The sequence below is a fragment of the Spea bombifrons genome, chromosome 2 (assembly GCF_027358695.1).
Source record: "Spea bombifrons isolate aSpeBom1 chromosome 2, aSpeBom1.2.pri, whole genome shotgun sequence".
Lineage (NCBI taxonomy): Eukaryota > Metazoa > Chordata > Amphibia > Anura > Pelobatidae > Spea > Spea bombifrons.
Genome location: NC_071088.1, coordinates 115,943,892 through 116,002,113, shown reverse-complemented (window position 1 = coordinate 116,002,113; position 58,222 = coordinate 115,943,892). Strand labels below are relative to the sequence as shown.

At 42.6% G+C, this 58,222-nt stretch overlaps 4 protein-coding genes across 6 annotated transcripts; 1 reads left to right on the top strand and 3 right to left on the bottom strand.

Moving 5' to 3' along the window:
• The first annotated feature begins 1,145 nt into the window (after positions 1-1,145).
• ATF1 (activating transcription factor 1) lies at positions 1,146-11,261 on the top strand. 3 transcript variants are annotated; one of them, XM_053455815.1, is made up of 9 exons: positions 1,146-1,423; positions 5,155-5,265; positions 6,106-6,209; positions 7,080-7,190; positions 7,667-7,767; positions 8,419-8,549; positions 9,641-9,805; positions 9,878-10,037; positions 10,363-11,261. In XM_053455815.1, exons 4-9 carry the CDS (start codon positions 7,080-7,082, stop codon positions 10,505-10,507), a joined length of 813 nt encoding a protein of 270 aa, XP_053311790.1. In that variant the 5' UTR covers positions 1,146-1,423; positions 5,155-5,265; positions 6,106-6,209; the 3' UTR covers positions 10,508-11,261. The 3 variants fall into 3 exon arrangements, with proteins under 3 accessions (XP_053311790.1, XP_053311788.1, XP_053311789.1); XM_053455813.1 differs by having other exon boundaries at positions 1,147-1,423; positions 7,080-7,205; XM_053455814.1 differs by lacking the exon at positions 1,146-1,423 and having other exon boundaries at positions 5,015-5,265; positions 7,080-7,205.
• A 1,243-nt stretch (positions 11,262-12,504) lies between these two features.
• LOC128473811 (transmembrane protease serine 12-like) lies at positions 12,505-21,590 on the bottom strand. Its single transcript, XM_053456041.1, has 6 exons — positions 21,554-21,590; positions 21,222-21,417; positions 18,492-18,757; positions 17,638-17,780; positions 13,924-14,160; positions 12,505-12,612 (listed from the first exon to the last, which is right to left on the bottom strand). Exons 1-6 carry the CDS (start codon positions 21,588-21,590, stop codon positions 12,505-12,507), a joined length of 987 nt encoding a protein of 328 aa, XP_053312016.1.
• A 12,496-nt stretch (positions 21,591-34,086) lies between these two features.
• Positions 34,087-42,873, bottom strand: LOC128473810 (uncharacterized). The gene is made up of 5 exons (XM_053456040.1): positions 42,449-42,873; positions 41,439-41,948; positions 34,886-35,086; positions 34,240-34,245; positions 34,087-34,107 (listed from the first exon to the last, which is right to left on the bottom strand). The coding sequence occupies exons 1-5, from the start codon at positions 42,767-42,769 to the stop codon at positions 34,087-34,089; spliced, it is 1,059 nt and encodes a 352-aa protein (XP_053312015.1). The 5' UTR covers positions 42,770-42,873.
• Positions 42,874-50,491: 7,618 nt separating this feature from the next.
• On the bottom strand, positions 50,492-53,943 carry LOC128473557 (putative methyltransferase-like protein 7A). Its single transcript, XM_053455812.1, has 2 exons — positions 53,403-53,943; positions 50,492-51,084 (listed from the first exon to the last, which is right to left on the bottom strand). Exons 1-2 carry the CDS (start codon positions 53,898-53,900, stop codon positions 50,845-50,847), a joined length of 738 nt encoding a protein of 245 aa, XP_053311787.1. The 5' UTR covers positions 53,901-53,943; the 3' UTR covers positions 50,492-50,844.
• Between the last annotated feature and the right edge of the window lie 4,279 nt (positions 53,944-58,222).

Here is a 58,222-nt window from a genome sequence, read left to right as displayed (position 1 = left end):
TTTAGGTGTGTTACTTTCATTAAAAGTGTGGTTGTTTTATTTTTAAAGGTGTGGGGGTCATTTTCGGTCTCGTCTGGGTGAACTCTGAATTTTTGGTTTTGGTCCCGAACTTGCATTTTAGTGCATCCCTAGAACGAATGGAACTATTTCATTTTTACTTATCCTCAATTTGTAGTCACAAAACTTTCTAAGCCCGGAAATCAGGGAGAGGAAAAGTAAAGGTTTTGCGTCATTTACTTTATTTTAATCTGCATATTTGATTGAAGGTCATATTTTCTTACAGTGAAAAATGAGTGCAGCCCTCACACGTATACAATTCTGATGAAGTGGCCCACTGCAGAAAAACTTGGACACCCCCTGATCTAGAGGGTGTTAAGGCGTCTCATACAAGAGGTAAAAGTGCCGTTGTTGGGGATGAACCAGCCGCACTAGCGTAAATGTTGTCTGAAGGAAGGACGCTTCTGAAGTCCCATTTCCTCCTTCACACAGGCGAGTGCCAAAGACTCCATCAAACCGTAATTAATCTGCGAAAAGTGTGTTTTATGAATGATGCTCGTTAATGGAGTCACCGGCCCAAGAACGGCTGCTGTTTAATAACATTACAACAGAAAGTGCGTCACCCAGTCACAGACATGCAGCTCCCCAGAAAAACAACCAAGAATCCAGTGAGTATGGCCATTGGCCATGTATTGATTACACTCCGCCCCGGCACCGACAGCAACGGACATCCCCCCCCGGCACCGACTGCAACGGACATCCCCTCCGCCCCGGCACCGACTGCAACGGACATCCCCTCCCCCCGGCACCGACTGCAACGGACATCCCCTCCCCCCGGCACCGACTGCAACGGACATCCCCTCCCCCCCGGCACCGACTGCAACGGACATCCCCTCCCCCCCGGCACCGACTGCAACGGACATCCCCTCCCCCCCGGCACCGACTGCAACGGAGAATTCTGCGCTTCAGCTGGTGACTCTCCAGGGCCAGTTAACCCCTAGTTTGCCGACCGTCGTGAAGGCCGGACCTGGCAAATATGTCTTTGCCGAGATATCCACGAAAACCCTCAGTACTCGCCCCGCCGCCCACTACTCCATCCGGGCATTCAAGCGGAAGAGGAACTGACTCCCGCCTCTCATGAGCCGCACGTCACCATGACAGTGACGTCACCGAGCACGCTGACGTCAGCCAGTGGCCTACCGGACGTCGCCCAGTATCTCCCCCACTCCAGTGCTGGTTAGGCTGATCGGTCTCGACAGGACTCGTCACGAGTGGGTTTGGCTGTCGCTGTCACTAGCGGCCCGAGTGTAAGACGTTCTTCCTGTGACGGGATCTGGGCAGGAGGCGGCTCCCCGGGGGGACCCGAGACGTTCACCCCGGTGATTGGCTGGAGCAGGTCACTGATCTGGGAGTTCAGAGGACGCAGGTAATTAAAGTAAAACAGTTTGAGGAGAGGCACAGCCCAGGGCAACAACACCCGGACGGGGTATCCCGGGCAATAGCAGGAGCTGTGTGTATACTGCTGGCCGAGTTTGGGAAGTGCTGCTTCTTGTGTAACTTTTTCCTCCCCAGTCTTATTAAAGTTACTGTAGTTGTATGTGTGCTCCGTTGGAATGATTGCGCTGGGGTGATCCTGCTGTGCTGGTGTGTGTATGGGCGAGGAGCCCGACTGGGACACTCACAAGCCTGCTAGGCTACCGTACCCACGCCTAGGCTACGGTACCCGGTGACAGCCGGCCCCTGGCATCGCTGAAAAGCCCTGATGGTCAATGGGTGGATTATCTGTTTGTATTCCGCTGTAGTAGGAGCAGCCGCTGGGGGAAGATATTTATGTCTCGCACCTATGAGCAGGTGTGATAATTAACCTCTTGCGTGCCAGAAGCGAGAGTAACACTTAAGGCGATGCGGTTATATTAGTACATGCGTTACGGGAGCGAGAGGAAACGTAAGCCGTTCCGCTGAAACTCAGCAATTCTTACAATCCATACGTTTAAAGGGTCTGACAGAACAAGAACCGATGGAGACAAACCGATACACCACGTACAGAGAGTCTGATGCCCCCGACGCCCATGTTATAGAATAATGCACATTCTATCACCTTTATATTATATTATAATACGCCATGGCGTTCGCAGCCATGCTGGAAAATCTTTTTTATCCCGTGATCAGAAATATCTTGTCACTGACTGGCTGCTTAATCTGCCGTCAGTGTCCGTGAAGCACTTCCAATGAAATCGGGGGATTCCTGTGACCGATTGATCGCTTAAGCAGCCAATCAGTGGCAGCAAAGTGCTCCCATTCAAATCATTGGGAAGATTTTACACATACGTCATGTGTAAAATACGTCGTACGTGAGTACGTCATGTGTATCTCCGGCAGGGGGATGGGGAAAGGGGCAAATGCGTTTGGGGGAATTCTGCAGAATTGATCCGTTTGCAAAACGTACCACACAAAACGTGACCCCGGAGCAACAGTATGTATTAAACTGGATATGATTTATTATTACTATTATTGTTTTATATAGCTCCATCAAGTTCCGTAGCGCTGTACAATGGGTAGACAGGACATAACAAGTAGTATGTAACATAACAATTTGACTAACTGAGACAACAGGTGAGGAGGGCCCTGCTCAAACGAGCTTACAGTCTAGAGGGATTTAGAGTGTATTACACAATAGGTTAAAGTGCCGTTGTTAGGGATAGACCAGCCACACTAGTTACAATAATCAAGGTGGGAGATAATCAGGGCATGGACAAGAATCTGCAGCACTGTACAGTGTATTAAAGAGGAGATGTGTAAGATCCTGGCTGGGACGGGATAACGCAATTTATTACCGTTAAAATTACTGAGAGCCAACGCTGTAAATGCTTTTGAAAGCAGCGTGAGGGGATTATTTCCTACGTGTAACGTATACCCAGTTGGAATGATGACATGTGCTTGGATGCATCATCCGTCGGTCATTAGCTCATTTGCATGCTGTTCCAGGGGCTGATGTCATGCGCTGGATGGGGGAGGGGGTGATCTAAACATGTATTTAAAGATACCTTCCATTTGCCAGGTGATGTCACCAGCACTCATGAATTATTTTGTGTTATTCCTATTTTATAACAAATATGTAAAGAAAGCACAATAATAATTTTACTGATTTTCAGTTTCCATCATATAACCTGGCAGCCTTGATGCAGCCTCCTGTTAAAGCATTTGGTTATAGTCTTTTAGAGAACCTCCATCTCCTTCGTGACATGACCTCTCAACGTTATACACTTTCACGCTGATGGGGCTTGGAGTTTTTTTTTCTAAATTGCCATGGTAACAGATTAATTTATGCTTGAGCGTGATGTTCAGCAGGAGTTAGGCACCCAGCAACTCCCCTGATGTTATGGGACTATATGTAGCATCATGGGAATCGTAGTTCTAAAACATATGGGTAGATACTGAGTCATTAACCCTTCTCTGAAATCCATTGTAGACCCACAAAACCAAGACACTGTTGCTGGCTCTTGGGTATGATGTCACAGATATGACATGATAAACATGATGTATTCCTAGATTACCACCTCAAGAATAAAAACAAACCATAGAACCGCATTGAACAGTATGTAGTCTTTGTGGTCATAGTAAACGAATGTATCTCCATGTTTCGTAGATACATTTCTGTCAAGGAATTCTAAGATATAAATGTATACCTTTGACTTTTCTCCCAGCCATTTTATCAATAGTCCAAGCTTAAAGGGGCAGTTTATTTTTCTTTTAGCAAATTACTTTTATATGCGTTAAATGTTTTCAAAATCTGTACGAGCGACTCTTTTGGTCGCCGGTAGGAGGCTCGTCTGACATCAACCAATGAAGAGCAGCTGCCCTTCATTGGTTGATCAAAAATAGAAGAAGGCTCCAGGCACGCAGGGGTTCCATCAGACAGATTTATTGTAGGAAACAGACAACAACGTTTCGACCTCACAATGAGGTCTTTATCAAGTTGATAAAGACCTCATTGTGAGGTCGAAACGTTGTTGTCTGTTTCCTACAATAAATCTGTCTGATGGAACCCCTGCGTGCCTGGAGCCTTCTTCTATTTTTGATTTACTGGGGAGCTGGCCCTTCCTGGCACAGCTAAGCACCTGAGTTCCTGTGGGGAGTGAGTGCAGATTCCTAATTCTGGTGACTTCATTGGTTGATGGCAGAGGAGGCCCCTGCTGGCGACCAATAGAGATGCTCGTATGGACCTTTTAAAATCCTGGCGCCAAAGCTGCTATGTACTGCGTTAACCCCATATTAACCCCTATTAAAAAAGAAAAACCGAACACGGGAACGGGCGAATATTCGTGGAATACGAAGATTTTTTTTCTGGTGCCCAAATCCAGTAGTTAGAGTTTAAAATTTTATTCTATAGAAGATTTTTACTTTATTTCCCATAAACCGTCAGCAAGACGAGGTAGGAAGTTGTAAGGTGTATTTTGCGCTAAGGTTGGTGTACATGGAGTTCCTCTGCAAAACGTATTATCGTCGTACATATCTGAGGGCGAGGCAGCAATGTGAAACACGTCGCTAGCATACACTGTAGCTCTCATACACTGCCTCAAAATGCAGATGCCCCTTTTGTGCTGCATTAAAGGTGGCAGAGCAGCGACAGAAGCAAACAATTGGTATGATATTCACAAACATATATAAAATAGATCGCCCTCTTGTATACATGGCATATAAGCTGATGTGTAGTGAACACTTCAATGTTTTCACCGTTCTTGGGTGAAATCAGTACTTGCTGCCATTGCTTGTGTGGAATGCGGCTTACGTCGTTTGCTTTGCTCACGCTGGTGGGATAGCTCGGTGGGTAAATACCCTGACTGCCGAGTCCGTTCGCGCCTCAGGATCACAGGTTCAAGGCTTGGCAGGGTCGTAAGTAAGTACCCATCGATTGGGAAATAATATTGGCTTTTATGCAGCTGCCGATTAGGTTAATTCAGAAAGCGTGCATTAAAAGCACTTTGAGTCTGACTGGGAGAAAGGCGCTATGTAAATACTGGGTGTTATTTCAGGACTTACTTCCCTGTACAACCGTGCAGTGTAAATCAGATACACGCTTGGCTTTTCGTTTGTAGTATGACATGCATCGCTATCTGGTGTTTCTTTCACGCTTGCAGTTAACAATATGTCTTGCAGTTTGTTATGGAAGAAGTGTCCCAAGAAGGGCAGCAGAGATTGCAAGAATACCTGGACTAGCAGCGTTATCTGCTTACCTGGTCATCTAGACTCACTCAGTTCCTTCAACAGGTATCTTCCCGCCAATACGTAGTTACACCACACCAATGTTAGCATATTTTAACTGTTACATTTAATGTTTATGATTTGGAGAAGGATAATTATTTTAAAACTGGCATCCATTTTTTGTTTGCATATGCTTCTTGGTATATATATATATATATATATATATATATATATATATATATATACACGCACACCAACCAGCCATAACCTGGCTGGGCGGCCAGGGCTCATTGATGCACATGGGGGGCGAAGGCTGGCCCGTGTGGTAAAATTCCACAGCATAAGAACTGGACCACGGAGTAATGGAAGATGGTGGCCTGGTCTGATTAATCATGTTTTACATCACGGGGATGGCCGGGTGCGTTGTTTACTTGGAGAACACATGGCACCAGGATGCATCCATGGAGGCCCTACGTCGCAACTTACAGGACTTAAAGGATCTGCTGCTAACATCTTGGTGCCAGACACCACAGCACACCTTCAGAGGTCTAGCGGAGTCCATGCCTCAACGGATCAGGGGTGTCTTGCCGGCAAAAGGGGGACCTACACAATATTATGTTATGGTCGATCAGTGTATGTGTGTATATAATATATACACATATATGACTTATATATATCTTGTGCTGCTTGCAGTTATTCTAATAGCCTATGTATATTTGTTTACATTTTCACTGATGTCTAGAACCGCTTTGCCCTGGCGGTTTTACTTAATGTTACACAATGTATTGATGGAACTGTTTTGCGAAATTGCTGGCACGAGATTCCTGAGCCAGAATAACATTTCTGCTTCATTCCTTTGTCTTTAACTAACGTACTGAAATAATATCATGCTGATGTTTTGCTCAGGTGAGCCAGCCTGTGAAGTATCAGATGTGTTAACGCCAACCTTGAAGAATTATTTTGCTCGTCTGTCGAAAGATCGCTGCGTGAAAAGGACAACTTTCCAAAAGGTGAAGAGCGTTATTCCATTATTTTCCATTCAGTGGTGATCAAGAAGTGCTGCTTGAGAGAAATTTCAGCCGTTCCCTTAATTTGGAAAGTAATGCATTTGTGCCATGAAAATATCAATCGTGATGCAGAGCAACTAATTTTAAGTTTCACGTCTAGCTATTTAGCCAGATGGTGGTGATTTTCAACCGGGTCGTACCCAGCTGACATGGCTTCTTTTAGTGACAGACTGGCAAGCGATGCAGTTCCAAGACATTACTATGTTTCCATGTGATCAGTCTAGAGAAATCGAGGTGTCTATCAGCATTCATCAGACGGCGCCCAGGAGCATTATGATTGACTTATACTCTTATATTTACCAGCCTGTTGTTGTACAGCAGAGTCTGTCTGTATGGATGTATGCACGTGAACGGAGGCATATTCTAGCTGTGCTGCGTTACAGGGGATGAATTACCATATTGCCAGAGCCGTCGGAGCTGTTATCTAGGCCAGAACACGCCTCTGTTCAAATGCATGTTTCCATATAGATAAATTATGCCTTCTCCCAATACTAAGTGGTAAGCTTCCTCCTGGGAATACAAATCTCCAAACCCTTTATTTGGGGTTATGGCATTACTAAAAGAGTTGTACTGTATTCAATGAAAAGAGTTTGCTGCTGAATCAAACTGTTTATTACATGCAGCAAGGCTGCTACGTCAATTCTTACCTTTAAATAGCTGGTGCTCATGGTCAGGGTTGGACATTTCCATTAGCCGATGACCGGTAAACCGCAATGCTGGCTGCCAGTCAGGCTACAACAATAAAGGATCGTATATTGGGAGCAGATAAGCTGATTTAGGGATGTAGGTAACTATTCCTATCTCCTGTTCCAGATGTCTGTAAGAGGAGCGACTCCCCTCACCGTGATGCTGCCAGGGGAACAGGTCCAAGTTCAGGGGGTCATCCAGACAGCCCAGTCTTCATCTGTAATACATTCTCCTCAGGTACCTGCATCTCAGGTAAATCTGTGTGTATATAATATATATGTGTATTATTATTATTATTCAACCTTGCATGACCTGGGTCCTTCACCATAAATGTGTTCAGACTTGTTTTTTTTATGTTTAGTGCACACACGTGATTTTATATATATATATATATATAATATAACATATATATATATATACGGCTATATAAATATAATTCTGTGTTAGGGTATCAAGGTTTCTGAACACTTAAAAAAAAATATATATATATATATATATATATATATATATATATATATTATGCTTCATCTGTCGTCAGCATGTCATATGGCAGCCCAATCTGCCGTGTACCAGCAGGGAAATATCCCCGGCAGTGGCAACATACCATAGGTATTCTGAAGAAGGTTCTTTAGAAGGTTCTAATACATCCTGTGGTGCAGAAGGGGTACTGTAGATGCACTTTGTTGTTCTAAATGAAACCACATTTTTTCCAGGCATCATCTCAGTCTGACAGTGAGGACTCCCAGGATTCATCCGACAGCATCAATTCCTCCCAAAAGGCACATGGGAATTTGGTGCGTCGGCCATCTTACAGGTGAGTTGAGACCAGCATTCCATGGCATAAACGGGGATGCCCACTTAACGAGGCGTGCGACCCGGTGGGCGATTATAACACTTTAATATTAAGAGACAGTGGAGTAACTTTAATGGGATGGAAAACTTGGTATATGCTGAATGGTGTAGTTAGGGGAGATAAGGGTGCCTACACCACCACTCTTTCTATCGCACACCTAGGAGTGTAGGTCCCCAAAGGAGATGGCAGCAGAGGAGTTGTTTGTGGAGAGACGGAGGAATGTGTTGCAGGCTGTAGGAATGAGTGTTAAATATACTATGATTTACAGGGGTAGAACAAGTGCAGATCCGATATCTGCGCTTTCATTAATAATGAAAATAAAGTAAAACAGGCATGATATCAATTAAATAAAATGCCACATAGCTCTAGCAGATGACCATACTGGGTTATCTAGTACAGGCAGGAGCAATGGGTCAGCTTGGCACAGAAAATAAAATACAGATTACTATAGAAGTCCAGTCTGTATAACTTTCTGCAGTGGTCTCTGCTCTGACTCTGCTATACATTATTACAGACCCCCCCCCCCCCGGGTCCTACCTGCACAATAACACAAGTACAGAACGGTTGGGTATAATGTATGTGCGTAATATTTCTTTATTTGTCCCCATATAGAAAAATCTTGAACGATCTGTCCTCAGAAGACGGTGCAGACAGGAGGCGAAACGACGATAGTGCGGGGGTTTCCTCTGTTACATCCATGTCTCCTTCCACAACTATATACCAGACAAGCAGTGGGCAGTATGGTTTGTACACTATGCTATGCACATAAAATCCATGTTTTCCCAACAATTCATGTTTATAAAATGTGCATATCTTCTTCTCCTAGGGTTAAAAAAAATATCTGTAACATTCAGACAATACGGCAGCTGCAGCTTCCACGTTGGTGTCATTTAACCCGTTAATGACCAATGATGTGCCTTGCACATCATAGCATTAAATGAGTTTCGCCCAAATGTTCACACCGAAATCTTGTGAACCGTCCAAGTACCCCATATACAATATGGCGCTGGATGCCTGCTTAGGAGGTGATCAACTAGAATTAGTGCATGGAAAGAGTTAAAACACCAGCATTAAAAATACCCTAGGATGTCTAACTTACCCCATCAAACCATATTTTTTAAAACTAAATTGCTTTGAAATGGCAAAATACTATTTGTACATATTGCCCTATAATTTGCAAAATAAAAATATAAAAAATTGTCTATTTCTAAACTCACGAATCTATTTAGCAGTTTGTTTCATTACCTTTTGTAGAGGGGTACCTTTTTTTTCAAATCAAAGAAACAGTGTTTTGTTTTTACATTTTTCACCATATTTTATAAAAAATATTTTTTATGGTAAATTAGATGAAATGACCAAATAATGGTATCAAAAGAAAGCCCTTGTAGTCCTGAAAAGAAAAAAACCCAATATATAACGTGTGTGTACACTAAATGATACAATCACAGCTAAACATGAGCACCACAAAAATGTTAAAACAGCCATTGTCACGAAGGGTACAAAAAAAACCTCGGTTTTTAAGGGGTTAATAAAAGCGGGGGCAATTGACTAACCATTGGTAAACACTATCTAGCTGGAGCTTCCCGTGTACCACAAGTGTCCACTGTTTTGGACCCGTGTCTCGTGCATAGGGCAGAGAATGATGATTTCGGAAATAAAACCCACCTTCCCTGTTCAGTATGATGTTACGTTTTATAATGTATGAGTGAATCTGTACTGGAATCAACATATTTCAAAGAAAATATGTAAACTTTTTCAAAAGTGCCACTATCTGTTGAATACGGTATCTTTAGTACAGGAAAAGTAACATAAACATATATATATTATTTTTCAGTGACTTTTGCAGCCAACGGTACTCTGCAGTTTGCTGGCTCGGATGGGATGCCACTGTCGGTGGCAAATGCTGGCAGTAATCAGGCGGGTACAACCATCCTGCAGTATGCCCAGACCTCCGACGGACAGCAGATCCTTGTACCCGGCAATCAAGTGGTTGTGCAGAGTAAGTATTAACATCAGTTGTGGCTGTGTATTTTATAATCTGGCTTTTAAAACTTTGCCTTTGTGTTTTCAGCTGCATCAGGAGACATGCAGACATACCAGATACGAACCACGTCCACCACCACCTCCCTTCCACAAACCGTAGTCATGACCTCCCCTCTCACACTGTCCTGCGGGACAACGAAGACCGATGATCCACACTTGAAACGTGAAATAAGGTTAATGAAAAACAGGTAAGCCCGTTACCATTAGAGATACGTTCTGCATATTTTGTATTTCTGGTCAGAGGCAAAAGGTTATTATGTCTTCATATACAAATTGCTGTGAATATTAACAACTGTGACCGTCCATCTTCCTTCCTATGTCTTTGAAATAAAAATGTACTCTTTTATACCAATGGTTTCTTTAAGAATGTCAAATTCTAACATGTCTCTTTAAACTCGCTGTCCCACCAAAGATAAACCTTTACCTTTAAACTCTAGTATGGTTCCCAATGCCCTTAATGCTCCTGTAATCCATGACTATTTACAGCAACGGTGTATAACGTCTCATTTTCAGGGAGGCTGCCCGGGAATGCCGTCGGAAGAAGAAAGAATATGTTAAGTGTTTGGAAAACAGGGTGGCGGTTCTGGAAAATCAAAACAAGACTTTAATTGAAGAACTAAAGAGTTTAAAGGACCTCTACTGCCACAAAACAGTTTAAAATTGTTTATTTTTTTTTCTTCCTTTTGAACTGTATTAATTTTAAATGAGATAAAAAAAAAAAACACTTTGGTTTCTTTTATACCAAATTTTTCTAAACGTATATAGAAAACGTGAAAGGTCAAAGATGAATCTATTTTTTTTTTCTATCTAGCCTTCACTGTGGTTAAGAGACAATAAACACTGCGTTTCGCCATCATACGTTGCCTATGTCGGGAGTAAAAACATATTTATGAGTTGTGTGTTGCAATTAGTGATTTCCTACAGTTAACGAGTAGTAGCACGAGGCATTCTGTTATTTGGCAAGTCCACCGAATGGTCAGATAATGACAAATTGCCGCGTGTAACTGTAGGTTTTTATGTTTTCATTACTTTTTTTTATTACAATTTTATGTACATATTTTGCTTCGTTCTGTTATCCCCGGTTTTGGAGTTAATGCTTATTTTGCTAGATGTAAAACGTTGCAAAAAGTTTCGTAATTTCATCAGGCGTCTATAATTTCCTGGTTATGTTTAAGTTGTTTGTTTTTCTCATCTATCTATTGGGGTTAAAGGGGGTCTTTTGCCAATTTTATTCCAGAGGGCATCCTTGGCACATGCATTATTTGCCACGAAGTGCTCTTCATACATCAGGTTTAAACCAAATGCCGGTTAGTTGGTAAAGTTGAACAAAAAACCTTGTAAAACTTCTTCATATTTTTGGCTACTGGGTGTGATTTAAAATGATATAATAAATAGTGTGATTATTTACATAATTCATGTGAATGGGTTTTTTTCTTCATAATTATAATAATAAGCACAGGGCTCTGTTGAAGGGCAGCTATACTATCCCCAGCACGATTATGCAGAATGTTACATATGACTTTTAGATCTGTTACTAAATCACTGGGAATAAACACCCATCACAAGTGGTAAAACGCTAAATAAAAATGTTACTCATATCAGAGCCGCAAAAGCTATGAGGTAATAAGAGACGGCTGCGTAGCGCGAGGACATTTGTGTTAAATACATGAGCTTTCTGTGGACGTTGCATTTATAAATCATGTCTTCTACTTGGCTAAAAGTGATCTCTCTACAATGTGTGTTATCGGCCCCTCCGGCATTCGTTGTGTGGCTAGGAAGTTAATCATGCGGATTTTTGTGGCGGCCCCTGGGTCACCTCTCATCCTTCGTTGGATAGCATTACCGAGGGGCTCGACACCAATAAGCTGCATGAAGGAATCTGTTTAACGAAGCAGGCGCAGCGTGGACTGTTTGGAGTGGATGGGTTCTAGGAAACGCGGGGAAATAAATGTACGCGATATGTGTTCCTGTTATGGGCGCTATATCTTGGGTGGGGTTCATAAGTTTTTCTGGGAGAAGTGCATAAAATCTAGGAAAAAAAATATAAGAGGAGCAGTAGATCTGCATCGGGGTAACTGACAGAAATAATATTCCTCTCAACCTTCCCTTTTCAGACATTCAGGATTTTGTTTTTGGACACTGCCCCACTTTTGTGGCACTGCGGATCATGGGCTGGTTGGAGAGATAATCCCAACTCCTCACCGAGCCCAGGAAGCTGTAAAATCAATAGTTGTAGTTTATGTAACTCATCAGTTTCATTAAGGTGATGTCATGATCATGTGTGGATCCATTATTTGCATGAATAACAATATATTCAATAAGGGAAATCAATAAATCCAAACACAGCTCTCTAGGTTGCTAGAAAACAAAACGCATTTAAAACCCAAGAATTACAGAAACAAAAGAGTTAAATTCTGCCAGCAAATATAGCTCCTGGCAACTATCTCTATACATATATGTTAATGCTTTTAATGCCTACCTTGTTAAGTCCACCTTTATGTCCAAGTCATGTTGGTGTCGTACCAAAAGAAAATAAAAAATGTGCTCCATTAACCTTCTTTGTGCATGACAAGCCAACACAACCCACTCACCCGTATGAGTTTGCCAAATGTAAATTATTGCAAAGCATGTGAATGTAGGAATAGTTATGAAGCTTTACAGCGTCTTTAATGGTTCTTCATTTTCTTTTCTGTAGCTGCCACGTGCGCACGGACTGTAGGAGATCTGCATCTTGTAGGAGATAAAGTAGAGGTAATTGGCGTTCTTACAGAGAGCAATAGGTTAAACCAGATTACTTCCTGGCACTATCCCTGTCTGAAAGGCCGTCATACGAGTTGGTATAGACCCTGATTCAATTAACCCTCGATTAATGGGATTTATTTATTAAAGTGTGTGTTTGCAGGAGAGTTGTGGTTTCCGCTTTTGAACGTTACTATACATTATTCAACAGTGATACGTTTTACATCCAAGAACTGCTAAGTTGGAGCCTGGTGAGCTGACTTTCAAGCAGGGCTGGCCTGGTCCTGGCACTTTAACATTATTATACTCTAGCAGCAATCAGTCACACGTATCCAGCCGGCGCCAGTAAGGGCAGGTATGCAGCCCTATGGCACACCGGGTAGTCGCAGGGCATGCTTTCCAGATGACTCTCTAAAGCATTACGGGGTCAGCACAGCCCTTCTTTCCCCAGTTGCTGTCTACAAAAAGCACAAATATTAATCATCTTGAACGATGTTCCTCAGCAGACTACAGGCACATAAAAGAAATCAGTGAGAGAGCAGGAGTTCCTCCCATGAAGCTGTATACCAGACAAGTAATTAGTTTGTATGTGTGCTATAAAGGTGTATGAAGAATTCAGGTTCAGTGTAAGATCTTCTCCGGTTTTTATAAAGAAATATCTGTAACATTTAGACAGTGTGGGCATACGCAGCTTCGTGGGGTCCCTCACCAAAAAGCGGCAAGTGATTTCGTGGTTGGGAAACCCGTGGGCAACGTGATGTAAAACACAAGCATCCATTACTTTGGACGTTTCATGTGCATAGAGACCGAGGGGCTCCCTGTCCAAAAACATTACACAATGTACACGTCTTCACTAGATCTGAATGGATATGGAAAGTCTTTCAAAACCACTGTCTGCTGGCTGTAACTAATCAAGAACCGTAATGGTAGTTACCCACACAGCCCATCGTTTAGCTCCACTACTTACCAAAACATGAAATATTAGGTGAGAATTAATTTTTTTGTTGTTGTCAGATAATACTTTTCCATATTTATTCCAAACAGCATACTCGGTTTAAACCAAATACTATGCTTATATGGTAACTGGTGTGATTATTTACAGAATTCATCCATACTTGTGTTTTTTTGTTTAGCCACAGTAAATTAGGAGGTAAACATGTTTATTAATGTATAACGCAAGCATAACTTTCCTATGCAGTTACACTATCCCCAGCATAGGAGTAACAATTATCAAAAGAATGAAAGAAGCTTCGACATGGCTTTTAGATATGTTACTAAGTCATTGTGATATGATATGTGATAAGACAATTATACGACCCTAAGTAAAAATATTACCAGTATCACAATGGCAAAAGTTATAAGGTTATACTGTCTGATGCTGGCTGTGTCGGCACCGCTGTGCACGACCTTTGTAGATGTTCGCCCCGTTATCCAGTCTTGATAGCTTTCCACTCTGGCGTAGACTCCAGGGAAACGAGCTTGAGCGCAGCCGTATCCAAAGCTGGTTACTCCTAACTGGTAAAATCTCTCTCTTTCTGGAACGTAACACACAAAGGGTCCCCCACTATCTCCCTAAAATCATTAAAGAGACGGTTACATAGCGTGAGGACGTTTCACATCACAGGCAGGTGCATGAACTTTGCATACATTGAAGCTTGACATGTAACCAGCTACAGCTCGACAATTCCAACTCCATCTATTAATTCCAGATCCAGAAAATGAAGAAAAACTGCTGGTTCTGCTGATAATACATTTACCGGGGTTCTGAATTCAATAAATTAAAGACAATATAACAAAAGAATCATCAATCCAGAAAGGACGTTGTTTAAATACAAAGGGAGTGTCAATTTAAAGATGTATACCTGACATTAGTTATACATAGATTAGCATGTAGTTCAAAACTTAGATATTCTTAGATTTAGTTATTTGTTTGCAAGCACAAGGATAGAACCCCTGACAAGAGACTTGAATGGTTGGCAGCAGCTAAACTCCATATACAGTCCATGGGATCTACTGTAACAGAAGTTTACCCTTTTAGGCCAGATGCATCCTAGCAAGTGAATTAAGCGTTTTCATGGCTTCTTTAGCCCAGGAAGGAAGCACATTATGGGTAAGATGTTGACGCCTTCCTCGGGTTTAGTACCTGCCAAATTATTCACTAATACACTATACAATACAGCGAACACTTTGTTTTTTCTGAATCAGGCAATAACCCAAAGCAATGAATGCCATCTGAATCCACACATAAAGGTCTGACCAATGAACAGTTACATAGTTAGATAGGCTGAAAAAAAAGACATGCGTCCATCAAGCTCAGCCTTTCCCATATCTGTTTATTTCTTGCGGTTGATCCAAAAGAAGGCAAAAACACTCAGTTGTGGCTCTTTACAATTTTGCACAAACTAGAGGAAAAAAATCCTTCTTGACCCCAGAATGGCAGTCAGATCTCTTCTTGGATCAAGCTGTTTCCTCATAATTTAAATATTATATCCCCGAATATTATGTTTTTCAAGTCTCCATCCAGTTGCAGTTTAAACGTCTGTACAGACTCTGATAAAACTACCTCTGCAGGCAGAGAATTCCACATCCTTATTGTCCTTACTGTAAAAAACCCTTTCCTCTGCCTTAGTCTAAATCTCCTTTCTTCCAGTCTAAATGCGTGACCACGTGTCCTATGCATAGTCCTGTTTATGAATAGATTTCCACACAATGGTTTGTATTGGTCCCGAATATATTTATATAATGTTATCATATCCCCTCTGAGGTGCTGTTTTTCTAAACTAAACAGATTTAAATTAATTAACCTTTCTTCATAACTAAAGTGTTCCATTCCTTTTAGTAATTTTGTAGCCCGTCTCTGTACTTTTTCCAGTGCTATAATATCCTTCTTTAGAAAAAGGTAGCCAAAATTGCACAGCATCTTACCATTTATTTATAAAGGGGCAAAACTAGATTTTTATCCTGCAAATTGATGCCCCTTTTTATGCATGCCAATACCTTACTGGCCTTAGCAACCGCAGACTGACATTGCACATTATTTCCTAGTTTTGTTGTCTATAACAATTCCCAAATCCTTCTCAGTTGTTGTTATCCCTAATTCACTACCGTTTAGGGTATAAATTGCTTGTGCATTCCTTACCCCGAAGTGCATAACTTTGGGTTTATCTACATTAAATTTCGCCTGCCATTTGTATGCCCAGTCCCCAAGTCTAAATCCCTCTGCAGCGAAGTAATATCCTGCTCACATTGTATTACTTTACAGGGTTTAGTGTCATCTGCAAACACGGAAAGATGACTTTCAACGTCTATTGCAAGGTCATTTATAAATATGTTGAATAAAATTGGTCCCAGAACAGAACCCTGAGGGACACCACTTACCACTTTTGTCCAGCTTGAAAATGTACCATTTATGACAACTCTCTGTACTCTATCACATTCTTATAATTATCAATAGTCCTCAGGTCACTTGCGATCTCCACAATGTTTCAGGCTGGTCTCTAGGAGCAGCAGTGCTACATTTTATATTAAAAGTGACCGTGTACAAGTGTGTTCCTACACCTCTCTAAAATAGTTCCTTTTATAACATCAAATGAAAAGAGGTAGTTGCATAAGCCTGTGGGACATCAGAGTTCTCATCCTCATCTGAAGAGTCTTTTGTGACATCTCTTTCAGTGCTGGCACAATAAAGCATCATCTACGATTAAAGATTCTATCTCGGAGCAATATGGTTATATGCATTTACCACCATTATATAGAATAACCGCTCCTACAACATCAGGAGGATACGCAATGCTCGATTCTGTACACGTGGTACATATTTTCTGTAAATTGACACACACACTTTCACAATACTTGTAATATTCCAAGGCCCAACCGGAGTCTGTTTGGTGCTTTTGAAAAGTCTATACAGTACATTGAGCAATATAAGCTTGGAGGCCTCCAGCCACCCATAAATATGACATGCTCTCTGCAAGTTAATTTAACATGGAACGTCAAGGGGCAACTGTTTTGAGCCATATAGTAAAATAATTCTACACGCCAAATATACGGCCATGTTCAAAGAAAATAAAATAATTGTACTGTTCACAGAATTTGATGTTTTTTATGCAAATATAAAACGTACGTAACAATCGTAATTCAGACACAGCTACCTGGCCTTTTTGAAACCCACTTTTTGTACCTAAATCTAAAGATATTATTTAGAAGCAGGGATATTTTTATAATACTAACCTCTCAAGGTAAGCTGGCCCGAGGTCCACACGAGCTTCGTAACATATTATCGTTGGTTATTGGCAGTAGATTCTGCCTTTGACTACGTACATTTGGACACTGCTCTTATTTCGCCATAACCCACGGGCAGCTGGAGCTATAAAGTATTAGTGTCTGTCTATTGTGAGATATTTCTAATTAGGCTTTTTCATTCCAACAATTACTATATTGAGTACCGAGGAAGTTTTGTGCCCAAAAATCTGAGACTTTTTCAGCATCTTACCCCATTTCCTTAGCAATGATACTTCTATGTTTTGTGCATCCACATAAATTATATATAGCTTTTCAAGTAGATAAAACATTTTTCAAATATTTTACTATGAAAATGGTCTCCAAAGCATGTAAAGTAAGTGTCCTGAATTTGAGAAAACTAAAAAAATTTTAAAAATGTTTTTTGGCGGTTACAGGGCATAAAATCATGCCCAGCTCAAAAATAACTCCCGAAAACGTATGTATTTTTTGGAAAGAAGACCACTGTGCAACCATTTGTTCACCGATCACTAGCAAAGGTAGCCATAACATTACATTTTCTTCCTTTTTTCCCCCAAACCAGTCATGTTTCTTAGAATTGTTTTTGCAATTGTAGATAACAGAAATACCCGACATGTTTTTTTTCTTCTTTTTAAATCTGTTTTGCAATATACAGGGCACACTACATGCTACATTTTGATGTGCAACAGCACACAGGGCAAGGTAGGCACACAGAAAATAGAGAGTTAACGGACATATTAATTTGGTTGGTGGCATTTTTATCAAAGTAGTGATTTGTTTTGTTGTTACCTGACAAGTATCTATGCCTCCACCTTCGAATCCAGCACATATCATATTATTAGTAATAATGCCATTATATGATCTTGTTCCATTACAAACGGATGAAGCAATTAGCTCTGTTTGTGCTTCTTGCAAAATGTCAGCTGCTGGACCTATAATTAACGCGTAAAAGTAGAAATGGAAGCTTAAACCATAAAACGTATAAAATAATAATAAACGGCCCAATAAGTTAAAAGTATTTGTTCATTAAATCTGAATGAAAACCATCAAAGATCTCTTACAGAGGGAGTTAATGCAATTAAAATTCAGAATACAATTGAATATTTGGGCATCAAAATTAGTAAAAATTTATCAGAAATAATTTCTTTAAACTTTGGTGCTCTACTAGAAGAAATGAAACTTTTAACTTCTAGATGGAAAAAAATAGAGTTATCCTGGTTAGGTCGGATAAACATACTTAAAGACTATCTATTACCAAAAATTTTATATTTGTTTAGAACGATACCGTATGCTGTTCCTAAGAAAACATTGAAAGATTTTGATAAATTATTTTCAATATTTGTATGGTCAACAAAGAAACCTAGGATCTCAAAAAATATCTTGAGGAGGGGCATCTCTCAGGAGGGGGATAGGTTATCCAGACTTATATAGAGTTTATGAAGTCTCTCATATTTCCCATGCGATGGCATGGAGACAAACAAATAAACATAACTTAGGTTGGTACAGTATTGAGAAAAGTATGAATAATAATATGGATCCATTCAACTTAATATGGATTGATAAGAAAATGATGAAGAAACTAGGTATATCAAGTCTCTTAATGAAAGATATCCTAAAGGTAGTATCTAAAGAATAAAAATTACCTCCTTCCATAATTGTGCCCCATCCAGTTATAAAGCACAGTGATAAGGGGTCAACTGATAAGGTTCGCGTTGCTAAACAGATTGGTCGGATATAATCATTGTAGTTTATGTAACTCATCAGTTTCAGTAAGGCAATGTCATGCTCATGCGTGGATCCATTATAGTTTGCATGAATAACAATATATTCAATAAGGGAGATTACAGATGTACTGCTGGGGTTGAGCAGATCGATAAATCCAAACACAGCTCTCCAATTATTAGGATTGCTAGAAAACAAAATACATTTCAAAACAAGCGTTGCAAGCATACAATATGTATTCTTAAAACAATATTGTTTTGTTTGTGCAAAGATTTTCTTTCCTACTAACATGTAAGCACACACTAGATCAAATAATACATATCTAAGCTATACAGTAGAGTTAAAGTTACATTATTTCTAGTGTGCCAGTAGAATTCAGGGTATTATCGCAATATGCGAGTCAAAATTAAGGAAATTTCACACACAAGTGTATTTTTCTAGTACAGGACATACATTTTTTTAAATGTTCTTGTGATTGGAAAAAAAAAACACGGTGTCACTTTGCAGAGGATAACGTTCATCTTTTACATCCAATCGGCTAGGAAATGTATATGGAAAAAGGTTATTTGAAATTTTTATTTCATCCATTATCTCTATTCTAGCACCAAGCAGGCATAGATATAAAAACAGAAAATAAAACTGCTGGGAGGGCTGCGCATACTCACCAGCAATCCTCTCCGCTAGATCATGCATCATTCTGTGATACATCATGCATGTTCTGGGATCAAACAGAATGTAATCTGGATGAGAGAGCTTACCAGCAGAGCATCGGGGCAGCCATATTAAGATGTCCCAGGAACCGGCCCCGTTTTAGGTAACTATATATACACCTGTCAGCACAATATATATATACACTATATGGACAAACGGACACCTGAGCATTATACCAACAGGGACTTTTATAGCATTGTATTCTAAATACATAGACATCCAAATACTTTTTGTCCATATAGTCTGTAAGGTATTTAGGGTGTATTACCTATTGTGTAGTACACCTTAAATCCGTCTAGATGGTAAACTCTTTGAGTAGGGCCCTCCTCGCCCATTATTTATGCAAGTCAAATAGTTATGTTATATACCGTATTTGCTCGATTATAAGACAAGGTTTTTTTCCAGAGCAAATGCTCTGAAAAATACCCCTCGTCTTATAATCAGGGTCGTCTTATAATCAGACCTCAAATAGGTCTGATTATGAGACTAAGATCCAGATCCCCCGCAGCGATGCAGAGGACCTGGATCCTCCTGTGTTAACCCCCCCAACTTACCGGTGCTTCTGAGTCCCCGGTGCTTAGTCCGGGCTGCGTGTAGAGCTCTACGCGATATAATCGCGTAGAGCTCTACACGATACAATCGCGTAGAGCTCTACACGCTGCCCGGACTAAGCACCGGGGACTCAGAAGCACCGGTAAGCTGGAGGGGGGGGCATAACACAGGAGGATGCAGGGGACCTGCATCCTCTTATGTTATGCCCCCTCCAACTTACCGGTGCTTCTGAGTCCCCGGTGCTTAGTCCGGGCAGCGTGTAGAGCTCTACGCGATTCGCGTGGAGCTCTACATGCTGCCCGGACTAAGCACCTGGGGCTCAGATGCAGGGGACCTGGACCCTCCTGTGTTATGCGCCCCCCCCACACACTCAGAAGCACCGGTAAGTTTGGAGGAGGGAGGGGGAGTGTTAAATGGGGGGTGTAAGGCATTTCTGGAGGCAGAGTGCTCTGTGAAATGCCTTTTAACCCCTTTAATGCCACTCTGCCTCCTGAAATGCCTTAAACCTCCCTTTATGCCACTCTTCCCCATAATATGCCTTTTAACCCTCTAAGTGCCAGAGTGGCATATAGGGTTAAAAGGCATATCATGGGGCACAGTGGCATATAGGGTTAAAAGGCATATCATGGGGCACTGTGGCATTTAGAGGGTTAAAAGGCATATCATGGGGCACAGTGGCATATAGGGGGTATAAGGCACCTCTGGGGCAGATGTGCATAACTGGGGGGCAGGTTGAAAAATAGAAGGAAATAAAACCAAAATATTTTTCTCAAGCATACCTTTTATTAAAAAAAAGTGTTTAAATGAATTAACATTTACTGGTAAAACTTTTTTCCTATAGGGTCGTCTTATATTCAGGCTTTTTCTTTTTTTCCTAAATTAATATTAAGATTTGGGGGGTCGTCTTATAATCAGGGTCGTCTTATAATCGAGCAAATACGGTAATTCATGTTATGCCCTGTCTACTCATTGTACAGCGCTACGGAATATAGTGGCACTATATAAAACAATAATAATGCTGGCTTATTAGCCGCAGTGGACTTTGTTATAAACACTTTTTTGAAAGTCGGGTCCGCCCTAACCGTTTTCCTTGTTAAGCCCTCTTCTCTCTATATCATGAAAAGCATTATCCATCCATCTATTAATACTTGGAGTAGGCATTTGTACTCTCAGGAGACCAGGCCAACTTTTATAGTTTTGCTCTAGATAGGCTTTAAACATCCCTAAAATATACGTAATGTTTTATAGTAAACATTACCTTGCAAAGTCCCAGGTAATAGAGTTATTTATATGCAGTCTATGAGAACGTGTAACGCCAGGGATACGTAAAGCGAGTGTCCAACATTTTTTCAATGGAACGAGGCGCACAATACAATTAGGTACCGTACCTTTTTTGTACAAAGCAGTGTGCGGCTGACAGCACCCAGACGTTGTGAATTAGAGAGCCGCCACATAAATGCTTATATACAATTAATCGTCTGGAGTACTGCATGCTGACTTGCCACGGCCATGCTCCTAGAAGCGCATCCTGACCACCTACGATTCGCGATCCGGCTGTGTCTACCAAAGGGCGCTCTCCACAAACTAGGAAAAAAAGACAGAACAAAAGACTTTGTATTCGGTCACCAAAGGGGAGATCAGGCTCATGATTTGCAGAGATCAGTGAAGCAAACTATATTTACTCTTTCCCTTTCTAAGTGATCCACTGTGTTCCTCTCACCCAGAGGCTTCCACCTCATATTTGCTCCTTGACCCATCGTTGCTGTCAGCTCACTAGGCTGCGAGACATGCTAGGGTCAGAGTTCATGCAAAGGTGATGGGATTAGCTTCAAAGCATAGCGCTTCTCTTCAATTTGGTATAGGGGAGGAAAAATCATTGGTCCTTTTAAAGAGTACTTTCCAACAGTCCTTGCATCTTACTAATCACATTCTGTCCAACCCCGTTACTCTTGTGGCGCCCATAAAACGTGTGTAGCATTCATTCAAGTGCAACGCTGGAGTAGCACCAACATATACAGAGGCGACATCTCCTGAAAGCTCCTATATTTTACAGCTGGTATCTGACACCAGCGAATGTATCTTACATCCACCAAATCTATGTTACTTTTATTATACTTTACAGTTGCCATAATGCTCAGCCGCACTACATTCACTTAACGCTCGTAGAAGTGTATCGTGGGAATTGTAGTTTAGCCAGAAATGGGGAACTACGTGATTTCTTTTTTAAAAAAAATATATGTATCTCTATAGAACAGCATTAACCAAATGGCTTTATTCGAAAGTAAGGATTTCAAAGCGAGGGGAATATGTATAGCCATAGAACATAGAAAAAAAGTAGCATTTACTTTCAGGACCACCAAGGTCTCAAATGAAAGTATATGAAGAGCCCACCTAGGTCCCACTAGCAAGTATATAATTTAAGGATGCTTAAAAGGTGATAAGCACTGAAATGAAGGGTGTAAACCCGTTACCACCCTACATAGTAAGCTTGAGTACAGCCCTCATTGTATATAAATTGTTATGTGAAGTACCACTTGTTATTTACATATTGTACAGCGCTAAGGTATATGATAGCGCTATATAAAAAATTATAATACAGGGAGTGTAAGTGTGAGGAATCCAAACACCCGCCATCAACCGAATATCCGCAACTTTATTAGCATTACAAAACGCCCATTCCCTCTCCAACCTATATATATTTCAAACCTTACTGGTAAGTTAGTGTAACCGCGTAATAAACACGACGTGCTCAGCGAACGCATGAACCCCATGCAATTCTTTAGCACGAGTGTCGTGGCATTTAATAAACCACCTCGCCAGCCCGTTATTCATGACAGGCATTACGCGCTGTTTGCGAGGTGATGATGGGTTTTTTTCCTTTGCGTACCTTCAACGGTATGTACAATACCAGTCGCCACACAACACAGGAGCAGCGCTGTGCACACCGCCGACTCCATCCGTCAACCTCAGGTCCCATAGGCACCCGGACCAAGCGCACCACAGCAAACAGCCATGTGGCGTCACGGGGGAGGGGGCTGTTCCACTCATCAAGATGTTCGCTAATACACTGAGAAGAACCTGAGGTATATTTTCCCGCCTTATTTATGGTCATTTGGGAAGACGAACACTAGGCAATATGTCTGTGTTTAGTGGTTATTTAATACCTTAAAGTGTATGCAATAACACAATGACTCACTATATACCCATTGAATAAGGACCAATTTGCTTTTTTTCTTCCATTCTTGAGGGAAGTCAAGAATTCATTACACTGTATGCAATATATAAGGCATGTATGCATGAATATCTATGTATAGATACATACATGCCTTAAATATGTGTAAGGCCTACCTCTGCAAGCTGACTACATCCCGTTATGGCCTGAAAACACAATAATCTAATGAATTGTATGAATGGCTCAGAGCCTCGTCCTTTGGTTCTTAATGATACTCTGCCCTTCACATTAAAACGTTATATTAATTAACCTGAATCAATATATTTTAATGTGATCATTTTACACTGGAATTGTTGGTGTTCCTCCAGAAAAGAATATAGTTTTTGGGAGGATTTTGAACAAAATATGTTTGCAACACTTTCTGGGAAGAAAAAATAAAAATATTAAAAAAGATCCATAATGTAGAGTTTTTACATGAAAGCAAGCAGCTTCCTTTCATCTTTTAGGATAACTGAATGGTACAATATTATTATTTACTGTTTTATATAGTGCCATCAAATTCTGTAGTGCTGATACATACCTGGGAACTCTCCGGGTTTGACCGCCCGACGTCAGTGTGCAGTCCTGGCCGCGTCCCAGGTATGTACATGAGTAATTAAACAGACCAGAAAACAGTACACCGCATATTTAATTATTCTAATACCTGAAGGACCACCTTGTGTTGAAACAGTCACGTAAACAACTGGCGGACCAGCATTGAGGTGAAAAATGTCACGTGGTCGTGTTAACTGCGGCATGAACAGATAGCTCTCCTCTTAGGAGGAATAGCTCAGAGGGGTCTCTCATACTCTAGTATGTCTGTTGAAGCTCCGTAAGGGACTGAATATTGAGTCACTCAGCCTCCCGACGCTTGTGTTAAACACATTGCAGGGCACTTACACCCCGCCATCCAGTGACACGGCATCTTACCCCGCAGCCAGACTGGGTATTAAAATCGGCTCTGGTACTTTAAGGCCAGTGGCCAATAAGTGATGTACACATGGCCACTGCCTCTGCAATAGAGGTATGTGGGAGATGCCATCGGCCCACCAGGAATTTACCTAGTATGTTTGATCGCCATTTTGTGCCTGTCCTAGCCCGTCTAGAAAGGTGTCGTATGAAAGACACAGATGAGGTGGCAGCTGTGTTCTATACTGAACCTAACTGCATAGGGACAGCCTAAATTCCTGCTGCAACAGGAGATTGGGAACTCGTGCAGTCGGCCCGTGCCTGTGCATATAAAACAGCTCCCCGATAGAATGAGTTTAAATTTTATTTCAAGACACGGAGGCTCATATTGTGCATTTAACCCTTTCTTTACTCCAGACAGCAGCAAAGAAAAATGACATTGAAGCAAAGAAAAACCAATAAACATGAAGAGATATAAACCCCTCCCACATATTAATCATAATAATAACAGTATAAAAGGACTAGTACAGCCCCAAATCTTCCTCTTTCTTTGCTGCTCCTGACAGCAGATAAGTATATTTTTCTCTACGGATATTTTATTCATATTTTATTCATAGTTTATTTGCTGTTTACGTGATTTTATGGTGATTTCGTATACAGTGCTTTTCGTTACCTGAATTTGTGTGGTGTGTGTGTTTCCTCCCCTTCGGGGGGGGATATTTTTCAGCTATTGTTGGTGCCTCTTTTTCGTTATTTTGCTTTTTCCCCTTTTGCCGTTTTACCGCTTTGTCCGGTTTGCGGCTCTCGCCCTCTCTGCCTCACCTCCCGACTCCTGTCTCTTTTACCTCCCCTGACCCGGCTCCCGCTCCCGCGTTTACTATTGACGCTCGCGGGAGTTCCTATTAGATCCTCTGTTTTCTTTTACTCGCGGCTTTTTACCGCAACTTACCTTCGTTCCCTGGTTAGTTCCCTTTTGTCTTTTCCGGCGCCGGTTTTCTTCGCGGTCGCGGTCCTCTTCTCCTGCCGCGCTTGTCATCTTTCGTCCTCAACGGACATTACTGTTCGCGGGCTTTTCCGTCTTGGCTCCTCCCCCTCGCGTTGCGGGACGCCATTCTGTCCCTGTAGTGCGAGCGGAGTGGAGCCTTGAGAGCAACAGGTGCCGTGCAGTTGATTTTAGTGCCTTATTACTGTTCGGTTTGTTTTATTTCCATCCCCTTTTCAGCTTTTATTTTCTCTGTGTATGCTTTAGGGGTATTTCCCTATTCATACATTTATGTCCATGTCTGACCCTCAGTCTCCCCCTATGGAGCTTTCTGACCAGGAACCCTCACTTAGAGGGGATAAAAGGGCCCATTGTTCAGATGTTGATCCCCTTAGGGAATTAAATAATTCCGTTACTCAGGCTATTGCCTCTGCCATGAGCTCTATGACATCTGCATTATCAGTGTCACTGGCCCAGGCCCTCAATAAATCTATTCCTACTACTATGCCTGTTCATGACAACCCTTCTGGCTCTGCCCCTAAGGCATCCGGGGGTAAAAAAGCCACTTGTAAAACGCGCCATACGCGCTTACCAGCCTCCAGAACCAATAAGACTGATGGTGATTTTCCCATCCATGATAGCGTGAAATCGAAACGCAAACGAGCCCTTACTCGCCGGGCAGAACGGGCGAGGAAATGGAAATCTGCCAGAACGCAATCTTCCAGTGCGTCTGAGTCTGAAGTGGGGTCCCCAGAGGAGGCTTGGGATTCGTCTATTTCGAACTCCCCTTTGTCAGAGCAGTCTGCCGACGATTCGGCTCACCCACCTGAGACCTCGGCGCACGCGGAGGGCTCTCAGGCTGTTCCCCCATCTAAGACCTCAGAACCTTTGGTCCTCGACCAATTTGGGGAGCCGTTTTTCGATCCTGAGGGGCTTCACCACCCCCGTTCGGCTGAATGGCTGCCTTCTGACCCAGTGGCGCGATATCTGCAGGCTAGGGTGCGTAAACCCCTTAGTAAGAGCTCCCGCAGCAAGCTGCGCGCAGAATGTCCCCGGCCCATTGTCCCGGGTAAGGTGTGCGAAACGCCGACTGTGGATCCTAAAGTGATTCAGTTTCTCTCTAAATCGGGTTGGAACCCCCGCAAAGGGCTGGAATCCGCCTTACGGGCTACCCAAGATAAGCATCTAGACATCTTTGGTCCTCTGACCAAGATGTTTCAGTTAATTGAGGATTGGGTGGAATCTGGCTCTCCACCAGACCCTATGGTTCTCCGAGGGTGGATGCAGCGAGCCATCTGCATAGCAGGGAACACCAATACGTCCCTCTCCATTGAACGCCGCAAGGCTATTCTATTTAAAATTGAGCCCAAATTGGCTAATCTCGCCTTAACGGAAATGGGAAGCGAGGCCCAGGGTCTTCTCTTTGGAGACTCATTCATTAAGGATTTAGGCCGTTATGTCGGGGCGTTTACCGCTCTGGACAAGGCGCAATCTTCCATGCGCAAAGTATTCCATCAGCGGGTCTCTCCCAGGGCCGGCAGATTCAGGGGTCGCCTGTCCGGCCGTTCTTCCCAAGGCTCCTCCCGCTCGAACAGAGGTTCTTTTTCCTACTACTCCTCTCAACGCCCTGCATACCAGGACTCGTACGCTGCGAGATCTCCTTTCTTCCCCCAACGCGGTCGTCCCTGGAGAGCGAGAGGCCTACGCGGATCGCAGTTCACACGCAGACCTACAGGTAAGCCTACTCTATGTTCCCCCTTCTTCCCCATGTCCTGTGGGGGGCAGACTCATCCGTTTTTTGCAGGTCTGGCAGTCCATAACCTCGGACAGTTGGATTCTTCAGACGGTTCAGGGTTACGTCATCGAATTGGTAGGGCAGCCTCCTCTAAACTCTCCCCCGACGCCATTCCGCTTCTCTCTACAGGACGCAGACCTTGTAGATCAAGAGCTCTCCGAGTTGATGGAGAAGAGGGCGATAGAGCGCGTTCCGCCGCGCACTCTGGGTTTCATCAGCAACATTTTTCTCGTCCACAAAAAGGGTGGCGGTCTCCGCCCCGTTATCAACCTTCGCCTTCTCAATTATCATGTGCGTTATCGACACTTCAAGATGGAGGGCATCCATCTCCTCAGGGACCTCCTTTTGTTGGACGACTGGTTGATCAAAATAGACCTAAAGGATGCATATCTCACGGTCCCGGTGGCAGAGGAATCCAGAAACCTGCTTCATTTCCGCTGGCGCAACGTGACCTGGCGTTTTACTTGTCTACCTTTCGGTCTCTCCTCGGCTCCTTGGTGTTTCACCAAGCTGCTCAAGCCGGTTGTTGCTCTTCTTCGGTCCCGCGGCGTCCGTCTGATAATATACCTGGACGACATGCTGATCATGGCTCAAGACAAGGGCTTAATGAGGCTTCACGCTCGGTGGTCACTGGATCTTCTTCAGAACCTCGGTTTTCTGATCAACAAGGAGAAATCCCATCTCATCCCGACCAGACGATTGGAGTTCCTGGGTTTTGTCATAGATTCATCCAAGGGTGTTCTCAGTCTACCGTCGTCCAAGCTCCAGTCCATCAAGAAGGAAATTCGCCGAGTCCTCCGTTTGCGTACGATCTCCATTCGTCATCTGGCCAGGATCATCGGCTTGTTGGCGGCTTCCATCCAAGCGATTTTCCCGGCCCCACTGCATTACAGGGCTCTTCAACGCCTAAAAATTTGCCATCTTCGCCAGGGTGCGTCTTATGCGGATCTCATCGACCTCGATTCGCAGACGTTAGACGAGCTACGCTGGTGGTTAGCCAACATGTCCGCGTGGAACGGCAGAGCTATCTTCGGTCTACAGCCCGAGCTGTCCATCGAGTCGGACGCCAGTTTGCATGGTTGGGGCGCGAGATGCGGAGAGACATCCACGGGGGGTCCTTGGTCGCAGGCGGAGGCGCGTCTTCACATCAACTGCCTGGAGCTTCTCGCGGGGTCGTTTGCCATCAAGAGCTTTTCCGGGACGTGCATCAACTCCTGCATTCGTCTTCGTATGGACAATGTCTCTGCGGTTCGTTACATCAACCGCTTGGGGGGTACCCAGTCGGCAGTCTTAGCGGATCTAGCCAAGGAGCTCTGGTCTTTTTGTTTGGACCGCAACATCATGGTCCAGGCGGAATACATTCCTGGTCTCTCCAACACGGTGGCGGATTGGAATTCCCGATATCTGTCGGATGCCAGCGATTGGACGCTGACGGCTTCGGTTTTTTCGTCCATTATGGAGCTTTGGGGTCCGCTCCACATCGACTTGTTCGCCTCTCGTCTCAATTCCCGTCTCCCTATCTTTTACAGTTGGAGGCCAGACCCGGACGCTCTCGCGGTGGATGCTTTCCTTCAAGATTGGTCCGACGGCCGTCATTACGCGTTTCCACCCTTCGCGATGATTTCCAGGACGCTCCTTCAGGTTCGTCGGCAGTGTGCGACGGTGGTGCTCGTGGTGCCCTTCTGGCCATCCCAGCCGTGGTTCCCCGGCCTTCTGGATCTGATCGTGGCGGTCCCTCGGTTGCTCCACTCTCTTTCTCCTCTGCTTCTGGACCCCTTCGGCTCCCCTCACCCTCTGATTCAAGACGGCAGCCTTTCGCTCCTGGCTTGTTTGGTCTCCGGGACCCCGGGCAGCTCGCTGACATTTCGGACTCAGCTCGGCGACTCTTGGCAGGAGCTTGGGCACCAGGCACTCACAGATCTTACTGTGCAGCCTGGCAAGCTTGGGCTTCTTGGTGCTTGGGACGGAGTTTGGATCCCTTTTCAGCCCCTGTGAATTCGGTCATTCTTTTTCTTTCTTCTCTTTTTGACATGGGAAGGGCTTACAGAACTATTAATCTCTATCGTTCTGCCATTTCCGCTGCGCATTTGGGATTTAGCGGCGTGCCTCTGGGTAAACACCCGCTGATTTGTCGCCTGCTCAAAGGAATCCGTCTCTCGAGACCTCCTGCACCGCGCTATTCTTATACTTGGGATGTAGATTTAGTGCTACGTTTGTTCCTTTCGTGGCCTCCTAATTGCGATCTCTCGTTGTGCCAGTTATCGGCGAAGCTGGTCATGTTACTTTGTCTTATTTCCTGCAAGCGGGTTTCAGACGTTCGTGCTCTGGATTGGAACGCCAGATCTTTCGTGCCGGAGGGTGTACGATTTGACATATCTCGTCGTACTAAGACGGCTCTTAAATCGGTCGTGTATCCAGCTTTCCAAGCTCAGCCGGCATTATGCCCGGTTCTTTGTCTTAAGGAGTATGAGGCTCGTACCTTTCCCTTCCGTCATGTGAATGCTCCGGAGCTCTTCTTATCCTTCAGGCATCCTCATCTTCCTATTTCTTCGGCTACGCTGGCCCGATGGGTCAAATGGGTTATGGGTCTTGCCGGTGTCGACGTGTCTAGGTTCGGGGCTCACTCCACTAGAAGTGCGGCAGCATCCAAATCTATGGCCCTCGGCGGTCGTTTGGAAGATATCCTCCGTTCTGCGGATTGGTCCAGGGAGTCCACTTTTCGTGATTTCTATTTTAAACCGATTGAACATGTTTTTTCTTCTGTGGTCTCTCAGCTTTGAACTTGCACAATATGAGCCTCCGTGTCTTGAAATAAAATTATCAGATTTTACTAAAACATGACGTAAAGTCATGATTTTATGAAAGACACGGAGGCGAATATTGTCCCACCGCTTCAAAAATATTTTCTTTGTGTTTTTCTTGTCGCTAATATTTTTTCCCTCCCCTGAGTTATTTTGCGTCCCCTGTTATTCCGGGGATTTCGCTGGATCGGCTACGATCAGGTTTGTGGTTCGGCTATCCTATATAGGTTTACCCTCCGGTTGTGTTTTTATTCCTTTTATGTTGTTTATGCTCCTTTATTATGGTTATTGTCCCTATGTGGCTTACCTTTTTATCCAGTATTTCCCTCTGTGTCGGTCTCTTGGATTAACGGAGTCCATTTTCTGTGTCTTTTCTGTTTTTTCCAGGTTGAGTTTTCGGATGTGTTTCCCATCTTCGGTGTTTTCCCCGGGGATGAGTTTTTCCTACTTCCGGAGTTGGCAGTGTTGCAGTTCTCCGAGGCTATGTTCCGGATGGTTTCCGTTGTTTGCTGAGTTGCTCGGCTGTGTCATGTTCCAGTCAAAGAAAGAGGAAGATTTGGGGCTGTACTAGTCCTTTTATACTGTTATTATTATGATTAATATGTGGGAGGGGTTTATATCTCTTCATGTTTATTGGTTTTTCTTTGCTTCAATGTCATTTTTCTTTGCTGCTGTCTGGAGTAAAGAAAGGGTTAAATGCACAATATTCGCCTCCGTGTCTTTCATAAAATCATGACTTTACGTCATGTTTTAGTAAAATCTGATAATTAGAATGCATTACATGCAGCGGGGGAGGTTGCTTACACACCAATGCAACCAGGTTATTGTGAGGTTTTTTTTTTAAATTCCCCCTCTCAAAGATTTCAGCTTTATTTTGTAATTGAATTGTTCACCTTATAGGTCACATTAAAGGTGGAAAAAGTTCTGACATGATTTATCTATGTCTCATTCTTTAAAATCACAAGAACCTGGCATTTTAACAGGGGTGTGTAGACTTTTTTATATCCACTGTGCGTGAAAGACAGAAACATGAGGAAAATACAATCAACAATGTTGGTAAGACTTTGGAGAACTCTTTGGATAATGTTGTAATTCAGCTACAACTAGAGAAATACCTGCTGAATGAGCCATCAACACCTTCCTTCCGATGTGGAAATATATGGCTGCAGACAATACGTGCATAAAAAGGTATAATTAATAGGCTGTGAACCCTAATTATCTACTGGACTTCACAAACATGCCTTAGTCAGTAAGATGCTGTATAAAAAAGTGTGGCTTCTTCCGTGATGTCATATAGGGAGCTTTAATCATCACAAATCATGACAACGCAGCCAGAAACTAGAATGGTGACAGCTAAAGGAATTTAATTAAACTATGTTAAACCCAAGCATATTAAAAGGGGACACATCTTTTCACACCATAAGACAAAGGGGTTAACAAAATGCCAGGCGGTCAGGTCTCTTAGAATTGTATTGTTGGGCCCTTCTCTTCTGTATCTCTGCTATTATTCTATGTTTGCGACTGTTGGCTACAGTTTATAGTTCCATTCACTTCTTGCACTTCTAGTTTGAGGATCTGGTCGCTGACGTTTCTGTAAGTTAGCCTTTAGTATATACAAAAATACCCATAGTGAGGAAGATAGACAGATCTATAAAATTAGGCAGAAAGAGGCAAAGAAAGTTATAAGAACTGCCAAATCACATGCAGAAGAACGAATTGCCCTCTCAGTAAAAAATGGAGATAAAACATTTTTTAGATATATAAATGAGAAAAGGAAAGTTAAACAAGGATTAGTTAGACTAAAAACAAAAGGAATATATGTAGAAGAGGATAAAGGTTTAGCTGACTGCCTCAATGAATATTTCTGTTCGGTTTTTACAGATGAAAATGAGGGAATGGGACCTCAGCTGGGAAAAAAGACTGAATCATTTGAAATATGTGAGTTTATCGAGGCAGAGGTTCTACTTCAGTTGTCTAAGGTAAAGACAAATAAGTCGATGGGGCCTGATGGGATACACCCCAAGTTATTAAAAGAGCTTGGGGGTGTACTAGCAAAACCGTTAACTGATATATTTAACGAATCATTGGTAACGGGAATTGTCCCTGGGGATTGGAAAGTAGCGAATGTTGTGCCCATTCACAAAAAAGGCAGTAGGGAGGAGTCGGGCAACTACAGGCCAGTTAGTCTTACATCTGTAGTGGGGAAATTAATGGAAACAATGTTAAAGGAAAGGATTGTTGAACATCTGAAGTCACATGGGTTTCAAGATCAAAAACAACATGGGTTTTCCTCAGGAAGATCATGCCAAACAAATCTTATTGATTTTTTTGATTGGGTGACTAAAGTAATTGATCTAGGTGGTGCAGTAGACATTGCGTATCTGGATTTCAGTAAGGCCTTTGACACTGTCCCACATAGAAGACTTATAAATAAACTGCAATCTGCCACCCGTGGATCCGCTGTCCCCCGTCGTCCCGCGTCCGTCCGTCTGTCCGGCTCCCGGCTCGCCGCTACACTTGCCACGTGGCGAGGTCAGGAGGAAGCGTCGGCCGGGTGCTCGGCATTGAGGTCGTGCTCCCCCTGCTGGACACGCGCGTTACTGCAGCTAGGTTTAGCCGCAGCTGCCGCGTTTTGGCAGGTAGGGGGCGCGTGTGATGTCAGCGTTGGGGGCGTGGTGGCTACCGGCGCCAAATTTAAAAATCCGGAAGTCCTGTTACCGGTACCCTGGTGTGGTCTTTTGCTGGTTACCGTTCTATTGCGTTCTATGATTTATCTGACCCTTTGGCTTGTCCTGACTACCCTCTGCTCTGCGATTTGGCTGTGTTTGTTCCTCTACGTGTATGACCTGGATCTTCTGACTACCCGCTTTGGATCTGACCCACCTTCTGGCTGACTACCCGTCCCGTGTATGACCCCTGGCTCGTCTGACTGCGTTTGTTTTGCTCTCCTCCTACACTATTTTGGTGGAGATCTCTCCAGCTGTACCCAGAGACTATCTACCTCTCCATATCTACCTACTCTGGGGCCTCCTCACTGGGATCATCGAATACCTGGGGGTTGCGTCTCTGCGCACTCCTCCAGGAGAAGAACTTCCGCGGTGAGTGTTCTGGCTTGTGGTAGACGTGACACAATCTCTGGGTTTAGATCCCAATGTTGTTGAATGGATTAAGGAGTGGCTGAGTTACAGACAACAGAGGGTTGTACTCAATGGTGTATATTCAGAACAAGGTCTTGTTACCAGTGGGATACCTCATTCTCTTTAATTCTCTTTAATATTTTTATTAGTGATATTGCAGATGGACTTGATGGAAAGGTATGTTTATTTGCTGACGACACAAAAATTTGCAACAGGGTTGATGTTCCTGGAGGAAGAAGCAAAATGGCAAACGATCTAGGAAAACTGGAAAAACGGTCAGAGCTGTGGCAATTGGTGCAAGTAATGCACCTGGGGCATAAAAACCCAAGGGGCAGAGTATAGAATATATAAACTCAACGTGTGAGGAAAGGGATTTAGGGGTAATTATTTCTGAGGATTTAAAGGTAGGCAGGCAATGCAGTAGAGCAGCAGGTGATGCTAGCAGAATGCTTGGTTGTATAGCGGTATTAGCAGTAGAAAGAGGGAAGTGCTCATGCCGTTGTACAGATCACTGGTGAGACCTCACTTGGAGTATTGTGTACAGTACTGGAGACCATATCTCCAGAAGGATATAGAAATGTTGGAGAAAGTGCAGAGAAGGGCTACTAAAATGGTTTATGGATTACAAGATAAACCTTACCAGGACAGGTTAAAGGATCTTAACCTATATAGCCTGGAAAAAAGACGGGACAGGGGGGATAGAAATGATAGAAACATTTAAATACTTAAAGGGAATCAACAAGGTAAAGGAAGAGAGTTTATTTAAAAGGAGAAATACTACCACAACAAGAAGACACAAGCATAAACTAGAGGGGCAAAGGTTTAATGGTAACATCAGAAAATATTACTTTACGGAAAGGGTAGTGGACGCATGGAATAGCCTCCCAGCAGAAGTGGTAGATGTTAATACAGTAAAGTCATTAAAGCAAGCATGGGATAGGCATAAGGCCAAGCTAGATATAGGATAAGGGCAAGTACTAAAGGAAAGTACTCAGAGGTTGGGCAGACTGGATGGGCCTACTGGTTCTTATCTGCCGTCACTTTCTATGTTTCTATGACATCAGCAAGGCTTTTTGAATACAAGTTTTCCTGCTCCTTTCATTACTAGACCCTTCACCTAAACCATAGAAAGTGACAGCAGATAAGAACCATTCGGCCCAATGTTGGTCTATAGCCGGTTACCCAAAGTTTACCACCTGGTCCTGACTCCAGAACCTCCTCGTGGCCACTGGGAGGTGAAGTACGGTATGTATGGCATTGGAATACCCAGATTCTTAATTGAAGAGGGAAAGCAGACAGACGACTACCCAACCAGTGACTGTGGATGTCTTTACATAAGCGCCTGTTTAGAGACTAGCCATTACAGGCAGGCTGTGCAGACTCTACAGAACTAATCGATAAGAGTTGTTGGTGATGCCTCACAGGCGCACAGGTGCTTTCTGAAAAATACATATTCATTATTTAACTCTTTATAGTCACATTGTTTACCAGGTATTTATTGATAAAATTAATATAGTAGTTTTTACGAAGCAGAATATAGTATACAGTATTATAGCAGCCAATATGCTTACAGAAGGCTAAAAAGCAAAAATCAACAGTTAAGAATAGGCAATGGGATGTAAGTTTTTTTTTCCTTTTTTTATTATCATTATTATCTTTTTTATATATAGTTTTTAATTTTTAATTTTATTTTTTGTAATTGAGGATATCCCCCGATGAACTTCCTGGTGACGTCTGCAGTGACGCAAGACCGAAGGAAATGCCCGCTCACACGATCGGCATTTAAAAATGTTACATCAGATAGGACGCTGCAAGGAGGGCAGGACGTACCGGTACGTTCCATAGGGGATTCTTGGGATGCGTTTTTTGGACGTACCAGTAGGCCCATAGGGGACCGAAGGGGTTAATCTGCTGCACTTACAGTACAGAAGACAATGTACGTAAAAATGTTTTGTATAGGTTGTTTTCATCTATTGTCACTAATAATTATGTTTTATGTATTTCTATGATTTTAAAAGAAGGCCCTACTTCTCCTGAACAAAACGATGTATAATTTGTGCGGGTTCATTAAATATGGGAGAGGAATCATGCTTTAACACACAGATGGAAATGGTGGCGTCCCTCCAAATAAAACTTGTTCTATAAACCTCTGGAAGCTTTGTACAAGGCCGTACATTCAAATTATTTCACAGCATAACCAATTATATGTGGTCGCACCGGGCTCCATTTGAAAGGCGCAATGATATGACGCAGTTTGACTTCTGAAAATCCGGCATTTTCTAGGAATTTCCACGTTTCCTTAGTAAGTTTACAGCCGTCTCCTATGTATTTCCAGGTTGGATCCAAGATTTTCTGGAAAAAATAGTACCAAGAGGTAGGATCTGCTGTTACATGCTCCAGGAAATAGAATGCTCCACCCTGCAATGAAACATCAAACGATGAGTAGTTCTGAAAGCGACAGATCCGCATTAACGTAGGTGACCCGATGGTCTATAATTGGGTTCATTGAGATGACAAAGTAGTCGTGAGGTTCTGCACTGTTTTATTTTCAGTTTTAGCCTAGCCTAGTATAGTCTACCACTCAAGAGGTTTAGATGCTATCAACTAACTGCTTTGCTATTCAGATGGTTCCAGATGAACCCAAGTATTTGACTGTACCCAACCTAAACAGGCAGGGTTATTGTGAGAAGGCATCCACAGTAGTCAGCATGCCTCAAATCCTGTGGATCCCAGGTCCGGCAAGCGCAATGCACTAAATAGGAACTACACTTTTATTGTAACACATCATTGCATAGACACGGTTTTAATTATAATGTTACAGTGCAGAATGAAATATGAAGATAAAAACTCTATATGGATCCTGCAATCAGAGTCATAACTGTTTATTATATGTCCCATGAGTGATGATTGTCGGTTAGAAGTCACTGTGTCAGAATTCCTACTGCACCCCTGTGGGACACCATTTCACGCAAAATGACCATTCTGTCAAGGACCTAAAAATCAAAGTACTGAAAGGGGACTTCAGTAATACCAAAGAAAGACAAACATTTGAAGTCAGAATGATTCAACTATTCAACAGCAAGAATAGAGGACTCAATGTCGATTTGGGTTTCCTGTCCCACTACACAGGTTTTACATAACCCCCCCCCCACCTGCTATATGTACTGTATTTTTAGTGCACCATCTTCATCTATATGTACCTGTATATATGACAACATGTGTAGATATATATACATTCCCATCCCATTCTTATATTCATCACTGCATTCCTATTCCCTGTATGTGAGCACTACCATCTTATGTTTTTTTTTTTTTGTTAATTTATCTTCAGCAGTGCTAAAACCCCCCCTCCAAATTCCCTACTCAGAACATTTATGACCCTCTGGAGGGACACATACTTTTACAACATCTCACCCTCCCTTATCAGATCTGGGTAGTAAGCACCCTCCCCCTCTCCTGCCACACTACATTGAATTCTATGTGTCGTTTTGCTCAGAAATGCTTTAGACTTGAGAAAGGGAGAAGAGCTCCCGAAAGCTTGTCATTCCTAAATTCTGTTAGTCCAATAAAAAAGGTATTATCACAAGATACTTATTCCATCTGTTATTTGATATTGACACCACTGGACTAATACGGCTACAACCTCTACTCTCTCTCTCTATATATATATATATAAATGCATGGTTTGGAGACATAGCCACTAGTGCTGACATGTAAAGGTATTTTCAAAGAGTAACATGGGATTCAGACATTTAGCTATAAATAATTATTATTAATAATAAATAATCACTGAGCTCAGTCCCTCTACTATTGTGCAGAAGCTAGGGTAAATATTAACTGTTATAGTGTATACGACCCAGTATTTGTCCTTTGAGAATCTTATTCACCCATAGAGACTCTAGGGAAAGTTACTTTGCTAATTAAAATTTCTACTAACGGGGTGGTAAATAAGTGGAAAAGCCTCCCGTAGAAGTGGTAGAGGCTAATACTGCTAGGGAAATGAACCATGCACGGCATAGGCATAGGCATATGGTTATCCTTAACACAAAAAAACAAAGCCAACGACTCATTCACCCCTTCAGTCCTGGGCGTTCTCATAACCAAAGTGTCCATTGTCATTTGTCATTCCAGATTTGACGAACCCGCAAATTATACATGATTTTGTTCAGCAGAAGTCGGACCTTGTTGAGAAATCATAGAAATACATAAAACATAGAAATTATTAGTAATAATAGATAAAAAAAAAACTATACTAAAATAGAAAAAAAAAAACATATTTTTTGCAATCTTACTTAAATTTTCTTCCATACTGTAAGCGTCAGAGCTAAACAGTGACCCAATTTATGTGCAGCTACATCTCCTGATTACAGTCATACCCCACATACATATATTTTTATTTTTCAGAGGGCCACGTCCATGCTTTACATAATACCCTAAATTACATCTGACACCTTCATATTCTACGCTGCTGTGATCATATCTAAGACTCACGATTTTTGGTTTTCCTAACAGTATGTTATTGTTGATACCTGTATTGCACTAACAGATGTGTCGTGAAAAGTGCAGGTATCACAAAGCGCTCACTGACCTCCAAATCAGGATAATAAGTGCAATACTTTATTAATCTCTCATGCATAACATAGAATGAAACATCAATATATTACCAGATATTGTAGCATCACTCTCGTTGGAGGGACTCAACGGGAGGAACAACCTTTCTGGTGCATCACAGGCGAAAGCGCGTCCGCTTCAGCAGCCTGGAAAATTTCCCTGCCCCCCCCCTTGAATCCCTGCTTCTTATAACATAGATAGTTGTTTACCAAACAATACTGGCATATATCCAGGATTACTTTCGCAACCGCTTCCTGCCGCGTCCTTCTCACTTTTGGCAAAAATAACTCCTTCAGTACTTTTCCAGTCATGAAAGAACGAGACCACATTACTTAACCCTTTCACTCCTCAAGCTCGTCTCATTCGTATCACAATCGGTCCTTGGTCTCGTTTTCTCAGGACTGGGCGCCATATGTCACCATTGGTGGACTAATATGACGAATACGATATGTTAACTGGATGGATTATCCACCCCAAAGCCTTAGTGGCAGACGTGGAATATCCCAGAAACAAATCGTACCAGTGATGCGAAGTTGCATCGGCAATCCTGGATCCTATTTTAACTAATTTTCCATCTACAATAGTTGTTTGAATAATATGTGCTTGTATACTCTTGTTTAACTGATTAATTATCATAGCTAACTGATATAAATTAATGTCCCAATTGGGTACAGCTAAATATGATTGATTGAATAACAATAAGTGTGTCTGATTTTCCCACATTAAGACAGTAACATTTCGGAGACATCCTGAAAATGGTACCACCATCCCGGGAACCACCCGTGTATTAGTCACCACACAGATTTCCTGTGCAGCCACCTCCACTAATAATATGTAGATTAAGGGCAGGATAGTAAATTCACAAACATTCATCATATAATTTAACAAACATAGTTCATATATCCTAGAATGTAGACGACATATTTTACCATCCGTTGTATCTTCACATGCACTTAGATCATGTGTTCGGTTGTTCCCATCTATATAATTTCCGTTTATATATGGCATCCAATAATACTGATTACCTGCCCCCCCCAACAATAAAGGAACTACTACAAAACAACACATAGTTTGTATCTTGGTAACATTATAAACATATACCAACCCAGTGCAGAGTGTATCATTACAAATCATCTTATCAGCTTCCACCTTGATCCAGGTGGTATTGGCTATGACAGCTTTAAATAAACGCCGCCATGAATCCTCATTTCCAATCATTAATCGTAACTGCATATTTTGCTTCTGCTGAATCTGATAAATTGTCCGTAACGTACACACAGTCCAATTCACTATTTTTGTAAAATTAGTTTCACTTTCCCACACAAAATTGCCTGTTTGCTTTTGGAAACGTAACAGGAATGCATCCAATCGGACTTGCCCATGCCACGGATCCCAAACGGTGGGCATCCATCTTGCCTGTAATGTAAATGCATCCTGTATCCCCTTTCCCGCATTTCGTAATCTGGCTGCTAATGCCTCAATATCATAGCCATTCAATGTACCAGTTAGGGCTCCATACCCTCCCAAGATAGTGTCAAACCATGCTCGCCTTCTTCGAGCTGGACAAAACTCGGTGGCATCAAATGAAACAAATACACGTATAGTAGTTTTTTGTACGTTCTGCCCCACTGGGACACAAGTGTGTGGTAGGCGCTTCAAATGTCCGGGATCACGCCGCGACGTATTAATACCAACCAACAGGGCCGGACTGGCCCACCGGGATACCGGGACATTTCCCGGTGGGCTGGAAGGTCCGTGGGCTGGGACCAGGGGCAATTGCCCCCCAGGCTGCCCGAAATCTAATCTGAGCGGCCGCTGGGTGCTGATGCGGCCGGCGCTACTATAATACTTTTTTCTTAATTTAATATGGCAAGCTGGTCCGGCTTGCCATATTAAATTTTAAAAATGTATTACAGTATCGCCGGCCGACCGCATCGGCACCCAGCAGCCGTGTGCGATGGCCGCCTAGTGATGGGAGCAGCGTGAGGGGTGAAAGCTCCGCCCCCTCGCACTGACCTTTCACCCCTCACGCTGCTCCCATCACTATGCGGCTGTCAGATTGCTGGGAATGTAATCTGAACGGCCGGTGCGTGCTGCTGATGCCGCCGGCCGGCTCTGCTTTAATACTTTTTTTTTTACTTTATATGGCGAGCCGATCCTGCTTACCATATAAATAAAAAAAAAAGTGTTAAAGTAGCTCCGGCCGGGGGCATCAGCACGCACCGGCCGTTCAGATTACATTCCCAGCAGTCCGATGGCTGCATAGTGATGGGAGCAGCGTGAGGTGGAAGCTCCGCCCCCTCGCACTCAGACTGCTGCAGCACCGGATGTCAGGTCAGTGAAGAGAAGTAGAAGGTGAGTAAAGTAATGTATTTTTTTGTACAAAATGTATAATATTTTTTTGAATGTGTTTTCAGCATGTGTGTGTATGTAAGTGTATCCCCCTATATGCCACTCTGCCTCCAGAAATGCCTTTTACCCCCCTATATGCCACTCTGTCCCATGACATGCCTTTTAACCCCCTATATGCCAGAGTGGCATATATATGGGTATAAGGCATTTCTGGATGCAGAGTGACATATAGGGGATTAAAAGGCATATGATGGGACAGAGTGGCATATAGGGGGCATAAGGCTTTTTTGGAGGTAGAGTGCCCCATGATATGCCTTTTAACCCCCTTTATGCAACTCTGCCTCCAGAAATGCCTTATACCCATATATGCCACTCTGTCCCATGATATGCCTTCTAACCCCCTATATGCCACTCTGCCATATAGGGGGTTAAAAGGCATATCATGGGACAGAGTGGCATATAGGGGTATAAGGCATTTCTGGATGCAGAGTGACACATAGGAGGTCAAAAGGCATATCTGGAGGTATAGTGGCAAAAAGGGGGTTAAAGGTATATCACGGGGCAGAGGGGCATATAAGAGGGTTGAGGCATATCAGGGAGGCAGAGTAGCATATGGGGGTTAAAAGGCATATCATGGGACAGAGTGGCATATAGGGGGGCATAAGGCTTTTCTGGAGGCAGAGTGCCCCATGATATGCCTTTTAACCCCCTTTATGCCACTCTGCCTCCAGAAATGCCTTATACCCCCCTATATGCCACTCTGTCCCATGATATGCCTTTTAACCCCCTATATGGCAGAGTGGCATATAGGAGGTTAGAAGGCATATCATGAGACAGAGTGGCATATAGGGGTATAAGGCATTTCTGGATGCAGAGTGACATAGAGGAGGTCAAAAGGCATATCTGGAGGTATAGTGGCAAAAGGGGGGGTTAAAAGGCATATCACGGGGCAGATGGGCATATAGGAGGATTGAAGCATATCAGGGAGGCAGAGTGGCATATAAGGGATTAAAAGGCATATCATGGGGCAGAGTGGCATATAGGAGGGTATAAAGCATATCGGGGAGGCAGAGTGGCATATAGGAGGGCATAAGGCTTTTCTGGAGGCAGAGTGCCCCATGATATGCCTTTTAACCCCCTTTTTGCCACTCTGCCTCCAGGAATGCCTTATACCCCCTATATATGCCGCTCTGTCCCATGATATGCCTTTTGACCCCTATATGGCAGAGTGGCATACAGGGGGTTAAAAGGCATATCATGGGACAGAGTGGCATATAGGGGGTATAAGGCATTTCTGGAGGCAGAGTGGCATATAGGGGGTTAGAAGGCATATCAGGGGTGCAGAGTGGCAAGCCTGGGGGCAGATGTGCATAACTCGGGGGTAGGTTGGCAAATAAAAGGAAAAAAAACCAAACATGTCTCAATCATAGCTTATATTAAATATGAAAAAAATAGTCTACATGAATTAATAAAGAAACAAAAGTTTCTTACCAGAATATCGTGAAGAATAATGTGATCAGTGTTTTGTTCCACTGAACTTTTTCATCTAAAATGTTCGCTGTAGCAAATGTTTTGATCCCATTATGTGTAATGTATTTCATTTATTATGGCCTTTTAAAACTTTTGCTTTCTGGCATTTTAATACAAATAATGAGATAAAAAGAATGGCGAATAGTGTGAGTCGGGTATGTATAAGGGGTGCGTGTGGTTAAAGAGCGCGACCGTGAGATAAACTATATGGGGCTGGTCTCCAAATTTTTCCAGGGCTGCTTTTCAGTCCCAGTCCGGCCCTGCCAACCAATACTACCTGGAAAATATAATAAGTTCGGTTAGTTATCTCAGAGGCGTTTCTGCAGCTTAGCGCCCCCATCCCCGTAGTAGAGACATTGATATAGGTGCCACTAATCACTGGTGTACAGTTCTTTGACTGTAATAGTCGCTCTGTCACATTCTGATGTACCCATTCATGGGTTAAATTGCAACAACTCATATTTACTTCCAAGGAGACGATTAACCATTGGTTCTCCTCATAGGTCATGTAAATCGATCGATGTCCGTGACCTCCAACCGGTCCTCCATAACCTTTCCCTGCGGGAGGCCCTAACCACAGTATAGCCCCCTTATTACTGACATTGGCCACTCGACATATTTGATTAGCTGGACATGTGAAGTTATCTTGCGTCCTTGGGAATATTGATTTCTTCCAGCCATGATACATCACAGTTTCATTACTCATTTCCACTGGAATCCCCGGCGTTACTGCCACGGCAACGTCCCACCAAACGACGCCAAGGAGTCCACTTAGTAGAAGAAGACACTGTAAGAAGGGACGACACATTACTCTCGTGAATAGCATTTCTCCTGAGGTACATACTCCCATCTCTCCACCCCAGGCCTCATGATCAGCAATGTTCGATCCTTTCCCACTGCTATCACCTCTGCTGGACTAGGGGGTCCCTGTTTGTTCTGAATCCAAATCTTTGCACCCACATTAGCTACATTAGAGGACCCAAAACCCTTCTGACCCCTAACTGTCAGTTCGGTTGGAGCCTTCCCCTCCGGAGCCAAGGACAAATTAATCGGTATCAATAGCATTTGGGCTATTCGTTCCCCCTTGGTAATTAGAATGGGCTCTGTACCAGTATTTAGTAACAAAACCTGTAATTCCCCATGGAAGTCAGAATCAATTACACCCCCAACTGTAATAAGGCCTTTTAATGCCAAGCTAGACCGAGTAGCTATTTGTCCATGATGTCCCTGTGGGATTTGACACCCTAATCCTGTTCGTATCTTAAATACCTTCCCCGGTGCTATTACCTGTGTCTCAACGGACCCCAAATCCAAACCTGCAGCTTCAGGCGTTGCCCGTTCAGGTATCCGCGCCTCTTCATGCGTTTTCCAGTAAATTACCGTATTTACAATATCGGTCCTCCGTATAGTGAGGTTTGGCGTCAACATTCGCATTAAGGGCGTCATAGAATCTGTAATTGGCCTATTATTCAGGGTCTGTAGGGCAGCACTTAAATTATCCCGCCACTGGCCGAAATCTTTATCAGATCCATTTAACTTCTTCAAAGCCCCCTTCAGTAACCCATTCATCCTTTCCACCAAGCCTGCAGCCTGGGGATAGTAGGGCATATGATATACCCAACTGATATTATTATCCTGGGCATATTGCTTCACCTGTTTTCCGGTGAAATGAGTCCCATTATCCGTTTGTATTTGCAACGGAACTCCATAATATTGAGTTATTAACTGTACGTAAACTCCACTGTACTCCACTGCGTTGCCGCTTTACCTGCTTGGGAATTAAACAAACGTTCAAGAGAATCAGTGGGAACATGCGCATCAACATAAAAAACAGTAGTTTCTGTATATTGAATCACCTCCTCCATCGCTTCCCACACCTCTTTTCCCCAAATTTCCTTCCCATGAATACAATTTCTGAAAATCCTTCCAATCTTTAGCTACGGTGGCAATAGCTCTTACATACTTTCTGCTTGTTAACTCGTCCTTTTCTTTCCTAATATTTATTTTGTGCCACCTTTATTGCCACTTTTTCGGCTATATTCTGAAAATGTTCTAATTTATTTTTCATCAATCGCTGATTACACTCTAAAACTATTTGTTTTCCTTCTGACTCAAGCAGTTTTTGTTCTGCCTGATTCAACGTCTTCAATAGAAAAGAATTCTGTTTACACTTGGTAAGATAGGCGGTGGTCAATATCCACACTTGTCTCCCTATCGCTGCCACATCACCTGCCTTAGCAGGGACCCTCTCGAGTAACTTTACAACATCGAGGGGTTCTACATCACCTGCCTTAGCAGGGACCCTCTCGAGTAACTTTACAACATCGAGGGGTTTTGCATCTTTTAGCTTACTCTCCCATGCTTCAGCTAAGCCACTATGTAACGACTCGTGCGCTATAATATTATATGGAGCCTCGGTCCAGCCGGGGACTTCCACTTCTTTCTCATTCTTCTCTTTCTTGTGTTTTTAAACATGTTTGTTGCTTTTGGCAAAATGCCAAATTTCAAAACTTTACACAAGGGTGAGGCGTATTGCGATAACACTCCTCCCCAAATATCAGAATCCTATCTATCCCTTGCAAAAAATTATCAACCTTAGAAAAATATGGCACAGTTCCAATAGGTTCAAATACTAACACATCCTCAACCCTTCAACATATATCTTACTGTTTTTCAATATCACATACAGATCCTTAAACGTATCAATTTGAACCCTACTAACTAATGGCTGAATTTAGACATGACTGGATCCGTTCTATACTCCAAAAATACAATATTCTACTATTCAGACTCCCTGTGCACGGGGAACCCAATACAGAATACCGATGATAAATTTAAAACACAGATCCTGCTGTTTTCTAATCGGATTAGCATTAACTTGGGCATCCGACTCCTCTTCCCAATCAGAAGAGGAGAATCCCAGATATCTCCATCCCACATTTCAGGATCCCAATCCACTGATGCCTTCGCTATGCTTTTGTAAACCTTCTGTTTGTTTACCCTTCCCTTTCGTTTACGATATTTATTCTGCGCCACACGGACCGCAGCCTTCTCTGCCACATGTTGATAGTGCTCCAACTTATCCTTCAGCAGTCGAACGTTACATTCTAACATTACACTGCGACCCTCTGCCACTATCAACCTCTGTTCCATATCCGCATGAGCAGCCTGCAATTTACCATTTTGCTCATGCAGAATCCGATAGGCACTCAACAGCACCCAATTTCGTCTCCCCAGGGAGACTGCATCACCTGCCCGGGCAGGGACTGTCTCGAGGACCCGTACCACTTCAACAGGGTCCCCATTCTTGAGTTTCACATTCCACTGTTCTGCCAATCCTGAAGTTCGCAACTCCTGCGCAATAATCCCAAACGGTGAATCCGACCACCCCGGAATATCCACTGCCACCTTATTACTCTTATCTCGTTTTTTTAAACATTTTGGAACCTCCAACCAGGGGTGATTGTGTCTCCCGCAAGCCTACTCCACTCGCTCCGTGGACCCCAGTCACTCCCCGCGCACCAGTGACCCGTGCAATAGGGCTGCTTTCACTGGGAGCAGTAGAGTGATGTCTGGAATCTCACGACCTGGGCCTATTCTTACAGCGAGACACAATTCCAATACACTCCCTGTTCAGAGAAGCAATCATCCTGCCGACTACGCCAATTAATGTATTGCACAGATGTGTCGTGAAAAGTGCAGGTATCACAAAGCGCTCACTGACCTCCAAATCAGGATAATAAATGCAATACTTTATTAATCTCTCATGCATAACATAGAATGAAACATCAATATATTACCAGATATTGTAGCATCACTCTCATTGGAGGGACTCAACGGGAGGAACAACCTTTCTGGTGCATCACAGGCGAAAGCGCGTCCGCTTCAGCAGCCTGGAAAATTTCCCTGCCCCCCCCCCTTGAATCCCTGCTTCTTATAACATAGATAGTTGTTTACCAAACAATACTGGCATATATCCAGGATTACTTTCGCAACCGCTTCCTGCCGCGTCCTTCTCACTTTTGGCAAAAATAACTCCTTCAGTACTTTTCCAGTCATGAAAGAACGAGACCACATTACTTAACCCTTTCACTCCTCAAGCTCGTCTCATTCGTATCACAATACCTCTTCTTGAATGCAGGTGACTCAATTAAGAATATCTTTAAATAATCACTTTTCAAGGTTTTCGTAATGACAGGTATTAGAGCCATTTGTTTAAGACATTTGGTGAGTGACTACAGATAATATTCACAATGAGCTATTAAAGGGTTAATATTTCAAAAGTCTCAGGATCAGCTCGCAGTTATGGAAGGGGGTATCAATTCTTCCAGCGTTATCATTCTTTGCCAGCAGATGGTGATACGATAACGTGTGAACACACAAAAGGGCCTTATATTTATAGGCATAAATTCTATTAGCAATGCTGCCAATCAGATACATGTCTTGGATATTTCTGAGATGGTGTAAAACAATTAATATAGTGTAATTGGTAATGTGGTGGTTGTATGATGCTTTCCATGGATTTTGTAGAATTTGGGGACCAAGGCACGATATAATTGGTGTTTTTTAAACAAAATAAAAAAAGTCAACTGATTTTTAAAAGATCTCCCAGCCTCCAGAGCATATAGTGATCAGGAAGGAGGTGACTATTAGGACCTATAGGATCTCTGGGGTCCCTAAAAAGAAAGTTGGCAAGAGATTTCAACATTTCAACAACCCACTTCATTATACATTATAAAAGGATAACCCCTGCGAGCTTCTGCTGTCTGGTCATGCCTGTATAATGTATAGCCAAATAAGAACGATTGCTTCTTTCCTATAAACGTATTTACTTTTACAAATGCATTATACAGTGCCGGCTCAGCTAGCTGAAGGAATCTGCCAGTGTGGATCCTTCATAATAACTCCCAGTTGTTGCTTTTGCTACCAGTATGTTATGGTTCATATCCCTGCTTGAATGCAGGTGACCCAATTAAGTCTATCTATAAATAATGACCGTCATTTAACACATCTGGCGAGTCATTACATAGAATCTGCATGATGGCCTTTAAAGGGTTAATATTTGAAGAGTCTCAGGGTCAGCTGTTTGGAAGCTTTCCAACTATTGTTAGACATTATGTATATGTTATTGTGTAACTTTTTCCTTTTGCTGTAATCATTTACTCTGGTTGTGTACTGATTGTAACACTACGTAAATTGAGTCTGTAACACTCTGTTTTTCCAGAACACTTTATCAGTAGCCGCTAATAAGCTTATTTGGCAACTGCTGCAGATATAACTGGTTCTGGCTTCCTGGGTTAAGTCCTCTCTTAATGGAAACACCTTAAGAAATGTGGTAGTATGTGGCTAGTCATCTTAGTAATATACAACATTGTATGCTGAGCACTGCCTTAGAAGATCTCTAGTTGCTCCAAGTCTCACCTGTAGTCCTCACTGCTGAGTACCAGGTCATATCTTGCTCCTACTCCCTAGTAAAAATTGGGTGATCATATATCTCCCTTGTAACCAAGTGGCACCGAGGAGCCAAATCACACAGCAGGGTTACTGATTTTGCAACAGAGGGGTTTCTGCTCTCTGCTATCTTGACCTAGACAGGAATATGCCAATGGCAACATCTGTACAATTCTGCACAGCTCCTGTTCCAGGACGAGTTTCATACCACTGTTTCCGTGGTTTATCAGAAAATAACTGCTGTCCAAGATGGACTTCTTGGTCTACCTTGTCTTAATCCGGACCTGCCTCCAGTGTGCGTCAACCAGCTTAAATCCAGCTTGTACCTACAGTGTGCTCCAGCCTTGTGCAGTTTTATTTGGGCTATACTTAAGTAATTTAGTATTGATAGAATGACATATAAAAGGAGGGAGAGAGAGAGAGAGAGAGAGGGAGAGAGAGATTGCTGCTAAATTATTGATTGCTGCTACTATATGTAACGGATAAGCCTTCCAACCACAATTAGTTTGGAGAGCTTTGTTTAGTTAGTGCACATAAGAGCAAGGATTTGTTTTTTTGATTTACTTTGCTCTTTAAAAATAAGAACAGGCCCAGCCTTTTAGTTAACCCTCCTTGTGTCTGAGCCATCTCTGCAACCTGGAAGACTGTGTGTGAGCAAAGATTCCTGGACAGAATACCAAGTTAAGGGGTATTGATTTCAGATTTAATATATTTAGATTATAATGTACATACAATCATTACCAGACATGAGTAGTTTCAGATAATTAACCCCTCTATTACCAGGCATGAGCAGATTCATAGGATAAACCTCTCTATTGCAAGACATTAAATAGACGCACAAACACAGTCACATAAACATATACCTGGTGGTGGCTGCAGCTTACACCGAGCTTGGTGTGAAGGAAGGACCCAGCCTATCAGGCTTCTGAACTCTCAGCCAATCAGAAGAGTTGAGAAGTTTCTCTTGATTGGTTGATATCACCTTCATTCTCATTCCGGGCCAACGCATTGTCCCGTATCGAGGCTGCCCGTGACTTAAAAGTCCCATTGTGGATTTGTGGGACTGTCCTGGGCAATCTGTGACATGTGGTCACCCTATTCCTCATGCCCTACCCCACTGATTAGGTGGATCATTGCTCATCTAAGAAGATTGAGTGCTGGTTTCTGGTGAGCTGCCCAGACAGCCTGCTAACAGAATGCCCGAAAAGATACCACTAGCTAAAGATGCAGAGTTGGAGTATCACACAGAAGAGACCAACCATGGCCAAGAACAACCATGGCATTTTACACTGAAATGTTAGCTGGGTTATTAAGCCATATACACAAAACACTTTTTTTACCTCAACAATTTGCTTATGTTAAAGAGGAACTGTCAAATCTGAGAGAAAACCATATTTGAAAATCACTTTGTCACTTGTGTTTTTAACATTCAGATTTTACGTTATTCGCGTATGTTTTTCGGCTTTAATATAAATTCCCCATCATTCATTCATTTCCTATGATCCCTTTAAAATATAATTTTAACCCTACTGTCAGCCCTGACCAAGAAGCTGTATCATGCTTCCTGCAGCCGTATTCTTTTTAGCAGACTGTGCTTATTAGAGGTTGTTTACAACTGTTAAGTTCCTCTGAACACCTGTTTAGTTCACATATTTTAAGCCAAGGTAAGGTTTAAAATACAATGTGTCTGGCAGTCAGCAGTTTATGATATAGACAACAAAACACTTACATAAAGAAGAACAAAGTGCAATATGCAGTGATGCCCCAGATGCCCCCTCTTCATCTGCCAAGCTTACTGCAGAAAGCCGGGATATGTCAACATATCGTGGTGTGTCATAAATGAGCAGTGCCTTGTAATCATACCTGGGAACGTCCATCCTACAGCTGCCCCGCGCCCCCCCTTTTTGGGATGCAACTAGGTTGTCTAACTTTGGTGGGTAGTTTGGCGTTGGGGTGGGCTGTCTGGGGACCTGGAGAAGCAATGCTTTACCTGTAGTCTACTGGCGAAACATGGAGAGTTCCTGGATGTGCAACATTTGAATGGGATGATTGGGGAGATCCTACTGATACATATTGTCAAAAAAAACATTCTCCTAGTGGAGTACATACTCTATTTTGTCTGCCCCCTTTCTCCCATATTATGAGCCGGTTAAGGTATTGGAGCATGCCCAGATTCCTTTATTTTAGTGATAATGCCCAATACCCACCTAGAGGTGACCCGTATTTTCACTGTTTACATACACTAAGGCCCAGAATGTTTTTTTGTAATAAATGTTGCCCTTATGCTTTGCAGACAGTATATATGGGGTGACGTTTTAGGAAAGTGTCACGGGATATATTATGTCATCTATCAGGGAAAAGACATTTGGATCCCCCCGGCTGCCTAGACTCACTAAGCACAACTAGCAAGATAACGTGGCACCTCTTCTTGCCCCATCTGAATAAAGGCTACCACCTCTGGGTAAATAGCTACTATACCAGCCCAGAGTTATTTAGGTTTTTAAATCTTTTTGACACCTTAGCTTGTGGTGCATTAAGAAAAAAACATTAAGTTTCCCCCAAGAGATTAGGGGGGTGCGCAGTGATGAAATATATGAGATATACTGATAAAAAGGGCGTATATGTTATTTCCTCCATACACAATGAACAAGTGGTGCATATATATATATATGGGAGGAGAGGGTGATGCAGAGGTTCCTAAAACTGTTGCCATCTACCTGACCCAGGTTGCCATGTTCAACATATATGTGCTGTACAAGAAATGTGGAGCTCAAAAGTCCTACATTTTCTTTGAATCCCAATTAAGCATTTTACAAGAAATACTCTTTGAAGCGTCCACTCCGAATTTGCAAGATTAAGCTGTCCTGCGTCTTACCGGCAGGAATTTTCCCCCTACTGGTGCCAAACAAAGGCTAAAAAAATGATTCGGAATGAGTCGGAATTAGTCACAAGGGAAAAGGGGTATTTTGAATTGACATATAACCTGGACAAAAATCCTATTTTTGCCCTGTAAATTCCAAAAAAACATAAAATAACCTAGGCATATTTGGTAAAAAAAAAAAAAAAAAACTGCAGGAAATTATTTGTACAGGTAACTTTGGCAGTGATTGGTGGCCAAATGGCTGTATAAAAAGCATCCAAACGCTAGTGAAATGCCCTAGTCTGCTTTACAGAAATATATACTTTTATTAGAGCATGTTGTCCTGGGGGACTGCAAAGCTGCTTCACATATAGCGTAGGCGTAACAAAGCAAGCTGACCCAATATACTGGCATGTTTTAAATTGTTCCCTATAATTTCCAGGAAGCATAAGCAAACCTACGCATGTGGGGTATTTCTGAGATCGGGAGATGCAGCTGAACAAGCTTGGCTGGGTTTCTCTGCCATAACACATAACCTGTGCACGAAAAATCCTACGCAACACAGCGCAGAAAATAAATTTAACGGCTACATTTCACAGAGATTGGTGAACAAATGGCTGCGCGAAAAGTGGCCAAACGCTCCTAAAGTACTCTGGAAACTCAGCATGTTAAATGTAAAAATTCAACAGTTTTGAAACCATAATGTATACCTTAAAATATCTGCCCTATAAGAAAATTCTAGATAACTAAGATATTTCAAATATCAGGACACCTGAGTTGTTACATTTTTCTGGAAATTAAACTAATTTTGTGAGGATTTGGTTATCAGTTTTTCTATTTTTCTCTAGTTTTTACTAAGTTACTCATACTGCATTTTCGGCTAATCGTGTAACTATGGTATCAAAAGAAAGCTCTATCTATACACCGGTACACTATTCACAGGAATGGTTGAACTGACGTATCGCAAAGATGGCAAAATAGCTCCGATATTTGAGGTAAGAAAAACCCCTGGTACTGAAGAGGTTAAAGGGATGCTTTATTAAGATGTACTAGTACATCCCGGAAAGATTCAGTTTGAGACATCATTTTTTATTACATGCCACTTACAAATACCTAGAAGCGTTGGATACATTTATCTGCAATATTTCTTGACATATTGTGTAGAACAAAGTCAAAGTGTAACAGCAGCAAAATTGGTGGTAAATTTGGTCAGAAAATTAAAAAAAAATATTTAAAGATCAGCATCTTAGCATCTAACAAGGTTACATAAATGACCCACTTATCCATTCTACGTCCACCACACATATTGTATACATTTTGTTCATTTTTGATGGAAACAGAGCCCAATTCACCACCAAAATTCTGCACATACTTATTTCACAGCATATCCAACTACATGAGGGATTATGGGTTTTAAAACACTTGGAGCTTGTATGTGGCGCAGTTTTAGCTCAGAGAACTTGGCATTTTCAAGGTCTTTCCAAGTTGTCTTTCTTAGGCTACATCCATCAAAACACAGCCTCCACGTAGGGTTCAGAACTTTCTGGAGGAAGCTAATCCAACTGGAATCATCCTGTGCGGCTACGTGCTCCAAGAAGTAGAAGGCTCCACCCTAGAAAGTGAAAGAAACCAGAGAATCACAAATAATCCATTCGCATTGTTAAATGTCTACCATATTTTATGTAAAGGTGAATATCAAGTCACTCGTTCCCTTTCTCAGACTTTGGCACCCAGCCTCCCATATGATGCAAAGTGCACTTTGCAGGAACGTTACACCAGGTTGAACTTGAGTCTGTCTTCATAGCTGTGACAAAGATTTTGGTACATATTCTGTCCAATTGAAATATGGGCAGCCTCCCAGTGGAAGACCTGGAGCTACCTCTGTGTATGCTCTGGGCCAATGGATCCTGTTATTTGTAACTGTGTACAGGATTGCACCTTACCTTTACCGATCATTAGCCTCCCGAATCACCTAGTATAACCAGATAATGGAAGAGGACAGGCAGCTATGCAGAATATTACAGAAAATATTAATACTAAGTGATGAGTGCCCTTTGTCATAAAGGGGTTAAATTCCAGTACTAGCTCTACTAGCTCTGCCGGAAGGCTGTACCATCTACCAACCTCTCAGCAAATTTTTTTTTTAAAATAAATAAATAAATAAAATCCTTATATACCGTAATGTGTAAGCCTGTGGCCCTCTAGTTACATACTTGCCAACCTTTGCTTCAGGAGTCCCAGGAAATAAAGGGAGGGGAACCTAAAGTAAACAGGGTTATATGGCCGCTGCGTGGCTTCATTTACTTGAAGCACAACCTCCTTATGTCCCCGAGTGTCTGGAGCTCATTTACCAGCATTTAGCCTCTGAAACATACACAGCAATGCTGCCGGTGCACAGTGTAACGCATTGTGCATAGGCAGTATTTTTATGCCGGGACAGACCCAAATTTGGTGGAAGAAACCCAACAAAACGGGACTGTCTCTGCACATTCAGGACTGTTGGCAGGTATGTAGTTATAGACTAACAGCTTCTTCAAGCATTTCTCCTCCTTTGTGCATATTTCTCTGTGGTGAAACATTACATAAACATGTATTAAAAAAGTATACACAGTGAAACAAAAGGGTTAATGTGAATTCCTGCTTAGCTACTAGCAGAAGGCACGAGAAGAATATGAAGTCTTGTCTGGTGCCAGAATCCTGTAATAACTTTTGGCAACAGCACAGCGGTGCAATGACCGATACTTCTTGAGCCAAAACAGTAGAGAAAGACAAATTGCAAAGCCCCATTACCAGGTTCTTGCACTTTACCTTTAACCCTTTGAGTGCCATGGATCAACATTAAAAACTGCTTACATATTAAACTAGGGAAACTTTTATTTTATAAACTTCTAGCAATCTAGGTAGATGTTTAAACTATTTATATTGAGGGAATCTTGCATCTCATCACATTGTAATTGTAAAGCTACCAAACAGAATGATAAAATAAATATTTTTATTAAATGTTCCGGCAGTGAATTTCACAAATACATGAAGATTAACATACGCGCACAAAGTCCATAAAGGTGACAGTATGCACCATATTGCAGTTTGGCACACATAAGAAGGGGTTAAATTACGCTAAAGAAACAATATGGGTAAAAAAAAATACTCATTTCCATAACTATGCCATTCTTTCTGCACCCCAAGTACACTACCATTTGAAGTCTTTTATTGCCATCATAATCCTTCTGGTTCAGAGTGATGGGAATTATTTATCATAACAGTTAATCAGTTTACCTTTTTATTTAATATATATATATATATTTATTTTTTTAAACCCCATTATATATGTTCCTGTGTTTATTTTTTGTGTAATGGGGGCATGTGTGACATCACAGTAACCTATCTGGCAGGGGCAATCAACAGAGATCAGACATATTACTTTCCAGGAAGCTTACAAGCTGGCTACACGCTGCCTTTTCCCCTTTAAAATACATTTGTTTTCATGGCAGCAAGCCATACTAGGCCCCACGGACAGATGAAAACCTATTGAGAATACAAATGATATGTTATAAACACGTTATCAACGCGTTGTATTGTTATAAATAAAGTTATTTGTTTCCGAGGATTAGAGTAGAGACATGTATCACCCCCCCTACCCGACACGGCGTGGGCCTTTGTCCAGCCCTACTTAACTCTTTCCGAGACTCCTGCACTTCGCACAAATCAGTCATATATGATTCCTGAAAATAGGTACTCAGGACATGTCTTAACATCATTTTAACGCAGGAAGCTGTTGGAGAGAATAAATATGCTTGTTCAAAGCCAGAGACTGGCAGCCACAGTTCAAGGACAAAGCACTTTAACAGCTTATATAGCAGTGTGTCCTGTGGATTAACCGCTTCAAATCAAAACTGCATTTTACACGGCAGCAGATTGCGTGAGACTTACTGGTCTGAGCACTCTCTGCACTTCCTTCAGCACCTTTGGTGTGTTTGGCACCGAGCATACCAACAAGGTACAGACAACCACATCCATAGAGTTATCGGCCACTTGGCTCATGTTGTCCGCGGACGCTACCAGAAAACGTTCAAATTTAAGATGATCACACTTTGCTTGGCTTTCACTCAAAAACGACTGGAAATTTGGGTTAAGGTCCATACAGGTCACTCTGCAACCATCTGGGTAGAATTTGAAGTTGGCCCCAGTACCGCAGCCAATCTCAAGTAGTGTGAGTTCCTTCGAAGAACTGGCGAAATCACTGACATTACTGAAGAGGTCCTTCTTAATTTGTTCCATAGATTTGTTATACATAGCAGTTAGTTTACACAGCAAGTAAGGAAATATCTTCTTGACCATCTTGTCCCAAATCCCAAGGCAGTTAAGGACATAGATTGGCAACGCCAGGAGAAATAGGAACGACTGTAAAAGGAGTATGACCACAGCCATTGTTCTGCGACCGCTGCTTGCAGTGACTACAGAGACTGACCGCGTTACTTCGAGTGTTAAGTTCAAGGAGAGTTCTCTAGGCAAGATCCTCCCACCTTCCAGCCAGTTTCAGGGTAGAGCCAACATGCAAGGATCGGTTTACAAGGAGTTTGCTGCTTGTTTATCCATTGGCGTGACCACGGGGGTCGCCCCTTACGAAAAAAAATACTGCAGTTTTTCTGAAGTAATACTGCAGTTTTTTGGACATGAAAAAACTGCAATACTGCACTTTTACTACAGTATTACTGCACATTTACTGCAGTTTTACTGCATTTGTACTTCACTGTACTGCAGTTGTACTGCAGTTATTTTTGTACGGTAGTGCAAATGCAATAAAGTTGCAGTACATTGAAGTACAACTGTAGGTTTGCAATATAAAAAAAAAGTGCAGTAAATGTGCAGTAATGCTGCAGTACAGTGAAGTACAAATGCAGTAAAACTGCAGTAAATGTGCAGTAATACTGCAGTAAAAGTGCAGTATTGCAGTTTTTTCATGTCCAAAAAACAGCAGTATTACTTCAGAAAAACTGCAGTAATTTTTCGTAAGGGGCAGCCTCTATGGGGCCCAGTGCGACCCCTTCTTCCCGTCTCCTCGTGCCGGTATAACATTGTTTAGAAAGGGCCCTTCCGACCCGGACAGCACCGATCCAGGTCGGAAGGGCCTTTTCTAAACTATTTTGAACTGGCACGGTGAGAGTGAGACAGGAGCGTATCGGGGGTCATGTGACCCCGCGGTGAAATAGGCTGCTCGCACAGTAAGCTGCAGGAGCGGTGAGAGGTAAGCGGGGGCGTTAGGGAGGTGGGATGTATGTATACGTATTAGTGTTAGTGATGTCCGGATCATGAATGAATCGTTCATTTGATCCGGTTCTTTTTAGTGATCCGGATGAATCGGTTCAGTCTGTGAATCATGCAGCTGTAACCTGATCCTAGAGCTGTGAGTCATCTGCAGAGCACTCAGACACAGACTCTGGGGTCAGGTTACAGCTCATTAATTCACAGAGGAACGATGACTCATAGAGTCAGAGAGTCGTTCAAAGAGTCGAATGATCCGTAGAGTCGAATGATCCGAAGAGTCGAATGATTCGAATCTTACAAGGATCCGAATCTTACAGAGAATATTACTGATACCATACTTTTATAAATAAATACATTAATAATGTTCACACTGCCCCCCAGGATTTAGATTCCCCTGAGTTTGCCCCCCTTTACCTATAACTGCACCTACAGTTAACTTTATTAAATTAATTAAATTAACCCTCAGTCATCAGCATAAAATTAACCCTTATACCCCATCAACCATAACTGCCCCTGAAATTAACCGTAAAGATCCCATTAACCATAACGGCCCCTGAAATTAACCCTAAAGACCCCATTAACCATAACGGCCCCTGAAATTAACCCTAAATACTCCATTAACCATAACTGCCCCTAAATTAATTGCATGTACTCCAGATAAATTACCTAATAAATTGGTATGGTTGATGGGGTCTTTAGTGTTAATTTAGGGGCAGTTATGCTTAATGGGGTGTTTAGGGATAATTCAGGGGCAGTTATGCTTAATGGGGTCTTTAGTGTTAATTTAGGGGCAGTTATGCTTAATGAGGTGTTTAGGGTTAATTTGGGGGCAGTTATGCTTAATGGGGTCTTTAGTGTTAATTTAGGGGCAGTTATGCTTAATGAGGTGTTTAGGGTTAATTTGGGGGCAGTTATGCTTAATGGGGTCTTTAGTGTTAATTTAGGGGCAGTTATGCTTAATGAGGTGTTTAGGGTTAATTTGGGGGCAGTTATGCTTTATGGGGTCTTTAGTGTTAATTTAGGGGCATTTATGCTTAATGAGGTGTTTAGGGTTAATTTGGGGGCAGTTATGCTTAATGGGGTGTTTAGGGTTAATTTAGGGGCAGTTATGCTTAACGGGGTGTTTAGGGTTAATTTGTGGGCAGTTATGCTTAATGAGGTGTTTAGGGTTAATTTGGGGGCAGTTATTATTATTATTATTATCCTTTATTTATATAGCGCCAACAGTTTACGCAGCGCTTAATACAATACATAAATTCAAGGGATATGACAAGAATTGACAGACTAAGACAAACCGATACATTTGGTGGAGAGAGCCCTGCTCGCAAGCTTACAATCTAGAGGGAAATGGGGTGACAAACATAAGGCACAGAGAAAGGGTGAGAGGTAGTGTGGTGGTTGTATCGATGACAAGGAAGTTCTAGCAGCTAAGATGGTATGCTTCTCTGAAGAAGTGGGTTTTTAGATGTTTCTTGAATGTCGGGAGGGAGGGTGAATGCTGAAGGTTCCTTGGGAGTAGATTCCAGAGATATGGGGCAGCTCGAGTGAAATCTTGTAGACGGGAAAAGGAAGAGGTGATGCGTGAGGAGGAGAGCCCATGGGAGGAACGTAGGGATCGAGTAGGAGAGTATTTGCTAATGAGGTCAGAAATGTACGGAGGAGCAGTATTATGGATGGCCTTATATGTCAGTACCAGGATCTTAAATTTAATTCTAAAGGTAATTGGGAGCCAGTGGAGGGATTCACAGAGGGGGGAAGCAGAAGAGGAGCGACGTGCAAGGAAGATGAGCCTAGCAGCGGCATTTAGGACAGACTGTAGAGGAGAGAGTCGAGACAGTGGAGTGCCAACCAGAAGAGTGTTGCAGTAGTCAAGACGGGAAATGATAAGGGAATGAACCAGGGTTTTTGTGGATTCTTGGGTGAGGAATGGGCGGATACGAGAGATGTTTTTTAGGAGCAAGCGGCAGGATCTGGCGAGGGACTGAATGTGAGGGATGAAAGAGAGGTTTGAGTCAAGGATGACCCCAAGGCATCGGGCCTGGTTAGTAGGAGAGATAGTCGTGTTGTTAATGGTGATAGAGAATTCAGGTAGTGGAGTGGAGATGGAGGGAGGGAAGATAATGAGTTCAGTTTTAGAAAGATTAAGTTTCAGGTAGTGTTGTGACATCCATGAAGAAATAGCAGACAAGCAATTGGTAATACGGGACAGGAGAGATGGAGAGAGATCAGGAGAAGACAGGTAGATTTGGGTATCATCTGCATATAGGTGATACTGGAGGCCAAATGAGTTGATTAGTTTGCCAAGAGAGGAAGTATAAAGAGAGAACAGCAGAGGGCCAAGGACTGAACCTTGGGGGACACCAACCGAAAGTGGAAGGGGTGATGATGTCTTGCCAGAGAAGTTGACAGAGAAGGAACGGTTAGACAGATATGAGGAGATCCAGGAGAGAGCTGTATCTCGAATGCCTATAGAAGCAAGTGAGTCTAGAAGAAGGTGGTGATCAACAGTATTGAAAGCAGCAGAGAGATCCAGTAGAATTAGAATAGAGTAGTGACCTTTTGCTTTGGCAGAGAGCAAGTCATTGGAGACTTTTGTTAGAGCTGTTTCAGTAGAGTGAAGGGGTTTGAAACCAGACTGTAGAGGGTCAAGGAGGGAATTAGAGGAGAGGAAGTTAGTGAGGCGATTGTACACAATCCGTTCAAGCAGCTTAGAGGTAAAAGGAAGCAGAGAGATAGGGCGGTAGTTAGTCAAACAGACGGGATCTGAGGAAGGATTCTTTAGAATGGGTGTGATTAGCGCATGCTTGAAGGCAGATGGTACAGTTCCAGATGATAGAGAAAGATTAAATAGGTGGGTAAGTGTAACGGGTTCACCAAGAGAGCTGTAGTAACTCCCAGAGATCACCCACATGTATCCTCCTGTTGTCCCCGGAATCACTTCCAGCACCAGCCAGCATGCGCACCTTGGAACCCTGCTATGTGTACCCAATAAGTAGACACAACTACCTTGAACTGAGTACAGCAAGAATGAACAGTTTATTGTTGTAAAACATAGACTGATATAGCCACAGAACTTCATTAACATAAATTAACATTGATAAACAGGTAGACAACCCAACCTTTAATCCCCTTTAGCTACTGAATATCCCCCTGGTAGCCATCCTGTTAATGGGATTAGTTTAACAATAGAGTTCCTGCCTGTTTGGCAGCCAGGCTGGAGCCATCTCTGAGTACCTTGGGCCCCTGTATGACAGGTCATTCTGTCACATATCTCCCCTTTTAAAAAGAAGACTGAACTGGGGCCAGACCCCAACCGGGTCTGCATCCAGTTCAGTCGGACAGCACAGCTCCGTCGCTCCTAGAGTTGTGGATGCAGTGGGCTGGCAAAAGGCACCTGTCCCACTAACCAGTACTGGGGTGCATTTAGAGACTGGGGAGTTCGGGTCCCAGACGAGGACAACAGTCCCACTCGCCAGGGCAGGGAG

Coding starts and splice junctions, on each gene's coding strand:
- ATF1 (XM_053455813.1), top strand. CDS start 7,080: ATGTCTGTAAGAGGAGCGACTCCCCTCACCGTGATGCTGCCAGGGGAA. Junction 7,206..7,666: donor CTCAGGTACCTGCATCTCAG/GTAAATCTGTGT, acceptor CATTTTTTCCAG/GCATCATCTCAGTCTGACAG. Junction 9,806..9,877: donor CAATCAAGTGGTTGTGCAGA/GTAAGTATTAAC, acceptor TTGTGTTTTCAG/CTGCATCAGGAGACATGCAG.
- LOC128473811 (XM_053456041.1), bottom strand. CDS start 21,590: ATGGGTCAAGGAGCAAATATGAGGTGGAAGCCTCTGG. Junction 14,161..17,637: donor GAGGCATAGATACTTGTCAG/GTAACAACAAAA, acceptor TAATGATTTTAG/GGAGATAGTGGGGGACCCTT. Junction 12,613..13,923: donor CTTTTGCCATTGTGATACTG/GTAATATTTTTA, acceptor GCTCTCTGTAAG/AACGCCAATTACCTCTACTT.
- LOC128473810 (XM_053456040.1), bottom strand. CDS start 42,769: ATGCCCTACTATCCCCAGGCTGCAGGCTTGGTGGAAAGGATGAATGGG. Junction 41,949..42,448: donor TGGGGTCCGTTGAGACACAG/GTAATAGCACCG, acceptor CCCTTCTTACAG/TGTCTTCTTCTACTAAGTGG. Junction 35,087..41,438: donor GAACTTATTATATTTTCCAG/GTAGTATTGGTT, acceptor GTTTCATTGCAG/GGTGGAGCATTCTATTTCCT.
- LOC128473557 (XM_053455812.1), bottom strand. CDS start 53,900: ATGGCTGTGGTCATACTCCTTTTACAGTCGTTCCTATTTCTCCTGGCG. Junction 51,085..53,402: donor TGCAGAGAGTGCTCAGACCA/GTAAGTCTCACG, acceptor TTCACTTTCTAG/GGTGGAGCCTTCTACTTCTT.